This window comes from Miscanthus floridulus, chromosome 8 (genome assembly GCF_019320115.1).
Source record: "Miscanthus floridulus cultivar M001 chromosome 8, ASM1932011v1, whole genome shotgun sequence".
NCBI lineage: Eukaryota > Viridiplantae > Streptophyta > Magnoliopsida > Poales > Poaceae > Miscanthus > Miscanthus floridulus.
Window position 1 is genome coordinate 196110434 of NC_089587.1, and position 72089 is coordinate 196182522.

Sequence of the window (72089 nt, forward strand, 5' to 3'; positions counted from 1 at the left end):
TGGGTATATTCGTATGTGGGGTCCGTCCCACCCCATCCCACTTCGTACCTACAACCAAACACACGGTTGATGTACTCAGCCTGAAACATTTGGAAAGAGCGAAACCGGAGAACCTTCGAGGGGACATCGCGGACGTCGGCTCAAGTGTTGGGGCTGATCAAGGAAGAGCTACACCTCTTAAGTAGAGCACTGCAGTTACCGCCATGATTCCTTTCTTTTATGCTACCTGCCTCCCGAATAAAAAAAATTTAGTTCCGTACGATATCCGTAAAATATTATTGAGAGAGTGTGACCCCATAAAAATATTAACTTGACCTAAACTCCAAAATTGAAGTGACAGATTTGCCCTTTCCCTTCCCTTGTCCTCGTACAGGATGGGGACGCACGCATGGGAGGCTTGGATACGGACGCACGGGAGGAAGACAGGCCGCACCGCGCTTGGTTCCGATTCCGCCTGGGAGCGCCGCCCGTACAAGCCGCCTCCGCCGGGCTTTTCGCCGGGTCCGAGGGCCGCCTGCGCTGGCCGCCGCGGGTTGCTCCCCGCGCGCAGGCCACTCCCCTCTTGGAGGGCGCGCCGCCTGCGTCGTCCGCCGCAGGCCGCTCCTCGCCCGGAGGACGCGCCGCCTGCGCCGTTCGTGGCGGGCCGCTCCTCCCGTGGAGTCCGCGTCGCGTCACCTCGCCGGCCGCCTCTACGCGTGGAGTCCGCGCCGCCTCCTCCTCCTCCAGTGCGCACGCAGTGGAAGAAGAATGCATCAGACCCCCGATGGTATTTTGGTCTCGGTTTAAGGCTTGGCCGCTGAAACTATCGGAATGGTACTTTTAGTTTGGCGGTGGCCATAAGTGGTATTTTACGGACCGAAATGTTTAAGTTGTATTTTATGAATGTCGTAACCTTTTAATGCTATAGAACTAATTTTTTCAATAAAAAAATAGAAATCGAGGAAAACACAAGAGTGAAGACTAGAGTGTCATCTTTTTATCATTCTTGGTTCTTTTTCACTCAATGATTCATTCGAATTTTCCAACCAAAAATTCTATATGTTAACCTTTAAGTTGTAAACTGGATTCTTGCTCCTCTCTTATATGATATAGCAGTGCTCCTGCTGATTATTCCAAAAAAAAAAAAAATTGATCCGAAGTGGTGGATGGCAGATTGATAGCTTTTGACAAGGATAGGCTTTGTACTGTGCAAGAATAATTTCGGTGGTACCGTCTTCACACACTTTTTGGGTAAAGGAGGAAACACGTGCGAGTTCTAAGATTTTGGATTCAGAATGAGTGAGAGATGAATTGCAAGATTGTACAGGGGAGGACATTGAACAGAGGGCTTTTCTTAGGCATAGCTAATTATGTAACCCGGCTTAAGTCTAGTGTGTTTTCGATTGGATGCTTTGCAGTCTTGCATATCCCCCTTGTTTCTTAGGCACCGCTGTAACACAAACTTCTTTTCTACTTAACCGTAATTGAACGGCTGCTGCTCTTACGTAGTTACATTAAAAAAAAGATGGTACTGAACAAAACGATTGGTGCCATCCTGAAAGAATACATACATGCTATAGTATCCTATTTCGTCCACCTCGGATACGCTCGTGTACATGCTGCACGTTACCAACTGAAATCTGATTGAACACAGCATAAATATATCCATGGCTTTCTAGGCCTGCCTCCTCTGAAAAAACAAACACGAGCTCAGTTTCATGTGACAACAGAACGGAGGCACGCATGTGACAAGGCCATTCTTTCTACTCATCGCCTCTCCCAGTCCCATCGCACTAGCTTCCTGGCGAGAACTTCATGCAGATCGGAGGCTTCACCTTGGCAAGAGCGAGCAACGAGGACGGGAAGGTGTCCATATCCCGTCTCCGCAGATGAAACCGGACGCGACGGCGGGCACCAGCAGCTCCGCCTCCGCGCTGTCCATCTTGCGCCAGGCGAACACGACCAGGCTCCCCACGTACATGTCGACGGCAAAGTTGGCGCCCACGAGGAACGGCACGGCCATGGCGGTCGGGAGGGGCACGTACCTCCTGTACCTGCTGCGCGGCATCAAGAAGTCCCTCGCGACATTGGTGGCCACCGCGAACGCGAAGAAGCCGACCGACAGCTCCAGGCAGTGCGCCGGCAGCGCCGAGACGCCCTGCACGCCGAGGATGGCCATGTTCCTGAACATCAGCGCGTAGGGGGCCTTCCAGTACCCGTCCGGGTTCCCGATGTCGTCGAATGCTCTGAAGAAGAGCGTGAAGGTGAGCGGCGAGATGACGCAGCCCATGGCTGTGCCGATCACCTGCCCCACCAGCATGGATCTCGGCGACGTCAGCGTCAGATGAGCCGTCTTGAAGTCGTGCATCAGCTCGGCGGAGACTTGCACGAGCTGCTTCACTATTCCGCAGCCGACAAGGCCGGCGATGACGCCGTTGTCCTTCCCTCCCCAGGCTGCAAAGATGAAGAGAGCAATCTTGCCGTAGTTGTAGCTCATGTTGATGTCTGTGAGCCCGGTTCCGTAGGCATTGGAGAACCCTAGCACAGGAGCAAGTACGTATGCCACGACTACATAGTACCACTTCACCTGTCGGAACATTACTGGTATGACGATTATTACAATGATGCTTAATAAGGCATATCCGGTGTACGCCAGCCAATTTGGGATATAGTCTCTGTTGAAGACCTCATCCTCTTCGTCTCATCTGTTGCAGATGTATCCTCATCTTTCACTGCAATTCACTTAGTCAGCATCAAATGAGTTTTTGCAATAAAAGTTGGAGAGATCATGGAACGGTGTATTTCTCGGTGCACATTTACCTTTCTTAATATGTTTGTTCTTGGACCGTTCATGCAAACTATTCACAGTGATAACCATGACTTTGGTGAAGTGGTAGACACCATCCCCCATAATCAGAGCTATACACAGGAAGGACTGCACCAGGTACACAGTAAACATACTTCATAAAAGAGAAGACCATGGATGATCTGTACTCTGTATATTTTGAAAGGAGGCGGCAAATTATCAAGCAGACAGACCTTGTAACCAAACAGGCTTGTCATGCTGCTCTCTGGTACATTTGCTGGGTACCAATTTCCCTTTTGTTTGCTGATGAGCGGCCACAAAACCCCCTAAGAAAGTATAGCACCAAAGAGGCTCGAAAGGTTCACAAGGTGTGAACAGATCATCCCCGCACCAACATATGTGGGGCTGAAATCGAAGAAAAACCTGACAGCCAAAGAATTCAAGATTTTCACATGGATGATGAATTAGTATGAAGCACTACTACAAGCAATCAGTAACCCATTGGGTATACGTTTATTTCCAAGCCTTTAGACCGAAAGTAGGGAACTGAAGAAATCCACAACCCTCGCCACCTGTGTAAAACCATTGGAAGAAGCTTCATAGGAGGCTCATTAGTCATTGCAAAGCACCTCAGGAATCCACGGAGTTGCTTCCTGACATGCAAGGTAAAAGAAGAATACATGTGGTGAATTCGTCACTTTTTTTCCCTAATTGGCAAGATCTCTGCCTATTCATTTAAGCGGTGAATCAACCGGTAGTTAGCACAAAGTGAGTTAATTTCCATACTTTGCACTCTCTTCTCCTCTAGGTGTATGGAATCCATTTATAAGAACAGCAGTTGCAGCCCCACTTGGATAAGTCAGTTTGTAGTCTATGACCAGAACCTGAAATGTTACAAAGATCATTGAGCGCAACATACAACTGAAAGAAAAATAGAGGTTTTTGATTGGTTGGTGGGGTGGCTCTCCAGCCTACAACATGGGCTAGGTCATGCTAGTGAATGGGCCTTCACTGTTGGCCCCGGGATCTCCCGCACGGGTGAGCCGACCGCTCACCGGCGTTCTCTCACACACACTATGACTAGAGGTAGAAGAGGGAGGAAGAACAGAGCGCGCGCACACATAGCACATGCACCAGCGTTGGCCGGAGCTCTGCAGAGGAGATGGCAAAACTGAACTCTCTCTTTACTGAGTTGCAGTGGGAACCTATATATACAACTCTACACATCTAATCCTAGTACACAGACATGTCAAGCTGCCATGCTGCTACAGTGACTAGATGTAACAGCAGGGCTGACTTTGGTGCATGCCCCTACTGTGGCTACAGTGTGGCAGGGGGCCTTTCGGCGCTTGCCCCTGCCGCAGCTACAGTGCAGCAGCAGCAGGGGAGCCCTTTCGGTGCCTGCCCCTGCCGCGCGTACAAAGGGAGAGCATCAGATTACTTTACATTCACAGCTTTACGAAAAAGAATCCAAGTCGTTTGGAAACAAGAATTTGAGTGTTGTTGTTTTGGGGCGCTATTTTTCTTTAAAGTAGCACAAGGGAGCTGCTGAATATGCCGAAATTACAGATTGTGAATATGAAATGAGGCTAAAGAATGGAATAGGGCAGTGGTCCTTTTTTTTTTGCAGGGCACTATGTCTAGTCTATCCTTCCAAAAATGCCAGCTATGTTTATTCATGCCGTGGGATCCAACAAATTGGTCTGAAAAGGGGACCCTATCGACAAACTAAGTGAGTCTACAATTAGAAGCTGCAGATCTGGTAGGCACATGCTCTTTGCAAACTAGTATATGAACAATCTTTTTTGAGCAAATAATTAACTATGAACAATCTGTGACCAATTTATTTGGCAGCATAATTGGCGAGGTTCAAGCTGGGAAGAAAGCAGCAGCTGATCATCTCCTTCGGTTGGCAATCCTTCCTAGCACCAGCTACTTTGTTTTTCTTCCACTTTTATTTTAACTATATGTAATGTAAGCTGCCCTTAACGCTGGCTCCATAATGTGTTCTTTTTTTTTTATGGACAACTAGGCTCCTTGTTTGTTGTGTCTTAAACCGGGGCTTATTTTATCCTTTTGTTTTGCCAACTGCCCCTCCCTCCCTTCTTGTGTAACCTGTTTTTCCTCACATATATACTGAACTACCAGCTCTTCTGCAGTTCTGCTATCAGAAAGCTCAATAGCTAAAGCAGGATATAAAAAGTTGGCATTGTGCATCTACATGCATGGTGTCCTTTTGTTTTGCCAACGATCCAGTTAGTTTGAGGCAAAATTTCTGGGGAAGAGCAAAGGCGGCACCTTTCTAAGCGGGAGCAAGTTGAGGAGGCCCACGAAGCTTATCGCAAGAAGGAAGCCGGTCATCCACCCGATGCCGGGCTCCTAGTAGCTCCCCGGCGCGTTTCCTGGCGTGTTCACCCCGACCAGCTCGTATGTCTTCTCGTCCAGAGCCAGCAGCGACGATCCAAACCCACCTGCACAGCACCAACAAACCTCAATTTCTATATGTGCATCCACAAGCGACACGTGAATTTAGTACATTATCAATAAAAGACTCAGCTTGACTAACGAAAGAAGAGGAGATGGGAGATTGGGAGATAATGGGGATGGGAGCGCACCGCCGAAGCCCATGGTGTAGCAAGCGACGGCGTTATCCTGGCGGGTGAAAGGGAGTGGCGCGCCGCCGGCGCCGAGGCGGAGGCGGCCCAGCGCCCGCGTCCAGCCGCGGAGCGAGAGGAAGGCGAGTAGGGCGGCGGAGACGTTGAGCGTGGAGATGATGCCGGTGGTGAGCGCCAGCTTGAGTATGATCCCAATCAGCAGCGCCGCCACCAGGCCGCGCACCGTCACCTGCTCCCGCCACGGCGGCACGGACTCCTCCGCCCGCCGGTCCGCCGCCGCTACGGGCTCCGACTCGACGTCCTCGGCGTCGGCGATGCACTTCTCGATCTCGACCGCCGGCACCACGCCCGACGCGGGAGCTGCTTCCATGGCTGCCGGGGCGAAGCGAAACTAGCTAGCAGCAGTAGCCTGCAGTTTAGCCCCTTCTCTATAACGACGAAGGCTGTGCGCACCAACAACAAGGCACCAAGCCAGGGAGTCGGGGCAGTGAGAGGGATGATGCCGCCACACAATCCAAAGCAGCAAGGCGGTCAGGGACTCAGGGCCAGCGACGAGCAGCTACATGCCGTGCCGTGCCACCTCTAGTCTAGACTCTAGTGCGAAAAATGTCGGGACCATCAAATATCCGTATATCGGTTAAACAGTTGATATGAACATCCATATCCATATTCCATATATGGACGCTAGACTAGATGTATCTATCTAAATCAATTTTTATTTTTTATTATTTATCTGAATCTATATCGGTATTAAAAACATATATAGATGTGTCCAATATCATCTGTATTCTTAAGTAATTGGTCAAACTATCTAATATCTATATAGTATGTATCTATAACTAATGCTTAATGGTATTAATTTTAATATTACTAATGATGCACAGTTGAAAATGATTTAAAAGTTATTTCTAAAAGAAAAAAGTCAATGTAACAACTGAATTATTAATGTCGATCTCCGTCTGATATTTTAATATGTAAACTTTCTTTATTGAATAATTTAATAATAGTCCGCGCAAAAGAACTTATAGCTATATGTAACCATTTTAATCAAGTACGTGTGACTAGCACAACATGACGAAGAACAAGAACAATACGTTGTTTGGTTGCACCATTGGCGTAACACCTCACATACTGGGAAAAAAAATAGGATGCATGCACTATACACCAAGCTCTAGTGCATACACGCGGTGGATGGATTCCATGTGTCCCTATTTCATGATCGAATAGCATGCACCAGGCCTGCCTTGAGTGCATTTACATGGGCCCAATTATCTACAAATCAACCCATATAGACAGAGTAAAAGAATAGGCGTCTGATTATTTTGTTTGTACATGTGTCAACACATCAGGGATGGAATGCACTATAGGATGGTGCATAGTGTAGTATGGTGACAACACGGTCTTGTTCGCTTCGCTGAAAAAACAAGTCGAAACAATGTTTTGGCTGATTTGTTGTGAGAGAAAAATATGATTTCAGCTGAAAAAACAAGCTGAAACAGACAGATTATAAGAGAAAGGAACAGGACGGTGGCATGGTTCCACGTTCCCGCTGACCGGTGGGGTGCTTGTCTAAGCGTCGCGTGCACGGTCACCATGCTTGCTACGCTTCTCGCGTTGGCGGTGCGATTTCCATCGTAAACGTTAACATCTCCTCTTAATGAAAAACGCGTAACGGACATGTTCTCGTAAAAACAAAGGACAAAGAACCACTCGTTGATATGCTTTTCATGCATCTCAATCTGGATGCATATGAATGCAATAATACTGAGACCTTAATTAGCGTTAAACCAGACGAAATTTCCTTTTGTACTGCAGAAAAATCATGGCCTCATGGGCATACACCAAGCACCACGAACATTTTTGTCCCCTTTCAATTGAATATAAATAGTAGGCAGATGCGGATACATCCCAACTTAGGCACCGTTAGGTTGATAGGCACTACATGAAAAACGGTTTGTAGCAACGGAATAATTTTTTTTTTGTAGAGGCAGCGGGTGATGGAGCCGTTCCTACAGTGACGTGTTCGGGAGCCCAAAGACCAGCCGTCCCTATAAATGGAACAGCAGGGGCGGCTGGTGATACGAGCCGCCCCTACAAATAGGTCTGATTTGTAGAGGCGGCTCGCTCACCAGCCACCCCCGGCACTACCGGAAACAGTAGGTTTGCCGAGTGCCCATAGCACTCGGCAAAGCCTAAGCACACTCGGCAAAGGCTTTGCCGAGTGCCACACTCAGCAAAGAGCAGTCGGCAAAGAACCCATCGGCAAAGGTTTCTTTGCCGAGTGTCACATATCGGGCACTCGGTAAAGCCTTTGCCGAGTGTCACGTCAGCACTCGGCAAAAAAAAATCCAACATCAACTCTGATGGCCTCTTTGCCGAGTGCCACCTCAACGGTACTCGACAAAGAATTTTTTTTTTTGAAAATTTTTTGCCGAGTGCCATACTCTTGCACTTGGCAAAGATTTTTTTTTTAAAAAAAATCTTTGCCGAGTGCCATGGCTCTGGCACTCGACAAAGCTGAGAAATTGGGTCTCTGCTTCCCAGCTTTGCCGAGTGCCATGGTCATGGCACTCGGCAAAGCCCTCTTTGCCGAGTGTGGCACTCGACAAAGAGGAGAAAAATGCTATTTTTTTGGATTTTTGCTTTCCATCAGCACAAACAAAGAAATCACATATATATCAACACACAGCACATGATATATCACATACACATCCATATTTCATCACATACACATCCATAACCCATCACATACACATCCACCATCCATAATACATCACATACAAATTCATTGTCCATAATCCATCACATATATTCGCATCATCCATGACAATATCCATCACAATATATATATATATATATATATATATATATATATATATATATATATATATATATATATATATATATATATATATATATGTCTCTAGTAGTAGTCCAACATAAGGCTAAGTCTAATACAAGTCTATGCAACATGAAAAGAAACAAATAAATGGTACCTACTGCTAGCCTCCCCACCCAAAGTGTGAACTGCCACCTTGACGAGGGCCAGTTGTCCACCCGGCCTGTGGAGAAGGGCCACCTTGAGGAGTCGGGTTCAAACCCGCCGACTGTTGCTGCACAAAGAAGAAGCGAATTCATGAGTATCTATAGGAGGGCCGCACAAGCTAAAGGAATAAACAACCATATATACTCACCGGAGTCCCTACAGGAGGAGAGGGAGCCACAACTAGAGCGAGCAGCGACTGGGGCACGACCACACCTGGCAAGGCCTGAAGGCTCGCCATGAAGCTGAACATGTCCTGCAACCTCTGCGTCTCGGCCGCTCTCTGGATTTGTACAGCCTCCATCTCCAGCCAATGGGCCTCTGCCTGGGCCACCTGTTGGGCCTCCAACCTCCGCAAGTTGGCCTGCAACATTCCACCCGCAATGTTTAAACAATGCAAAGGCAAGGTAGATGTGTAAAAGCAATGAACGATGAATAAAACAGTACTAACCTGGAGTTCCGCCATCTGCTACTGTGAGCTCTGCTGCCGAGAGCGTATGGGGAGGGAGGAGCTCGTGCTCCTTGCTCGAATCTCGGCGAGCTTGGGAACAGAGGCGGAGTCAACTGTGCTGTCCGTCATCTAGTACCGACCGTGCTGCTTCCCTCCTTCCATCCTCATCAGGAGGTCTGTGTTCAGGGGCTAGGTGGCTAGATCGAAGTCCTCCCCATGGCGCTCGCGGGCCACCGAGGTGTACTCGGTAAGCTTGCTGTGGACGCTCGCGTTGGTGTACGCCTCGGGCCCGTCTGCCAGGTTGTAGGTGACTTCCGGGGCCATCGCCTTGCCCTTGTGTGCCTGGGCGTACGCCATGAACTCGTTGCATTCCTAGCCTTGGTGTGCCTGGGACTGCAAGGAAAACACAAAGATAATTACAAGTAATGAGAATTGAGCGTTAGAATAAATAAATAAAGATGAAAACACAAAAAAGATTACCCATGTCTGGGTGTACGCGCTGAGGCTCTGGTTGCCTTGGTGGTGTGGCGCCCCACCCATCTGCAGGCGGCAGTCTCGACGGATGTTGTGCTTCTCCACCCACTCCTTCGAGAGCCACCTGTCCATAATGACCTCCCAGCAGAGGCGGTGCCTGGCGCACCAATTAGGACACTGCTGCATGCCATCAAGTTATTGATATGTCAGAAGATGAAATGAAGCCTACCTATTCTTCATGGAAGGAGTTAGTATTAATGTTTCGTACTTACCGAGAGGTACTGCTCCTTGGTGAGCATCCTGGTCCTAGCATCGGCCTTCCTCACCACCTGACCAAGGACGTCGGCGCTGTAGTTGATGATGCACTAGAGCCATGTCTCATGGTATAGGTCCGAGAGTCAGGACCTACAGACCTTGTCCTACACTCGCACCGCCCAGTCCTCAAACCCTTCGTCGCACCTAAAGAAGTCCTGCATACAGACATCATGTATCATTTCATTATTTCAAGAACGACCAATGAATGCGTAGTATTGACCAATTTAGTGCGATGAAGACTCACCCAGAACTCGGCCTTGATCCGCGCCGCAACGGTGCCAAACTCGCTGTCCTCGACGGCGTAGAAGTGGTCCCACGTCTAGGGCGGCGAAGTCACCAAGGCATAGGTGACCATGCCAGGGTAGTGCTGCCGAATCAGAAGGCCCAGTGTGCCATTGATGTGCCGGCCCATTCCGGACACAACTTCCCAGTTGCTGCAAGAGTCATTAAGAAGAATTGTTAGTCTCCAGTTTGATTTTCAACATGTCATATGAAATAGTAGTGAAATAATACTTACTTATCGCCACTGGGTCGAATCACCGGGCGCTGGTGAAGTGGGATCGACCATGCCAGGAGCTGCGAGGGCCCGCACAAGTAGACTCCCGATGAGGTAGAGCCAGAGGTAGTGCAAGTGGAACCCCTGCTATCGCTATCGCCACCTCCCCGTGGTTCGACGAGTCAGAGGAAGTGCCACCCCCTCCTATGTGCAGGCCCACCGCCTGGTCGTCCTCGTCCACCGACGGGGTGGCAGCCGGCTGCACCCTCATCCTCAGACGGCCATGGTGGCGGCCACTCCTCATCCTCCTCATCGGCGGCTCTAGCAAGGGGTCCTCCTCAGCGTGGGGTGGTGAGCGCTCCCTCATGTAGAGGGAGTTGACCCCCCCCCCTCGACGGGCCTGCCTTCCGCCCAGCATTTTGTCGAGTGCCTACAATTTCAAAGAGTAAACCAATTAGCACAGTTAAATTACAAGTACTTATAAAAAGATGCAAAATGAACAAAACATAATTGCAATAATAACAACAACAACAACAACAACAACAACAACAACAACAACAACAATAATAATAATAATAATAATAATAATAATAATATAGTATTACATGAATTAGAAATATTCTTCACTATCGGCAGCGGCTGGATCATAGGTGTCGTCATCACTATCAATATTGTCGAGTAAATTGGGCTCATCTCCATCGTTGTCATCATTATCATCGCCTAACTGTAATCGCTCAAGCATTTGTAAGTCCTTAGCATTTTGCACCTCATCTCCATCGTCCTCATCTCCATCGTCCTGATCAATGTCATTGTCTACTTCCATGCCCATCAGTGAAAACATGTCTATGTCAAACCTCCCTTCTAGCCCCTCTGGTTGATAGAACTCCCATGTGTTTGGGTCAAAGTTGTAATCCTCATCGTTTGGGACATGCAGTTTACCGTGCGGCAATACCAACTGCACAAGGTACCAACTGATAAGATTGGGGTCTTTTTGGTACGCCCATGGGAGATAATAAACTTGCATGGTCTGTTGAGCCACAATATAGACATCCTCTCCTTGATAGATAGAATCCTATCGAATTTCGACTTGTCCAATCTCAGGGGCTATTCTCGTGACATTAGGATCGAACCAATGGCATTTGAATACGACTTGATTAGGAGCTTTGCGACACTCAAAATTGAGCTCGTATATTTCTTCTACTATGATGTAGTAGTCATGCTCATCGGTGCTGGGTGTACGAACTCTGGTATTTGTGGTTTTCCGATTGGGCCGACTTCGCTCGTAGTTTCTTGTGTGAAAGCGATAGCCATTCACATCATAAACGGTGAATGACTTGACCTTGTAGGCAAAGCCTTTGGCGAGCCCTTTCAACTTAGCATCCATTTCCGCATCCTTGCGGCCCTACAAGGTGAGGCCGGATAGATCGTTACATTACTTGCTCGTAGGAGCAAAGTGGGATGTCAAAGATTGAACGAGGTAAATTGGATGGTACCTTCATATCGAACCAAGATATGAAATCAGGCACACCATCTTTGAAAAGACTATCTTCTTCTTGAGGGGAAGGAGCCCTATTCCCTCTCCAGTATTTATTCAGAAATTCCCTAAAAACAAGAGATAAGGAGGTTCGATAGATGGAGGATAGTGACAAGGGTGTATGTAACAAGCTCATTGAGAACTTACTGCACATAAGGCTTCACTTTGTCAAGGTTCAACGACACATACAACATGATAGTGCGCCACTCATCATGCCGCAAGGTCTTGGTGCCCGATGCGCTTGCCTTTCCAAGTTGCCCTTTGAAAAGGCTGAGGTTCGATGAACTCTCATCTGTGTTGTAACAAGGGGGAAGATTGTGCACGCTGGGAAGGCCATCCTTATAGTATGCCACTGTGAAGTTTGACACCTCCTCCAGAATGAATGCCTTTGCCACAGAAGCCTCAATTTTGGCTTTATTTCTACACTTTTTCCGAAGAATCTTTAGACATCTCTTAATTGTATAGCACCAACGGGCCTGCACGGGCCCCCCATTCGTGCCTCGTACGGTAGGTGCAAAATTAGATGCTGCATCACCAGGAAGAAGCCGAGTGGAAAGATCTTCTCCAACTTGCAGAGCAACACAGGTGCCACTTTCTCCAAGTCATCAATCACATCCTGAGATAACTCCTTAGCACAAAGCTGGCGGAAGAAATAGCTCAACTCTGCCAGCATGCGCCACACATGCTCAGGGACGTATCCCTGGGTCATCGCAGGAAAGAGCTGCTCAATCCATATGTGGTAGTCATGACTCTTCATCCTAAGACTCGCATAGTGGACAAGTTCACTCCCCTACTCAAATTCGCCATATGCCCATCAGGGAACATTAATGTCTAGATCCACTGCAGTACTTCCTTCCTTTGGTCCTTTTTCAAGATGAAATCGACCGGAGTCCTTCTCCATTTCTTACCGGGTGCGGGAGGCTTCATCACTTGCTTTGGCCTATCGCACATCATTGATATGTCTAGTCTAGCCTTAACGTTGTCCTTTGACTTATCAGGAATGTCCATGAGTGTTGCAAAAAGCGCCTTGGTGATATTCTTTTCTGTGTGCATTACATCAATGTTGTGTGGAAGAAGAAGGTCATTGAAATAGGGGAGCCTAGTCAAGCCTGATTTATGAGTCCACTGGTGTTCCTCACCTTATCCAATAAAACCATCTTTCTCTTTATCATCTTTGAGAGCCTCTATCTCAGCACGGACCTCGACACCAGTCATCATCTGAGGTGCAGGGTCGGTGACTTGAACCCCTTTCCTGAAGTTCTTGACATCTCGTCTGAATGGATGGTCAAGAGGGAGGAATTGACGATGTTGGTCAAACAAAGAAAACTTGCCACCCCTCTTTAGCCAAGTGAACCTCACAATAGTCTTGCATATTGGGCATGGGAACTTCGCGTGAACACACCACATGTAGAATATGCCATACGCCAAGAAGTCATGTAGAGAGTAGTGGTACCACACATGTATTGTGAAGTTCTTCTTTGTAGCTCGGTCGTATGTCAGTACCCCCTTTTCCCAAGCAAGGATCAATTCATCAATGAGAGGCTCCATGAACAAACCCATCTTGTTCACTAGGTGTCCAGAAATTATCAGTGACAAGAATACATTCTTGGGTTGAAACATGACGCCGGGGGGGGGGAGATTGAGGGGGATCATAAACACGGGCCAACAAGTGTACGGGGCCGCCAGCAATCCATAGGGGTTAAACCCATCTGTTGTCAGCGCTACATGTACATTCCGAGCCTCCTCAGCTTTACCATGATGTATGCCATCGAAATGGGTCCATGCATCACCATACGATGGGTGTACCATCTTGTCAGCATTGTATCTTTTGCCATGTTTATGCCATGTCATCTGTTTCACGGACTCCTCTATCATGTACAACCGTTGGATCCTCGGTATGATAGGAAGGTACCGTAGGACCTTCGCGGGGATACCAAGCTATTCTTCTTGCCATCACTAGTGTCGACCTCTAGATACCTAGAGGATTTGCACTTTGGACAATGCGTTGCTTTCTCATGATCTTTCCTAAATAGGACGCAACCATTCGGACAAGTATGGATGCGCTCATATGGCATCTTAAGGGCACGAAGAAGTTTCTGTGACTCGTACAAGTTCTTCGGCAGAATGTGGCCCTCTGGAAGCAGGGATCCAACAACTACAAACATACCATCGAAGTTGTCTTGACTCATGCTACACTGTGACTTGAACGCCATTAGGCGTCCAATGGCATCCAGTTGCGAAACCATTGTCTTTTCGTGAAGGGGCTTCTGTGTCAAAGACAACATATCATAGTACGCCTTTGCGGATTCCTCTGGCTCATCCTCTAATCCTTCACCGAACCATGCCTCCTGAAAGTCATCCATCTAGTATGCTACCCCGGTATCTCTATCAAAAGCCTCGAGGCGTGGTCTCACCACCTCCTCTCTAATACGATCGGCTTCACCATGGTGGATCCAGCAGGTATAGTTTGGCGTGAATCCATACTTGCAAAGATCTTTCCCCACGTTCTTCATATTCTTTCTTACACGGTTGTCACATTTGCTGCAGGGACACGACATCCGACTCGACCCTCTAGCAGCCTTGCCAAATGAATGCTCCAAGAAAGCATTAGTCTTAGTCATCCATTCTGGAGTCATACTTGCGTGGCCCGTGTACATCCAATCATGGTTCTCCATCCTCTGGCATATACATATGTAAGCGAGTAATATAACCAGCAATTGCATCTGCACGGCGTTCCTACCATCTAATAGGTGAGGATAGGTCCTAATCCCACCCGTGGATGCATATATGAGGTCAGTTTCAATGCTCCGCTCCTATCCGAGACAAAATTTCGGTAGCACCTCCCCGCTGTTCTCCCGATACACGTCTTGTAAGGGAGAGTGTGTATTCAGAGAACAACAGGGAGGTGATGCCAAAAGTCTGTCTCAGACTAGAGCGAACCATGGAAATTAACCTCATCTACGCATCCGCAGGCTGTCCAAAATACATGGACAATCCAAAAGAGATATGGTCGTAGATATGTAAAGATCTGCATACCTCCAACCGTATCTCTTTCAAACGGGAGACACCTAACTGAGCTACGTGACCATATAAAACATGCATGCAAAGGAGGAGGGGTTATACCTAGGGTGGCGGTGGAGTCAGGCTAGCGGGGCAGTGGCGTGTCGGTGCAGGCAGACCAGCAGCGCCGACGAAGACGATCGGGGTCACCGAGTCCCTCCCATGGGTCCTTCTCCTACATAAAAAGGCAATAGGTTAGAATCCATTGAAAATTTTGGCAGCACCTCCCCTGCATGGGGAGGTTTCCAAAACCTGCAAGAAACGTAGGCGCGATGGCCAACAACCACATATATACCAAACATAGGCACGAAGGCCAACAAACATATATATACCAAGACGAGCCATATACTTTAGTTCTCTTTTCATGTAGATGAAAGTATCGAAGTAGTACAACAAGTACTACTACCACTACAACAACTACTAACGCTAACACTACTACTACTAACACTACTACTATCACTACTTACTACTAACAATACTACTAACACTACTAACTACTAACTACTACTACTTACTAACTACTACTAACACTACTAAGTACTACTACTAACTACTACAGGTGCAGGGCATACCTTCGCGACAAGAATGGCAACAACGAGGGTCGGCGACGACGGCGGGGACGACCGCAGCGGCGTGAGGGTTGATTGGCCTAGGCTGGCACCTTCCTTCTCCTCTCCTTCTCCTCCTCTCTTCTCCCCTCCTCCTCTCTTCTCCCCTACCTCCTCCTCCTCTCTTCTGTAGTGGCCGCCGACGGGGGAGGTGGCCACCGAGGGGGGCGCGCTGGCGGGGGAGGTGGCCGCCAAGGGGGCCAGCGCGGGCGGCGGAGGCCAGGCGGGGGCGGGGGCCGCGGCGCGCCTCCTCCTCATCTCTTCTGTAGTGGCCGCCAGCGGGGGCGGTGGCCGCCGAGGGGGGCGCGCAGGTGGGGGAGGTGGCCGCCGAGGGGCCCGGCGTAGGCGGTGGAGGCCGGGCAGGGGCGGTGGCCACCGGTAGGGCGCGCCGCGGCGGCGCTGGGGCCCGCGCGGGGAGGTGGCCTGAGGGCGCCGGCCGGCGAGGGGCCGCCGCACGGGGAGGCGCGGTGGCCGGCGATGTGTGGAGGCGCGGGCCGGGGCGAAGGCGTGGGCCGGCGATGTGCGGCGACGGCGGCTGAGGGAGAGAGAGGTGAGATGTCCTGGTTTATGAGCATAGTATGTGACAACGTGGTCGAAACTTTTTCAATTTTTTTTCACGCCATACGCATACGATACGGCGACAACTCGACAAGTTTCATGATTTTCGGAATTCGTTCGCATTTTTTACAATTAAAAAACCACTCCCACGCAAGTTGGCGGCGTTGCCCTGTGAGCACGTTGATCGAAATTTCAAGACAGTTTTTGGATTTAGCCTAAATTTACACTAAGAAATAAGGATAACATTTTTTGAACGAATGTAATCCATTATTCGATGCACCTGCAGTTTAAACTTATATTTTCTAGAAAAATTCAACAAAATAAAATAAACTATAGAAATATGCCAAAAGGCAATGAAAATGTCCCAAATTTAAACATGTTGTTTGTGGTAGTGTACTAAAGCTTCAAAAAAATTGATGGCAAAAAACCAATTTTTTTTTGCCGAGTGCCAAGTTTTGGCACTCGGCAAAATAAATTCTTTGCCGAATGCCAAATGGGGGGCACTCGGCAAAGAGGATGCCGCTGGATGCCGTTAGGCCCCTACCAATCTTTGTCGAGTGTTTGCCTTTATCGAGTGCCAGACACTCGGCAAAGACAGCCTTTGCCGAGTGCCAAGCACTCGGCAAATGCCTCTTTGCTGAGTGACATATTTTGCCGAGTGCGGCGCTCGGCAAAGCAGGTCTTTGTCGAGTGCTAGAAATTTGGCACTCGGTAAAGATTTTTACACTTGACAAATCACGTGTTTCTATAGTGCGGTGTTGGTATTTATAGGAGCAGTTGAATCACCAGCCGCCCATACAAATTCCTACGATATATATAGCAGCCACCTCCAACCCGAGAAAAAATCCAACCCAATCCAACCCTAACTCCCTCTCGCGCATCCACATCCTCTCTTAGCGGTAGCTCCCTCTCTCTTGTCTCCGCTCTCCTCATTAAGGATGGCAACGGGGACCCGATACCCGATGGGTATTTGATCCATTAGGGGACGGGGATGGGATCATATTTTTACCCGCGGGTATTTAAATGGGCAAGAATCCATACCCGACGGGTATAGCGGGTACGGGAACGTTCCCTGTTTACCCGTCCCCGTTACCCGTTGGGGAACCCGACTATTTGAGCTGTCATGCGAGTATTAGGCCCAAAGAAGCTTAACATAGATATTTTGGTCCAAATCTGAACAGTTATATATATAATTTGTGTGTTCTAGGAACCCTCGTTCAATTTTTCCTCACCATCTCCGCCAGCAGCACAAGCACGCCTGTCTCACGAGCGCTCGTGCCCCTCGCTTCCTCAGTTCGGTCTCTCTGCCACCTTTGCTCGTCCTCCTCGCAACCTCGTTCCTTCTCCTCGGCATCTCCGAGACTCCGACACTTATACCCGGGTGAAGAAGAAACGTCTCCGATTGCAAAGCTGTGACCCCAAGTGTCCTTGTTTATCGGGTATGCAGTACTCGTCGGGTATCTGCTACCCGACCGATACCCGACGGGTATGGGGATGGGCAAGAATCTATACCCAAAACAGTTAATGGGGATGGGGACATGATGAATTCTCCGTAGCGAGAAAGAGAACGTTCCGACGATACCGACGAGTATATAACCGTTGCCATCCTTACTCCTCACTCCCTCGAAAAAATCCAACCCAATCCAACCCTAACTCCCTCTCGCGCATCCACATCCTCTCTCAGCGGTGGCTCCCTCTCTCTTGTCTCCGCTCTCCTCACTCCCTCTTCTTCGGCTCCGTTGTCCTCCCGTCGTCCCTCCCCTCCGCTGATGCGATGCCCACCTCGGCCCGCGCTGGTTTCCGTTCGCGTAGTGACTGACCACACGGCCGTGCGGGCGCAAGACGAGACGAGACCACCACGCGCTCGCAGCTCCCGGCTCCGCTCCCAGATCCGCTCCGCTCCCAGATACGCTCCCAGATCCGCTCCGCACGGGTGAGTCCAGGCAGTCTCTTCTCTTCCCCTCCCTCTCTCCCCATCTCCCCCGACGCGGGCAGGGCGGCGGCGCGGGTAGACCTCCGCGGTGGCCATCTTGGCGTAGCCAGGGTTGATCCATTAGATCCGCGGTGGATCCGGCTTGCGGGGGATGGTGAGCTCCTCATCCCTTCTCTCCTTCCTCTCTTCTATGTTCGCCCTCGTTCACTCATTCTCCTAGGTTTGGGACACTAGCGGAGGCGACGGATCTCCTACGGGCTTGAGGCGCGGGTCTCCGAGGACCGCTGCTCGGCGTCCCTATCCGACAGGTGTCCTCGCAATCTGGTCTGGACGATGACGGTCCCATCTGCCAGGTATTCCACTCCTCCATTCCCCTTCCCCTTCCCCTTCTGTTCCTGATATATGGTCATCGGTGTTGGCACGCTAATGTCTCCGTCGATTTGTTTGTTTTTACATGTAGCAGTAGAGGGAGGAGAGTGTATATCGTGTACTCTGATGACGTATCTAGCCCTGATTGCTGGCCGCAGGTTGTGCGTGTACACATGCCCAGCAAAATGGTAGTGAGTATTGTTTCAATCTATCAGATTAATTTCCGATGAATTTACTTGTCTTTTTATGTTTGATTCTGTTCAGACATTCTGACGTTGGGGTAAGAACAAAGCTTCAGGCTCAAATGTACTCGGTATAAAATACTCTTTCCTCATTTCATTGTGTATGCTCTGAATGGTGGCTCTTTATTTCTCGTATCTGCTAGTCTAGATCTCTGATCTCTGGATGTCAATCAGCAATGAAAATATTCTGATTGGGTTGCAGTCTATTAATCTGAGATACAAAGTATTTTTCCTTTAGAAAAAGGTAATGAAACTGTCTGTTTATGCTTACGAGTTACAAACTTTTATTGTATTCATCCACACATTCATGTTTCTCCCTACTTAAACCATTTATGAGATATGTTTTGTTGTTTAGTACTGCCACACATTGTATCTGTATATATCTGAATACCTTAAAGATCTTGTGCACATGTCCACTTACTCTATCACTTACATTTCCTGTCCTAGCTAATTAGAAGATGCTAAATATGGTTTTCTAAAATGGTGGAATAGTTAATGTCTCTTCTCTTGGAATAGTTAATGTCTCTTCTCTTCCCCTCCCTCTCCCCATCTACAGCGTTAGCTGATGATGGGAAATTTCTACTTGCTGCACGCAGAAGTCATAGGCTCGCAGGCACTGAATACCTCATCTCGCTTGATGCAAAGAATACATTGGCAAGCTAAGGTGAGCATTCAAGAAACAGTGTCTGAAATGGTGATGGCTATGGCTCAACACTTACTCGCAGCTGCTGACAGGTATGTCTATTTTTGCTGAACGAATTAATCCAAATTTCATTATTATGGATGCAACTAATTAGTATTTTCGCAGGTACGGGCTTGATAGGCTTAAGCTGACAACGTTGGCTCTAGCTGAGCAGCACAAGTGCTCGCTGCTTAAGGCCAAGTGTGTTGATTTCATTGCCAGGTCGCTTGAAACTCTTGATGCGGTCCTGGCGACCGAGGGCTACAATCATCTGGTGGCGAGCTGCCCCTTGGTATTGACTGAACTTCTGAGGCCTGCGCATGGAAGGAGGAACTGAGGAGGATCGACGATTCTAGCTTTGGCATATGCAGTCCTATCTTTATCTTAGTAGTGTTCAAAGTTCAGCTAGGCGCTAGGCGACTTCTAGGCGATGACCCATAGCCTAGAGCCTAGGCGAGCTTAAGCGAGCCTAGGCGTTTTAAGGCGTTTTTCTAGGCGTTTTGTATATATACTAATATACATATATTATCTTCTAAAAGAAAAAATAAACAGCTGAAATAGTGGGTTTAGATAGATTGAAAGGCTGGCTTAGAGAGATAGAAAGGCCCAAATGGCAACAGTCCAGCCCATCTCCCACTCCAGGTCTCCAACCTTATCCTTCTGTTCGGTCTCCCGCATCCTCTGCTCGACGCCGCTTCCTCTGTTCGGTAGCCCGCATCAGCCGCCGCCTCCGATTCCTCTCCCTCTCCGGCATCTCTCTCTCCTCTAGTGCGTGCCCGCCCCCACCCGCGCACGCGCCCGCCCCCGCCCCGCAGCTCCTCCTCTACCGGCGACCTCCGCCAGAAGCTCCTCCTCCCCCACCGGCGTCGCCGACGAGCTGGCGCCGCCTAAGGGTCCGCCTACCCCCTAGGCCAGGTAGGACCCCCCTGCCTGCTGCCGCCTGCACACGCACGCGCCCGCGCCCGCCGCCGCTCTCAGCTCCTCCTCCCCCACCGGCGACCTCCCGCTGCGACCTCCCCCACCGGCGACCTACCTCCTTGCGCCTGGATGTCCGCCTACCCCCATAGGCCAGGCGGGAACCCATCGACTAGCGACTAGGCGCGCCTAAGGCGTCGCCTTTTTGAACACTGGTAGTGTTAATTTGGCATGCAGTCCTAGCTAGCGTCCTATCTCTATCATAGTGTTAATTTGGCATGCACTCCCAGCGTCTACTAATTGGAGATTAGTAATTGGCTGCCAATTCTATGATTTCCTGCCGTTGTCCTGATATATCAGCATGTCTACTAATTGGAGATTTGAGATGGATTGTATATTCTTGTGAATTGGACTTGTAATGGTGGTTTATATAATGCTCTTGTGCTTGTGGTCAGATTTGAATTATATATATATATGTTCTGGTCAGATTTGAATTATATATGCATATATATATATATATATGCATGTTCTAGTTAAATTTGAATTTTTTTACGGAAAAATGTACTGTAGGGGCTTGTACTGTAGTTGCCTCTACGAATCAATTTGTAGGGGCTGCTACAGTATCATCTGCCCCTACAAATCGATTTGTAGGGGCGGCTGGTAATATCAACCGCCTCTACGAATCGATTTGTAAGAACGGTCTGAGAACCGCTCCTATAAATACATGATTTGTAGAGATGGTATGGTAGGGGCGGCTGGTTGAGTCGCCTCTACAAATGATCTTCAGCTGCCCCTACAAATGCTTTTTGTAGTAGTTAGGTAATGATGTCCTGGAATGATTTCTACTAGAAATGATAGACTAATTTATATAAACTTTGATGAGGTGGAACAAATCCTGGGCAGGAGTCTTGCCGAACGAGCCCTTAATCATTTCCTCAGAGTTCAGACTGCGTCAGGTCAGTATCCGAAGATTGAAACATGACACAATGGATCCATTTATCTACTAGCTTCCAGGTGTGAATTTCAGGCACATGGGCGGCTTGATCTTGGCCAGAGAAAGCAACGACGACGGGAAAGTCCACATGCCATCACCGCAGATGAGGCCTGACGCCACCGCCGGCACCAGCAACGTGGTCTCGTTGCCGTCAATCCGTTGCCAGGCAAAGATCACCAAGGTCCCCACAACCATGTCGGTGGCGAAGCTGACGCCGACGAGGAACGGCACTGCCATCGCCGTCGGCAAGGGCACGTACCTCGCGTACCGCGGCGGCAGGACATCCTTGATGACGTTGGCGAGCACACGGCGAACACGAAGAACCCCGCGGACAGCGGCAGGCAGTTCGTGGGCAGCGCCGAGAAGCCCTGCGCTCCCAGGAGTGCCATGTTGCGGTAGATGAGCGCGAACGGCGCCTTCCAGTACCCGTTAGGGTTGCCGACGTCGAACGCCCTGTAGAAGAGGAGGAACGTGAGCGGCGTGACGACACAGCCGATGACGGCACCGAAGGCCTGCGCGGCGAGCATGGACCGTGGCGACGTGAGGGTCAGGTGCGCCGTCTTGAAGTCGTGCATGAGGTCGGCGGAGATGAGCACCAGCTGCTTGACCAGCCCGCAGCCGACGAGGCCGGCCACGACGCCGTCGTCGCGCCCAGCCCACGCCGCGAGGACGAAGAGCGCGAGCTGGCCGTAGCTGTAGCCCATGTTGATGTCCATGAGCCTAGCGCCGTAGGAGTTGGAGAAGCCTAGCACGGGAGCCAGCGCGTACGCGGCCACCACATAGTACCACCGCACCTGCCGGAACATCATTGGGATGGCGACCACCGCGACGGTGCTAATGACGGCGTACCCGGCGTACGCGAGCCACGCCGGGAATGAGTCTCGGTTGAAGACCTCGTCGCGCCGCAGGTCGTCGATCGCTGCCGTGTTGCCCTCGTCGGCCACTGCATGATCAGATACAAGTAAAAACGAGGGTTATTTAACTTTTTACTATTATTACTGGTGACGATTTCTGAGATAGCATCTTTAGATTTAACGCTACGTTTTTAGCATCGGAGAGAGAAAAACAATACACATTTGTCACTTTTGCTCGTGTGGCACGTCAGGTCCACTGTCCAGCTTGCATCCGAGTCAGCAGACCGATGTAAAATGACCGCCCTGCCCCTAGCGTCTGTATTACCTCGTGGCCCACTCCACTCTCTCCCATCCACTCCGCTTTCTCCTTTCTCTGGTCTACGTGCGACGCCCGCCAGCCGCCGCCCTCCACCGCGAGACATGTCCCTATCCCATTACGCCGAGTCATCTGCAAGGGTGAGGAGTCGGGTCCAAAGTGCCCGGAGCTCCCTCATCGCCTCCGTCTGTGTGGATCCAGTAGATGAGTTGAGCGGCTTCCCGTTGATCCCTTGCCCGGACTACAGGCTTGCTCGGGTGGTGGAGGGGCGAACCAAGAAGGATGGTGATAACCACGGGCATCTGTACTTTAAGTGTGCGAGGAACGGGGTGAGCTCTGTGTACTGCCCATCCCCCATTGTCACAGTTAGGGTTCTAACTTTGTTTTTTTAAGTTTCCCAAACTGTGTGGGTACTATAGATTTGAGAAGCAGTACTTCGAGCACCAGGTTCGCCCCTCCAACTGGGCAGAGTTGGTGGATTATGAAGATGTTTCAGTTGACAATCCAAATGGTCCTGACAACAATAGGAAAGACCTGTAGCATAAGATGGAGACATTGATTTGGAAGATGAACATGTTCATTGTGTGTGTTATATATGTTGTTTTTGGATCTGTTGTGATGTATGTTGCAATGAAGTGACAATGTATGGAAAATGAAAGTTGTGTTTCAATGTGACAATGTATGGAAACAAAAATTGTGTTTCAATGTGACAATGTGTAAATTGTGTTTCAATGTGTCTTTTGGTAGTGCCTAACTCGGTAACAAACACAAGACAGATCAACTAAAACAGTTGTACATGTTAACAACAAATACAAGACAGATCACGCACATGTTAACCATGACAGATTCAATATAACAGATCACACATAACAGATGGAACAGATTAATCATAAACCAACCAATAGTGCTACATTTAGGCCACATCAAACAGAGTTGTTGTTTAGAGGAGTTGCCACACGTTTTGGCCACATACAATAGTTCATGCCACTTACATAGTTCTAGCCACTTACATAAGCATGTCTGGCCAAGGCAAGGCCTCAATTACACAAAAGAAGTCATTTTGAGGGCCTTTTACAACCAAAATGAATGTCCTCCCTGCTATTTTTTCCACTCCATTCACCCACTTCTTCCCCTTCTTGGTCTTGGTTGCTAGCTGCTTCTTCCTTGGAGTGAACTTCTTAGGAGGTGGGTCAACAGTTACTGCTGCAGTTTCATGTAGCTCAATTACAACTTGGAGTTCATGGCATATGTTTCTATTTGTGAAGAAATTATATCAGAATGGCCTCAATTACACAAGTTGTAATGTTTTTTAAGTATGGCATTGTAGGGTTATGAGGATGCTACGCTAGCCGAAAAACAAAAATTCGACCTCATAAAAGTTATAGATCACAGGATTACCACTAGACGCGCAGGTGCAGCGGAAGCGGCTCGATGTAGTCGAACACGTCGTAGCAGTGTCGTGTAGTTGCAAGGTCGTCCGTACGTCCGTCCCCTTCGTGCGGTTTGTCCTTGTGCTCCAGATGTAGCACCTCCGAGGTATCCACACATACAGGGAGGAAGCATCATGCCTCCGGACTGCTAGGTCCGCGAGGAGCAGCATGCGCGGGCGTAGGATGGGCAGCGGCGGCTGCCAAAAAGGCATGGATCCTAGCCCCGTTGCCCACCCCACTTATTTATAGGCGTCCCTAATGAGCTCCCGAGTTGGAGGCCCATTAGTAACCCTAAGCCTTGTCTAACTCGGATCCAATCCGAATTAGGCTTCCAGCCCCTTAAGCGTGCAACCCTATGGGTTCACGCACACATAGACATGGCCTGAGTACTCCTACTCGGCCATTAGTTGATAGCAACCTCTAGCAAGGCATGTCAACTCCTATGCGTACGCAAAGATCATATCAGACGAACCACCACAAAACCACATACTTGTTATTCCCTTGCCTCATGATATTTGGTCCAACTCATAGGTTAACACTTAACCCAAGCATGGCCATGCATTTCTTGATCTAATCATTAGAGTGATCCAGTGATATCTCTCTCACATAGAGAGGGGCAAATTCCTTCTTGATTGTCTATGTCTCATAGCATGTTTCCCGACAAACCCAAAAAACCACCTTTATAACTACCCTATTACGGAGTAGCGTTTGATAGTCCCTGAGTAGGTCATTTCATATCTTGAATACATACAACAATCTTAGGTCTAAGGACATAACGTACATGATATGAATAGAGATAATAACAACATCTCACGTTGGGTCAGTCTAGCCCCATGTCATACATGTGCCCACATTATTAGTTTGACATCTCCATGTCTATGACTTGTGAGACATAGTCATCAACTAATAATGTGCTGATCCATTATTCATGTGTGTCCTCACATGAACTCTAACCAGGGACAACATTAGAATAACCATACAAGTAAAAGAGTTTCACAAAAAATTCACATAATTGTTAATCGATATAGGTTGTCTTTAATGGAAATTCAATGAACTCATAATATATCATGGATACAAGGCAATATAATCATCTCTATGATTATCTCTAGAGCATACTCCTAACAATCTCCCACTTGCACTAGAGTTAATCTCGAAGATATCTAATACCCATAGCTCTCATGTGTGCCTCATGCTTAGGCTATGGAAGAGCCTTTGTCAAAGGATCTGCAACATTCAAATCCGTGTGTATCTTGCACATCTTGATCTCATCTCATCTAACAAACTCTCGAATGAGGTGAAATTTCCGCAGTACATGTTTGTTCTTTTGGTGACTCCTTGGCTCCTTAGCCTGCGCAATTGCCCTATTGTTGTCACAATGTAGATTCAATGGGCTAGACGCATTCAGAAACACACCAAGTTCAATGAGGAACCTCCTCATCCAAACACCTTCCTTCATAGCTCCAGAAGCTACAATGTACTCGGCCTCTGCTGTAGAATCGATCACCATCTCCTACTTGGAACTTTTCCAACTTACAGCACCACCATTTATTGTGAACACAAAACCTGATTGAGAATGTGAATCATCCGTGTTAGTTTGGAAGCTAGCATCGGTGTAACCATTTACAACGAGCTCCTCCTCACCTCCATAGATTAGGAACACATCTTTAGTCCTTCTCAAGTACTTAAGAATGTTTTTAACAAGTGTCTAGTGACTCTCTCCTAGATCAGCTTGGTACCTGCTCACAACACTTAGAGCATATGAGACATCTGGGCGAGTACATATCATGGCGTACATGATGGAACCAACTGCCGAGGCATATGGAACCTTACTTGTGTGCTTCTGCTCATCAGCTATCGAAGGACACTGTTTATCGCTAAAGCGCATACCACGTGACATAGGCAAGAACCCTTTCTTGGACTGTTCCATGTTGAATCATTTCAACACCTTGTCAATGTATGTATTTTGGCTTAATCCTATAAGCCTCTTCGATCTATCTCTATAGATCCTGATACCCAAAATGTATGCTGCTTCTCCTAAATCTTTCATAGAAAAATTATTATTTAGTGAAGTCTTTATGGATTGCAACATAGGAATGTCATTCCCAATCAATAATATGTCATCCACATACAAGATCAGAAATACAACAGTGCTCCCACTTTCCTTCTTGTAAAGACAAGGTTCTTCTTCATTCTGACGGAAGCCAAACCCTTTGACCACTTCATCAAAATGAATGTTCCAACTCCGAGATGCTTGCTTTAACCCATAAATGGATTTCTGAAGCTTGCAAATTTTCCTAGCATTGTTTGGATCAACAAAACCTTCGGGCTATATCATATACACGTCCTCATCCAAATTTCCATTTAGAAAGGCTGTTTAACATCCATCTGCCATATCTCATAATCGAAATAAGCAGCTATTGCTAGAATGATCCAGATAGATTTAAGCATCGCTACCGGCAATAAAGTATCGTCGTAGTCAATTCCTTGAACTTACCGAAAACCCTTTGCAACAAGTCAAGCTTTATAGATGTGAACGTTTTCATGCATATCCTTTTTCTTTTTATAGATCCATTTGCACTCTATGGGTCTAACCCCATCAGGCGGGTCAACCAAGTTCTAAACTTGATTGTTTCCCATGGAATCTATCTCGGATCTCATGGCACTTTGCCATTTCTTAGAATCTGGGTCCATCATTGCTTTCGCATAAGTCACAGGTTCATCATCATCTAACAATACCAAATCCCCACACAACTCATGGATTCTTGCTGACCTTCGTGGTTGTGGCAGTGTTTCTATTGCCATAGGTATCTCAACTTGTTCTGCTACATTAGCATCACTCGTAGAGTCCTTCCCAACTGGCTCATCTTGAACTTCTTTAAGATACACCTTTTGTCCACTTTTCTCTCTTTTGAGAAACTCTTTCTCTAAGAAAACACCATTCTGAGCAACAAACACTTTGCCCTCTGATCGGTTGTAGAAGTAATACCCTAAAGTTTCCTTTAGATATCCCACAAAAAAGCATTTGTCTGATTTGGGTGTTAGTTTATCTGTCATAAGTCGTTTGACATAAACTTCACAACCCCAAATTTTTAGAAAAGACAAACTGGGACTCTTACCAGTCCACATCTCGTGTGGTGTCTTAACTACGGACTTAGACGGTACCCTATTCAATGTGAAAGCGGCTGTTTCTAGAGCGTATCCCCAAAATGATAATGGTAGGTCTGACTAACTCATCATAGACCGAACCATGTCCAACAAAGTCCAATTACGTTGCTCAGACACGCCATTTCTCTGAGGCGTTCCAGGTGGTGTAAACTGTGGAACAATTCTGCAACTCTTTAGATGATTGCTAAACTCGTGGCTCAAATATTCGCCTCCACGATCAGATCACAAAGCCTTAATTTTCTTGCCATGTTGACTCTCTACTTCACTCTGAAACTCCTTGAACTTTTCAAATGTCTCAGACTTATGTCTCATTAAGTAGACATAGCCATATCTACTAAAGTCATCAGTGAAGGTTATGAAGTATTGGAATCTACCTCTTGCGGTCGTACTCATTGGTCCGCACACATCAGTATGTATGAGTTCCAGCAAGTCTGCCGCCCTCTCAGGAAAACCTATGAAGGGCGTCTTGGTCATCTTTCCCAGCAGGCAAGCCTCACATGTCTCGTATGATTCAAAATCAAATGAAGTTAAAAGCCCATCAGAATGGAGCCTCTTCATGCGATTCTCACTTATATGACCTAAACGACAATGCCACATATAGGTAGGACTTAACTCATTAAGCCAAGGCTTTTAGCACTTATATTATAGATAGGAGCATCTTCAAGATTTAAAATAAATAACCCATTCACAATGGATGCAGAAGCCACAAACATGCTATTTTTAGACATGACACAACCATTGTCTTTACTCATAAATGAATAACCATCCTTCATCAAACATGAAGGTGACACAATGTTTTGACTTAAACTAGGAACAAAATAACAATTATTCAACTCCATAATAAATCCTAACAGGAGGTGGAGTTGCATTGTCCCGACATTCAATGCAGCAACTCTTGCATTATTGCCCACGTGGAAATCAACTTCTCCCTTTTCCATGCTTCTACTTCTTATCATTCCCTGCATCATATTGCAAATATGAGCAACCGATCTGGTATCAAATACCCAAGAATTAATATAATAATTAGCAAGGAAAATGTCTGTAACATAAACAACAAGTGTACAAGCTGTGGGAGTACCTTTACTGCTGTGATCCTTTATGGATTCTAGGTACAGCTTGCAGTTCCTCTTCCAGTGACCTTTCCCATGACAATGAAAGTACTCAGCATCAGTAGTTGGTCCCGCCTTGGGCGCAGGTGGGTTTGGCTTAGAGATCTCATCTTTAGCCTTGCCCTTTTTCTTCTTCCAAGAATTGCCCTTCTTCTTAAACTTAGGCTTGTTTTGGACCGCCATCACATGGCTACTGCCAGCACCTTTCTTGATATCAGCCTCTGCTATTTTAAGCATGCCACATAATTCATTCAAGCCCTTCTCCGCCCCATGCATATGGTAGTTTGCGACAAAATTTCCATAGCTGGGCGGAAGAGACACGAGAATAAAATCAGTAGCTAATTCAGGGCCAATTGGGAAGCCTAGCTTCTCCAACCTCTGAGTGTAACCAACCATTTTGATCACATGTGGCCCAACTGTTGCGCCCTCTACTAGCTTGGTTTCAGCAAAAGCCTTTGAGACATTGAATCTTTCAGTCCTGGCTTGAGTCTAGAACATATCATTGAGCGCCACGATCATATCATGCACTGCATGGTTATTGTCAAACTGCAACTGCAGATCTGGTTCCATACAAGCAAGCATAAGGCAACTCACTTCAAGATCAGCATCACATGCTCTCTTGTAAGCATTTTTCTCTACAGTAGGTGCATTATCAGCAGGCTCTTCTGGTAATAGGGTGTCTAGAATTTCTTCCTTTTTCTCAGCCCTGAGAACAATTCTCAGGTTGCGGATCCAATCCGCATAGTTTGTTCCATTCAACTTATCTTTCTCAAGAATTGAACGCAAAGTAAATGGTTGATTGCTAGACGCCATTTATCTACAACAAAAGTAATGCAAAATACTAAGACAATGTATCCAAGATAGAGTAAACAATATTAAACCTTTAATAGAATCTACTCCCAGTAAGATCAATATCCCTCTCTTGAAACTTAGTGATTCAAGACCCACAACTAACAAGTCTACTAGTGAGCTTTAGCATCACCACTAGAAGACATGGTAGATTGGTAAGCAACTCTTTGCTAATCATATCACATATGACTCTTGTTGTTGGGTAGCATCTCTATGCTTTGGTGCCCAACTACTCATGCTCCAAGGTCCCTAACCGTTAGGATGACCTTGTCCAAGTAACCAACCCTTTTGCTGTAAGTATCCGATACGAACCTGTCTAGTCAAGGAAAACCAGTGGCACCCTAATTTCATAGACCCACCACCGATTGTACAAGACACATGACAGTGCAAGGTTTGAGGAAGCATTTTAACTTAAACATTACCGAGGGATCGTTCTACTTCACCATCACATGTCGCACATGAAAGTAGAACATAGTAAGAACGACATTAACACAGATATGACATGGTATAGCCCATTGTTCCTTTGGGGATCTCCATCTCCATCAAACTGCTCCTCTTAATGATCTCCATCTCCATGATCCATGTATGCCATCCTTCAGTGATGAGTCCACCAAGACTAGTTATCACTAATGCAAGGCAGTGAAGAAAATTACATAGTCGCGGATAGGATCATCACAGTTTGGCACGTGGGCCATTACATCAAATTGACAATATCTTTGTGGCTCCAGCCATATTGTCATACTCATGACATGCCAGCCATGAATTAATTACATGCATGCATCACATACACATAAGGGCTATACCAGTCATAAATTCCTGCAAAATAGAGTTAACCGATTTCGACGTCTAATCTTAAAACGCCGAAAACACCATCTTCCCGGCCGTTTTTTGCAAATCTAATTTCAGCAAAACCACCAAAGGGGGTGAGAATTGGATGTAAATTTTTTTCTCTACAATTTTTGTTTAGAGTTCGTCTCAATCCGAGGTCGTATGCAAAAGTTATGGCTATTTTACCGAACATCACTTTTTCTTGCACCCCGACGCCCGGTAGTAGATCCAATCTATCACCGCTACGCATCACATGCGCTCGACACTTGACCTAGGTTTGATTCGATCAATCTGATTGATCTCTATCTTGCCATGACTGGATTTACATGTACCACTTAACTCGGATGGCGGAATTCCGACCGATATGAGTAGATCGTTACAAGACCAACATGGTAAAATCACGAACCATGATCAGAGACTCATCTACAACCACGTATATATCCATACGCACTCATCTGAACCTATAACAACGCAGTAATTGCTCTAATACCACTATAGGGTTATGAGGATGCTACGCTAGCCAAAAAACAAAAATTCAACCTTATAAACTAGGATCTACTTGCTAGTTATAGATCACGGGATTACCACTAGACGCGCAGGTGTAGCGGAAGCGACTCGATGTAGTCGAACGCGTCGTAGTAGTGCCGTGCAGTTGCAAGGTCTTCCGTACATCCATCCCCTTCATGCAGTTCATCCTTGTGCTCTAGATGCAGCACCTCCGAGGTATCCACACGTATAGGGAGGAAGCGTCACGCCTCCGGACTGCTAGGTCCACAAGGAGCAGCAGGCGCGGGCATAGGATGGGCGGTGGTGGCTACCAAAAAGGCATGGATCCTAGCCCCATTGCCCACCCCACTTATTTATAGGCGTCCCTAATGAGCTCCCGAGTTGGAGGCCCATTAGTAACCCTAAGCCTTGTCTAACTCGGATCCAATCCGAATTATGCTTCCAGCCCCTTAAGCATGCGACCCTATGGGTTCACGCACACATAGACATGACCCGAGTACTCCTACTCGGCCATTAGTTGATTGCGGCCTCTAGCAAGGCATGTCAACTCCTATGCGTATGCAAAGATCATATCAGATGAACCACCACAAAATCATATACTTGTTATTCCCTTGCCTCACGATATTTGATTCAACTCATAGGTTAACACTTAACCCAAGCACGGCCATGCATTTCTTGATCTAATCATTAGAGTGATCTAGTGATATCTCTCTCACATAGAGAGGGGCAAATTCCTTCTTGATTGTCTATGTCTCATAGCATGTTTCCCGATAAACCCAAAAAACCACCTTTATAACTATCCTGTTATGGAGTAGCGTTTGTAGTCCCTGAGTAGGTCGTTTCACATCTTAAATACATACAACAATCTTAGGTCTAAGGACATAACGTACATGATGTGAATAGAGATAATAACAACATCTCATGTTGGGCCAGTCTAGCCCCATGTCATACATGTGCCCACATTATTAGTTTGACATCTCCATGTCTATGACTTATGAAACATAGTCATCAACTAATAATGTGCTGATCCATTATTCATGTGTGTCCTCACACGAACTCTAACCAGGGACAATATTAGAATAACGATACAAGTAAAAGAGTTTCACAAACAATTCACATAATTGTTAATCAATACAGGTTGTCTTTAATGGAAATTTAATGAACTCATAATATATCATGGATACAAGGTAATATAATCATCTCTATGATTATCTCTAGGGCATACTCCTAACAGTCATACCTCTTATTGCTTGTAGAGGGTGGTGATGGTGGTGGAGGCTCAACCTCAAGTGGTGGCACATCTAGGACATCCCTCTCAGCAGTAGTTGTAGCTTCTGCTGCTGAAGATGCCTTGGCTGCATCTTCTTGGGCCTTCTTTGCTGCCCTAGCTGCTGCTTCTCTAGCCACTACTACCCTTGTCCTAGGTGTGTTTGCTCTACTTGGTGTATGGTCTATCTTGTTCTTCTTCCTCCTAGGTCTAGGTGCTGACTTCTTGGTTCTTTTTCTATAATGCTAGTGTTAGGTATCATGGTTTGAAGGCAACAATAATAGAATCAGTTAGTATGCAAATTACCTTTTCTTTGTGCCAGACAGATGACACCTCCAGCTTCCACTCATGTGGCCATACTCACCACAGTTAGGGTATTTCACTTGTCTTATTGCTTTGCCACTTCTCTCACCTAGAGCAAGATGTCTTTTCTTCTTTTGCTTTCCTGGTGGTCTAGTCTTCTTCGTAACTGGTGGGAACAACTTGAAGCCCTTGTCCACCTTTGGTCATTGTCCTCTATCTGTTATGCTAGGAATGATCCCATGGTATGTAGCCTAGAACTTCTCAACTGAGTAGTACTTGTCCACATACTGATCCATATTAGGTTGCTTCATGGCTGTGATGACAGCCAATGCATGTGTGCAAGGCTTTCCAGTCACCTGCCACTCTCTACATGTGTAGACATGTTGTGGCAGGTAGACAACATGCCTTCTAACCTCTTCATCCTTGTAAATCTCAATCACTTCTGCTTCCTCTGGGTGCCCTTTAGTCACCTTGAGATGGCCTAAACCCCTAGAGCCTGCATTGAGCTGATGTATAACTGCAGGCAGTATCCCAGGAGACAGTGCATTTGCTATCTTCCTCCTCTTAGCAAAAAGAGTGAGGGTCTTCTCTCTAATAGCATCAACCAAGCAGTGAATAGGCAGGTCCTTGTGCTCCTTGATCTATGCATTCCAACTCTCAGCCAGATTATTATTGATGCAGTCACACTTAATCTCTATGGTAAACTTGCTCCTTGCCCACAATAGGTTGTGATGTTCTTTGAGCCAATTAAGCACATCTGGACTAGCATCTACTACCTTGTCAAAGAAGTACAAAAATTTGTGGGGTGTATATGCCCTTGCTACAGGCCACATGTTCATGGCATAAACATCTCTTGAGTAGTACCTCTTCATGTTGTCCATCAAATGCTTGAAGCACTCCCTCTGTTCACTGTTAGGAAAAACCTTGGCCACTATAGCTTTAAGGCCCTTGCAAGCATCAGTGCACATAGCTAGGTTCTCTATAGGGCCTATGGACTTGCTAAGTTGCTCCATGAACTAGGTCCAGTTCTCCTTGGTCTTAGAGTCAAAAAAACCAAATGCCAAGGGGTACATCTAGTTATGGCCATCCAAAGTTTGAGCTGCAGGCAGGTGGCCATTCCAAAGCCCATTTAGGGCTATGGAGTCTATACTGATGTATGGCCTATAGCCATTCCTGAAACCATCAATAGCAACTTTGAAACAACAAAAAAATCTTTTGAAGTGAACCTTATCATCCACAGTCTCGATGTCTATCTTCAATATACTACCTGGTGATCTCATCTCTACCTCTGCCTTGAATATGTACAACCAATCAAATGAATCATCCCATTTTTCAAACAACTTGTTGGCTGCCATTTGTCTGCCATAGACAACAGTCTGATATGGGATCTCTATTTTGTACTTGTCTTGAAGCTCTTCCTGCACTGCCTTTGAACCCATACTTGGCTTCTTCTTCAGTGAGGGTATGGCTATCTCTGCCACCCAAGCCTATGATGCCATTTCCCAAGAACTCTAGCTCTAGAAGCACAATTGTGTATTCCTTCATTTATTTGAATGTGCAAATTCACACCACACAACATCATAAGTAATCAATTGATAAAACAGTGAACAATTAAAGAATCAAACAGTGAATAACATAGCCAAAAAATGTACCCTGACACTTCCATCATGTTGTGTCCTAGCTCTAATAATCCAGGGGCAGCCAAGAGACCCACAGTGACCCCTAAACCTCTAAGTGTCTGAATGAGCAGTAGCAAGTTCAAACTCCTTTACTATGGCATGCTGCCTCATTGCTAGCCTGAAATCATCCATACTAGGGTAACAAACACCAACATACATGTCAGGATTGTCCCTGTCCCACTAAAACATTGGCGCTTAGGCACATTGTCATCAACTGGAACAATAGATTCACCCATATCCTTTTGTATCTCAGCTGTCATGGTAGGGATAGGCACTGCTTCCCTAACTGCTTCCTTTGCCCTCTCATCTGCAGCCTTAAATCCCATTGCTTCATACACTTTGTCCTCATCAGCAGTTGCATTGGCACAACCATCACCATTGTCATCTAGTAGTATGGTCAGACTGGCCCAATCAACTGGCTTAGCTACATCAGTAGCCACAGAGGGAGGAGGAGGAGTACTGCAGGCATCACCAGTGCCCTCTACATTCTTAGGGGTAGCATTAGGAGCTCTGCCACCTCCATTACCATGAATTCCACTGCCTTCACTAGTTGTCACACCAGAAACACACCTTCTACCAGAACTAGCATTAATAGACTCTCCATGTTTGCTGACCACATCAACTACAAGAAAAGCAACCCTATTAGCCCATCTGTCCTTTATTAGCTGCTAAAAATGCTCATCCCTTCTAACTTTCCATTCAGAACCACTATTAGTGTCAAGAACCCAGACTGCTAGAGTTTGTGATGGACCCCAAATGATCTTTGTGGCCATCTCCTCATGAAATTTCTCTAGACTATACTGCAAGTTTCTATCCAGCCATAGTTCATGCTCTTGATCAGCCATTTCTACTAGCCCATACTTCCCATCGGCGACAAACTTAGGAACCTTAATAACTAATCTAAACACATTGACAGGATCAATCCTAACAGAATACAGCCACAAAAAATAAATCAATGAGTTAGCAACATCCTACACGCCACGGTTCATACACAACATCTACCATTTCGAATGCAATGAGATGGAATGATTGATCTTACCAAACGAAACAGCCAGTCCTATCCATTGTTTGAGGAACTAGGGAATAGATCACCGGCCTAGGTAGAGATGGACAAAAATCGAATCAAATCGATGAACTCTAACCCTAATCCCCAAATCAAGGCAACAATGTAGACCACGGATAGGGTTCCAAGCAGGCACATACCTTTACACCATCGTTAAAGTGCTTGGGGAGGACATGTCTCGTGGTGGAGGCGGCGTTGTGTGTGGCAGCGGCGGCGGCTAGCGGGCATCATGCGTGGACCAGAGAAAGGAGAAAGGGGAGCAGATGGGAGAGAGTGGAGTGGGCTGTAGGGTAATACAGACGCCAAGGGTAGTGCGGTCATTTTACATCGGCTTGCTAACTCGGATCCAAGCTAGACAGCGGACCTGGCATGCCACGCGAGCAAAAGTGGCAAATGTATATCGTTTTTCTCTCTCCGATGCTAAAAACGTAGCGTCAAACCTAAAGATGCTATCTCCCATTGGTAATAATGGTAAAAAGTTAAATATCTCTAAATATGAAAGGTAGAGTAGGATTGCACACTCTTCACCTCTGCTAGTGCTATACTATTACCTCGTTTGTTGCCACGTCTGAGTTTTGATCGCTCATGCAAGCTCTTGGCGGTGACGCCGAGGACCTTGACGAAGTGGTAGATGCCATCACCCATGATCAGAGCTATGCACACGAAGGACTGCACGGTAGAGCAACCAAAACACTATATATCAACACTACATATTCTCTACTCTACTCACTAGTTTGAAGAATTCATTCATTCAGGTGAGGAAGTGAGTCATCAGACCTTGTAACCATAGATTTTTTTAATTTTAACCCTTTTTTGAATATAATTTTAAATCTAACACTGTCGGTTTTTTTAAAACTAACATTTTGGCCGCGCCTATTGCCCTGGCGTGGCCAAATGCCTGTGCCGCGCCATGCATGGTGGCACGGCGCAGGGCTGACATGGCATGGGCCGGCCGGGGGGGGGGGGGTGCTGATGTGGCGGGTCTTGCTGCGCCCTATTGCGTGGCATGGCTAGACCAAACATACCGCACAAGCAGCCACACCACCTAGCCACTGCGCCTACTGCCGGCCTGAGCTACCTAGATGGTAGAATCGAAACGCGTCACGCCCGTATTTTGTTAAGTTTTTTTCACGGCCGAATAGAGAATTTGATAAGCCAATGATTAGTTTTTCGTCTTTCATAATACCGTTATGCACCATTTTAACTAATCAATTATGAAAAATTGCCACCGGTGTCCAGATACACCGAGACTGCTGGTTCCCGAACGCAAGGTACTTAATCTCGTCGGCAGTGCTGCCGCGACTCAAAGAAATGAATAAGAAGCAAGTTGACAAGCTGCCACATAACATATTCATTGTTTTGACATAAGTTTGACATAACATAACCAAATAACCCCGCAAGTTTCAGATGCCAATATTCATTTGACCTAAACAAACTAAGACCCATGAGTGTAAGGATCCCTCGGACGCTTCTGTCTCTTTGGATTTGTTGGCAACACATTGGGAGTGTAGACAACATCGGTATGGTCGCGTCGACGGTGCGTACAGCTCATACCCTGTAGGTATATGATATGCATGATTACTTATAATTCTTTATGATCATTAGTTCATGGAGCCTACGTATTGAAACAAACTATCTTTGTTAGTACCTATGAGGCTCCTTGGGTGCCAAACAGGGCACCACCTAGCTGAGACATGCCGATCTCATCCTACGGCCATTCATCCCACTAGTCGTGCTGTCCGTGGAAGCCTGGGGGTTCATCATCGTCGTCATCGTCATCCTCGGTTGTAGGGTCCTTCCTAGCGCTATGATGTGGTGGTGTATGCACCACGGAAGTGGTACCCTGCATCATCGGCTGAGAAGAGCCGACTGGTGTCCTCAAAGAGGCTAAAGATGTGCCATTCGACCGCATGGGGAGTGGCAGTTCCTCATAAGGAGTGTCCACGTAGCTCAACTTCTGAGCTAGCTTCCTGCAGCTCTTCTTCACCTTCTGCATAAATAGACGTTAAAGTTAGTTCATTACCCAAATGCATATACAATAAAGAAATATTTTTGAAACGGACAAGTTTATGTTTACCTCCACAAAAGCCATGAGAACGCCTGGCCCCTGCCCTCTAGACTCATGAAGCCGAAATGCTGCTTTGTTGGATAGCCTTGACAATTGTGTCGCCTAGGTACAGAAACACGGTTGGATAGTTTTAGTACACATACTTAATACCAAAAGGATAACAAATTGTACCATTCAAGTATTGAAAGTGCATCTAGCCCTTTAGTGGGTTTTGGATGATTGAATGACAATGTGATTAAAGGACTAACCTGTTTGCTAAGTGTGGATAGGTAATAGGTTATCTCATAGATACTCAATGAAAGCCAAAATGATGTGTTGTATAAGCAATCTAGTTCAAGCACAAGACAACAATATAAATGGAATTCATGCTAAGGCTTAATTATTGTGGGATTTCCATGTACTATGTGAAAGCAAGCTTGTAAGAATTAATTAATGAGATATAAGGGATTGCATATGGATTGGTCTCATATTTGAAGCTTACTAAATTGAAATGAAAAAGATAACAATACATGAATGGATGATTCAACACAAGATGTGACTTGATGGCTTGAGATGGTGAAGATAGCAAGGAAAGGCTTCAAGGTACTAAGCAAGGGTGAAGGGCAAGCGACATCTTGGTGGTCGAAGAACCTAGCTAGGGTGAAGAAGGAAGTACTTACATTTAGTTGAGGTACTAATCAAGCTATGATGGCCACGTTTTGTGGAGGATCAAATCACTATTGGAGTGTTTGATGGAAGTGACTTGATACATTTGGGATTATTCAAATTTGATGAATGGAATCAAGTCACATGCTCAAGATGGCTATGCTCAAGTGAAAAGATCAACATCAACATGTTAGCACCCTTACTTGATGAAGATTGGAAGGGATGGCATCAATTCAAAAGAGATCAACTCAAGTGGTATACATTCATTTTTCCTTTGATCTTGAGTTTAATAGGTATGTCGTACTATTAAGTGGGATGCATCATGTTGATAGATAATGTTTCATAAGTGCTCAAGCCAACCCATGTGAGTATTGAGTATTTGAGCGACAAAAGAGCTAACTTTATTTTTGTTGGTCTAGCAATACCGGACGTGTTCGGTATTGATACTGGACGTGTCCGATATTTACCTAGTAGTGCTAAAACTGTTGTTCTCGGGTTGGTTCATCGGGAGTTCCAATGTAAGTCGGGAGTTTCAACGGTCGGGAGTTCCAACGGTCGGGAGTCCTAGCAATGGTCGGGAGTTCCGACGTCTCGCACTTTTACTGTCTTGGAGGGTTCACTGTCTTGGCCATACCGGACGTGTCCGGTATGCATGACCAGAGGCCAATGGCTAGTTTTCAAAAGCCTTGAGGGTCGGGAGTTCCAACAGTCAGAAGTTCTGGCATGAGTCAGGAGTCCCGACACCTCACATACTTTAACTGAGTTACATGTTTTTCAAATTTGCTGAGGGTTGGGAGTTCCGACATGAGTCAGGAGTTCCGACAGTCGAGAGTTCTGGCATTCATCGGGAGTTTCGACGCCTCACAACTTCACTGTAACTTAGTTACCGTTGGAGTAGTGTGAGTCATACCGGACGTGTCCGGTATTGCAACGGCTATAAAACGGCTAGTTTTTCTAAGGGGGCTATAAATACCCCCAAGCCTCCACCTTTAGAGGCTACTAATTCTTTTGATACACAGACATGTTTTTGAGCCTTGCCAACTCTCTCAACCCTCTCTTAGTGAGTGATTGATCAAATTTGCCAAATCAAATTGTGGGTTGAGTGAAATTCAAAAAGAGAGCAATCCAACCACTTGAGCACTTGTGCATATTGTCAATCTCGTGATTTGTATTTGTTACTCTTGGACTCTTTGGTCCCAGATGGTTAGACATCGCCGGAGAGCACCCGAGAGATTGTGGTGTGCCTCAGAAAGTTTATAACGGTCGATTTCGCTGCCTCGGAATCATCTAGTGGAAGGAGGAAAAGGAGTTGGAAAAGACTTCGGCTAGAGTGACCTTCATGGTACCCTCTAGGGCCGACCTTCGCTGGGTCGCCCGTAGCCCCCTCAACGGAGAGTAGGACTCGAACGAGTTCGAACTTCATTAAAACAAATATCGTGTCTCAATTTGCTTTTGATTTGATATTTGTGTTGCTCTAGCTCTTGTGTAGGTTCTCTGTGTTTACTGTCATCTCCAGTAGATACCTGTAGTTTGGTTTGAAGATCAAAATCGAAGGGAGCAAGTTTGGGGCTGTTCTGCTGAAATCGTGTATACCGAACACGTCCGGTATTGATCACTGTGCCCGGCTTTTCTGCAGAACACGTGCATACCAGACACGTTCGGTATACCTACCGGACACATCCGGTATTTCCTATCTGCGCTGAATATATTCATTCTCTGTTCTAACTTTGTGTTGTAGGGTTGTAGCTTCTAGATATATTCTTTATACCTTGTATACTCTGTGGCTAACTTATGAGGGGTGGTACTACTCTTTATTTGGAGTTTCCATTTTGGAAACTCCCTTTACTAATTATTTTCGCATTTAAAGGTGTTAATTTTTAGAAACACCTATTCACCCCCCTCTAGGTGGCATCCTAGGTCCTTTCAATTGGTATCAGAGCGAGGTTCTCATCTAAAGCTTCACCGCCGTGAGAAAAGGATGTCGACGCCTATCGAGTTGAAGCCGGTGCTTCTCCAAAATGATGGTTCAAACTTTCTACCTTGGTCAATTCATGTACTCAATGCTTTTAGAGATATTAGTCCTCTTGTTGAGCATATTGTGGATGTAAGCATACCTCTTTCTATAGTTAATTGGAGCAACTACAAAAATTTATCAAAAGAGGAAGAGATATGCGTGCAACTCAATGCTCAAGCTATTAATATTATTTTGAGTACATTGAGTGTAGAAGTTCAAGATGAGGCAATCTTCAATGGACAACCACCTTCGAAGAGTGCTCATCTCATTTGGACTAGACTTTTTGATTTATATGGAAAATCCAAATGTGATGATGCACTTGAGATCGAGTCAATGGAAAGTATGTCCATTGTGTCATCATACAGCGAAGAAGCCTCACAAGACCTTAAGAGCGCCGAGCCAGAGCAAGAAGTGCAAGCAGCGCTTGACCTGCTATCTACTTGCATGTACCAGATGTGTCCGGTATGCCTACTGAACGTGTCTGGTATGGCCGAGGCAGCAGACCAGCAAGCATCTGTTTGCAACGATGCTCAAGCCCGGTGGTGACCAAGTGATGAGTCAACCTGATGTGACCATGATAGCGTCGAGGACCTCGATGAGCTCTCCGACCACCTCGGTGACCTCTCCGACCACCTCGGCGAGCTCTCAGACCACCTCGGCGACCTCTCAGACCACCTCGGTGAGCTCTCAGACCACCTTGGCGACCTCTCCGACCACTTCACCGACCTCAGTGACCTCTCTGACCACCTCACCAGCTGATACACCACTCCAAGTCCCTACTGGACCAATCACCTGTAGCCACGCCCGAAAGATACAGCAAGAGGTGCACACACTACTTTGTGAATTTCAATTAAACATTGATGGTAATTTTGAGCTACCTAAGTCATGCATGTTGTTACTACTCAGGTTCTCCGAGAAGGAAGACAAGGATACATCAAGGATGGATCAGAGAGAAGAGCTATGGATCAGAGAGAAGAGCTACGTTCGAGTCAACCCAGCATGACAGAACCATCTAGAAGAAACAGTCATATATTTTGTCTCCCAAAGGCTATGAAGGAAGGAGTTATGACCAAAACATTAAAGACTGCAAGTTATCTTAATCGTGACCTACTATCGTGAAGATCGGGCCAACCCCCGTACTAAAATAGTTCAGTACCTATCATCTGGTATCAGAGAAGATGCAGAGTCAAAAATGGCAAGATTTTTAGGAGGACTCAATGAAGAAATTTCTGGTTTTGTTGAGATGTTTCCCTACCGTACCTTGCAAGATCTAGTTGATCAAGCTATGCGTACGGAAAGAAAAATTCAGCAAGAGTCCCGTGGAAAATCATATGGCAGTCATTCCATTGCTGCCCCTTGGCGCAAACAGCATTCCAGTATGTCTTTGGGTGGAGGACGATCTCAAGGAGCTGCAGCTAGACCTTCGCCATCAATTGCTAAGTCAAAGATGGCGGCTTCCATAGCGTCATCGCCTGCAAATCAACAGCGGTTTGCTGCAAATTCAGCAGCCCCAACCGTTGCCTCAGGTGCCGCTTCTTCTACTCGAAGCCAAGAAATTGTATGCCATAAGTGTCATGGCTGTGGGCACATTGTTGCCCAATGTCCAAGCCGTAGGACCATGTTGCTAAATGAGAAAGGCAAATGGGAATCAGAAAGTGATCCAGAAGATGATGGACCAATATTTGATGAAGAAATTGAAGAGGAAGCGAGTGATGAAAAGGTGATTTGTGCCTTCGAGCTATCAGCGTGATCTTAAGAAGAAACAGCGAGAGAGCGAGAACCACTTATGAGTGACACACAAACATAGTGAAGGAGTGTTTCCAAAGCTAAATAAAACTCCACAGCTGCAAAGAACTGAGCCAAAGGAAAAAGAGGGTTTAGTGATGATGGCTAGGAAGGGGGATTTAAAAGAATTGAGTGAACCCAATGCTGTGTTCTATGTACTCGTGTACAAGGACAATTTTCTTGTCACTAATGACTTACCCTCTACTTTGCCTAGTGTTGTTTTTGATGTGTTATAGGAATTTAAAGATGTGTTTCTGGATGAAGTGCCACCAGGACTACCACCTAAGAGAGGAATCGAACATCAAATTGATCTTGTGACCAGAGCTTCACTTCCAAATCGTGCTGCCTACCGCACCAACCCAGAAGAAATCAAGGAGATTCAGCAACAAGTGGAAGAATTGATGAGAAAAGGGTACGTACAAGAAAGTCTATCACCTTGTGTTGTTCCTGTCCTTTTAGTGCCTAAGAAAGATGGGTCTTGGCGGATGTGTGTGGATTGCCAAGCAATAAATAACATTACCATAAGGTATAGATACCCCCATCCCTCGGCTAGATGATATGCTTGATGAACTTAGTGGTGCTATCATATTCACTAAAATTGATTTAAGAAGTGGATACCACCAGATTCGCATGAGAGAAGGAGATGAATGGAAAACAGCCTTTAAAACAAAATTTGGGTTGTATGAATGGCTGGTAATGCCTTTCGGGTTAATCAATGCACCAAGTACATTTATGAGATTGATGAATCATGTACTTAGAGCTTTCATTGGCAAGTTTGTTGTCATTTACTTTGATGACATCTTAATTTACAGCAAGTCTCTTGATGAACATGTTGAACATATCCAATGTGTGCTTGCTGTCCTATGTGAACAGAAATTGTATGCTAACCTTGCGAAGTGCACCTTTTGCACCGACAAGGTAGTCTTTCTTGGATTTGATGTTATAGGACAAGGAGTGGAGGTAGATGAAGAAAAGATCAAGGCTGTATGGGACTGGGTGCCTCCACAGAACGTGAACCAAGTAAGAAGCTTCCTTGGACTTGCTGGTTTCTTTTGGTGGTTCGTGAAGGATTTCAGCACTATTGCTACACCAATCAATGAACTGACAAAGAAAGAAGTGCTCTTCAAGTGGGGAGAAGCACAATAGAAGGCATTTGAAGAATTGAAGATGAAGTTAACAACAACCCTAGTCCTTGCACTCCTAGATTTTGGTAAGTCATTTGAAATAGAATGTGATGCATGTGGAGTTGGGATTGGAGGTGTGCTCATGCAAGGATGAAGGCCAATTGCATACTTCAGTGAAAAGCTAAGTGGTCCAACTCTAAATTATTTAGTTTATGATAAAGAATTACATGCTCTTGTTTGGAGTTTGGAAACTTGGCAACATTATCTTTTTCCTAAAGAATTTGTGATACATTCAGATCATGAATCATTGAAACACCTTAAAGGACAACTAAAACTGAATAGAAGGCATGCAAAATGGTGTGAATTCATTGAATCATTTCCCTATATTGTCAAGTATAAGAAAGGAAAAGAGAATGTTGTAGCAGATGCGTTTTCTTGATGTCACACTTTGCTAACCCAACTTGACACTAAGATTCTTGGATTAGAAAGCATAAAAGGTTTATATACAACTGATTTATATTTTGCTGAACCATATTCCAAGTGTCGAGATGGCAAAGGATGGAAAAACTTTCTTGTGCATAATGGGTTTCTGTTTCGAGCTAACAAACTATGTATTCCAGATTGCTTTGTTCAAATTTTACTTGTGCAGGAAGCCCACGTAGGAGGACTCATGGGCCATTTTGGTGCTAAGAAGACAGAACAAGTCCTTACCGACCACTTCTTTTAGCCAAAGATGAGAAGCGATGTGGAGAGACATGTTCTTCACTACGAATCATGCCACAAAGCTAAGTCTCGTGTGAATCCTCATGGATTATACACTCCTCTGCCTATCCCTAGTGTGCCTTGGAAATATATCTCCATGGATTTTGTTCTTGGTTTACCTTGAACCAAGCGGGGAAGGGATTCCATCTTTATTGTGGTTGATCATTTTAGCAAAATGGCACATTTTATCCCATGCCACAAGAGCGATGATGCTTCACATATCGCTAAATTGTTTTTCAAAGAAATTGTACGACTACATGGAGTGCCACGAACCATTGTTTCTGATCGTGACACCAAATTTTTGAGTTACTTTTGGAAAACTTTGTGGGGAAAACTTGGAACACGGTTGCTGTTCTCTACGACGTGTCATCCACAAACGGATGGACAAACTGAAGTTGTGAACCATACTCTATCAATGCTACTATGAGCTATCCTCAAGAAGAACTTGAAATTTTGGGAAGAAAGTTTGCCACATGTCGAGTTTGCATACAACAGGGCAGTACACTCAACCACTAAATTTTGTCTATTTGAAATTGTATACGGGTTTAAACCCACTGCTCCCATAGATCTTTTGCCTTTACCTATGCAGGAACATGTAAACTTCGATGCAAGCAAGCGAACCGATTTTGTCAAGAACCTTCATGATAGAGCTCAGACAAACATTGAAAAGATGACAAGCATGTATGAGAAGCACGCCAATAAAGGTCGAAGGAAGGTGTTATTTGAACCAGGAGACTTGGTTTGGGTACATCTATGCAAGGACAGATTTCCTGAACAACACAAAAGCAAGTTGCAAGCCCGAGCTGATGGTCCATTCAAAGTGCTACGCAAGATCAACGACAATGCTTATGAAATTGATCTGCCCAGTACTTATGGTGTGAGTACTAGTTTTAATGTGGCCGACCTATCTCCATTCTTTGGATTGGAAGAGTCGAGGATGACTCTTTTTCAAGGGGGAGGATGATGTGACCACGCCAGCGTCGGGGACCTCGGCGAGCTCTCCGAACAAAATGACGACCTCTCCGACCACCTCGGCGAGCTCTCAGACCACCTCGGTGACCTCTCAGACCACCTCGGTGACCTCTCCAACCACTTCACCGACCTCGGTGACCTCTCCGACCACCTCACCAGCTGATACACCACTCCAAGTCCCTACTGGACCAATCACCCGTAGCCGCGCCCGAAAGATACAACAAGAGGTGCACGCGCTACTTTATGAATTTCAATTAAACATTGATGGTAATTTCGAGCTACCTAAGTTGTGCATGTTGTTACTACTCAGGTTCTCCGAGAAGGAAGACAAGGGTACATCAAGGATGGATCAGAGAGAAGAGCTATGGATCAGAGAGAAGAGCTACATTCGAGTCAACCCAGCATGACAGAACCATTCAGAAGAAACAGTCATATCTTTTGTCTCCCAAAGGCTATGAAGGAAGGAGTTATGACCAAAACATTAAAGACTGCACCGAAGCCTAGAAGACGCATGGAAACTGAAGACCACCTTGTGAATGCTCTAGGCCATTGACCTTCCACCTTTCAACCTAGCTTCTTTAGTTCACATCTATCTTAGAGACTTCTCATAGTATAAATATTACCTCTAGGCTACTAGAAAAGGACTTTTGGATGAATTTATAATTCCAGTGATATTGCAGTCGAGCTGCCAAGTGTTTACTCAAACCCTTGTTCTTCCTAGACTTGTGAAGAGATTCCTCTGGAATCCACTAGTTCATGCTCTGCAGGTTCCAGTACGGCTGCCCCGCCTTGTGTGGATTAGCTCTGGTTGTGGTTCTATGGTCGTTCAGAGATCGAGTCAAAGTCTTCGTGGTCTTGGTGTCTCTCTCCCCGTCGCTTGGTCGCATCCAACCTTGGTCAGGTATAAAGCTAGTTACTCCGCTATTCTTTAGCAAGTTACCCTTTTATCCCCGCTGCCTTGTTGCAAGTTATCTTGATCGTGACCTACTATCATGAAGATCGGGTCAACCCCCGTACTGAAATAGTTCAGTACCTATCACAACCTTAGTATGTCATGATACTCATCACTTATGTCTCATGGCCAAGAAAAGCAAGAAAAAAGTAACAAGAAAGATCAAGAAAAGGAGAAAGCACAAGTAGATGATCAAGATGAGAGTGATGTTGAAGTCGAAGACAACTACAACCTTGATCATCTCAACCGCAAAGACAAGTTCATCATCATGAAGATAGTTGAAAAGAATGATGTGCTTAAAGAAGAGATTGAGAAGCAAGAGCAATCACTTCAAAAGCAAGAATTGTTTCTCATCTCCAAGATGGAAGAACTAAAGGCTCTAAGTGAAAGGTATGAAAAATTGTCAATTGAGCATGCTTTAGTTACTAACTCCTCTTCTAGTGTTTCACAACTAGAGAAGAAAAACTTTGAGCTCAAGGCAAGGTTTGATGAACTATCAAGCAAATATAATGTGCTACAAGCAAATTATGTTCATCTAAAGTGCTCTCATGAGGAAGTAATAGAATCAAGCATCATGCTTGAGGTGGCTCATGAGGTTGTGATCACCTCGGTAAAATTTTCTCAACCTCTTACACATTCACTCACTAGTACACCATTTCAATTAAATATTTCTTGTACTAATGAGTGTGCTCCTCAAGCAAGCCAATCTTCGATTGAGCTAAATCTTATAGAAAACATAGAGCTCAAAGAAGAAGTGCAAAGATTAAAGAAAGATGTGATTCAGTTGAAGGGTAAGGAGAAAGCACAACCTTCTCAAGATAATCATGATAACATGGTGAAGAAGCTTGAGAAGGGTTCAAACCTTGCTTCCTCCAAAGTGCAACAAAAGAATCACATCTCAAGCAAGGCCAACACAACCAAGAGCAAGAAACATGGAAAAAGGATGTGCTATGGTTGTGGATTGTATGAACATGAGTGAGCTATGTGTCCACACAAGAGTTGGGCCGACAAGGTTGAAGCCACCAATCAAAAGGCTTCTACCTAGGAGGCCAAGCAAATGAAGAGTGATGAACAAAGTGCTTATCTCATGAGCAAGAAATTGGGGCATCCTACCAAAAAATGCCCAATGTACAAAGAGGCAAGAAAGGAAGCCCAAGTTGCAACAAGAAGATGCTATGGATGCAATGAGATGGGCCATAAGGTTGATAGATGTCCATACAAGCAAAGCAAGCATAGAGCAAACAAAGGCCGCATATGCTATGCTTGTAGAAGAAAGGGGCATCTAAGCTATGAATGCCCAAATGGTAACGCTCCTAAGCCAAACACATTTGTTTATAATGATAAGCTTAGGAAGACCACAAATGGAGTTGGCACTAGCAAGGTGATGTGTTCACCACAAACTAGTGCTAAAGCCATTTGGGTGCCTAAGCACTTGTTGACTAACTCAAAAGGACCCAACAAGAGTTGGGTACCAAAGTGTGCTTAGGTTAGTGATGTAGGTACTTGGTGATGAGATGAAGCCTTCAGGGTGGTTGAGCAAGCAATTTGACAATATTCACTCAATCTATCAACCAATTCTTATCATAATCCCTTATATGGTTGACCCGAAGATAATTCAATGAACACATCATATATTTCATCCTCACCATTGGTAACAAGTACCTAAACTTTTTAGGATAGCCACTTTGTTCGTTTCGTGTTCTATAGTTCACAAATAGGTACATTTGTGAAATAATGAAAGTGGCTAATTAGATTCAATTAAAAAGAATTCTACTTTGCCATATGATGCTTTTAACGGCTCTCTAGTAAACCAATTCATGTGTTGAGGTGCAAGTTTACAATAAATACTAGAGCTAAGCAAAGAATTACAAGCAGCGAATTAATTGGTTCTGTCCTGAACCTATCGGACGTGTCCGGTATTAATATCAGACGTGTCCGGTATGTCTAGGGACAGAAAGTCAGTGCTTGTGTCCTGAGTATTCCGGACGTGTCCGGTATGCCTACCGGACATGTCTGGTATTGCAGGAACCAGAACACCAATAGGATTACAACTGAGTCTTTGATCCATATATTTTCATATATCCTCAATTTACTCAGAAGCTTGTGGTTTACCAAATCTAAGTGGATTGTGAGCATCTCTTATACTCAAATTTATATATGGCAAATTTATTTGGTTGTGGTTCAAAATAGAAAATTGACTCCCAAATTCTTAATAGAATAAAGTGCTTGTTGAAAGCCATTCAAATTACATGAGGCACTTATTTAGGGGGAGCTAAGTTTCTATTTTTCACCATTGTGGACTAATAAATTTATCTAGCATTCTTTGTAGTTCTTTGGATGAAAATGTATCTAGCATGATTATTTGGCAATTGAGGTCAACATAAAGATCATCATGCTGTTTATCTTCTTAGTGGTATTCTTGTGGGCTCAAGGCAAAGGTATGTGTTTACATACATACATTGTAAGTGCATCTAAGGCCCTTTATATGATAGAATGTGCATTTGTGTGACATAGGAGAGACACTTTTCAAAACCCATAACTAGCATGTGTAGGTGGTGTGAATTTGAAAAACTATTTGAATCTTGGTCTTTGTGACCTAGCCTTGTCATGTGATGATTATAGCTCTCCTTGATTGTTTGATTGGCTAATCACACATGACATGGCTTTCTTAAGTCCACAATCTACTATGTCTCACTCTATCTCTCTCAAGTAAGCAAAATCTTGTTTATACCAAATATTTGGACAAGAGAAAATTATTTTATGGCATTGGATAAGAAAAGTGATCATACTCAGTTTGGATTAAGATTATATACCTTTTTGGACTAAGAAATAATAGAAAAGAGGATTGGAAGTGAGAAAACACATTTTGGAATAACTTGGGCCAGCCCGCATATACCGGACGTGTCCGGTATGCTACCGGACGTGTCCGGTATGAGCGGGACTATAAAACCAGACATACCCCTTTGGCCTAGACTTATCTGTCTCCTTCCAACCAACCCTGTCGACACTCTTCTCCTCACCTAGGGCGACCGAGACTTTCACCAACAAAAGAGAGAGAGAGAAGGAGATCGCATTAGAGAAGGCTTGCATCAAGATTGAAGGCCCGAGGATTTGGATTTCACATCGCCTTATCATCTCTCCTCTCAAGGACAATAGCCATGAGTGGACGACAGGAGCCGAGGTCCAAGCACAGGCATGATCCATCACTTGAAAAGTACAAGAAGGCGAGACAGGAAATGTATCCTGGATTCAAGCCGACCAGTAGGAGGTCTACTAGGGCTGCCTCTAGTGCAGTAGCTCAGTATGCAGAGGGGTCAGGGAGCTCTTCTTCTAACACTGATACTAATGAGTTCAGAGTGGAGTCTAGAGAAGAAAGAAAGAGGAAGAGCACTAACAGAGGATCAGATGGTGATAGCTCAGATGAGGAGTAGGAGAATGAGGAGGAGGAGCTAGTTCCTCCTGTTTAGCACCAGCCTGGTCAGGGTATGCATTATGGTCTCCTTGAGACATGTTTGCCCAATGTGCTTTCTTATGTTCCTAGAGTTGACTACAGGGGAAAGGGTATGACCAGGAGAGCTAGAGATGTGCGAAGGGTTGATCCAAGAGGCTTACCTAAGGTTCAATATGATCACCGCTTCCAGACAGCTTTTCACCTTGACTTCTACTCTAGTGTGATTCTCACCAGGAACTCAGTTATTGCTAGGTCTTAGTGGATTGACTGGTAGTACGTTAGAGAGTTGAAGAAGGCCTCAGTTATCATGCCATTGCTATTTGCCAGCGCACTAGGGTTTATGAGATCATGGAGTTCTGGCATGACTGGAACACAGAGGTAGTAGCTCAGTTCTATGCTACTCTGTTCGTTGAGGAGGATGAGAGGTGGATGCACTGGATGCTTGAGGGCCAGTGGTACAATGTTGATTATGATGTTTTCGCCGCTCACCTTGGCTTTTCAGAGGATGACCTCTAGAGAGACTAGATCCACATTGAGCAGGTTTTACCCCCTGAGCAGCTCGCCTATATGTATCCATCAAGAGGTGAGAGAGGAGTAGTGGGGAAGGTTCTAGGTCTTCACCCTACCTATAGATACCTAGACAGGATGTTTAGGAAGACTATTGACTGCAAGGGTGGAGACAAGGGCAACATTGCTGATTATTCTAGGAACCTACTCCACAGGATGGCACCTGATGCTCGGCCCTTCAGCGTGTTTGACTTTATTTGGTCCAAGATCAGGAGTGTGGGAGAGAGGCCACTTAAGGGATGTGGATTTGCTCCCTATATCATGTATATGATTGAGCAGGTGACAGGGCACACATTCAAGTATGACAAGATTCATAAGGCCCTGAAGATTGTTGTAGATCTACCTAAGACAGGGTTACCTCCAGCAGGACCAGGAGCAGCAGCAGCACCACCAGAGACAGATGCACCTGGGAGTGGTGCACCAGTAGGAGCTTCACCTCCACCATGTGCTCCTTCACATTCTTCTTCATGCCATGGCAGTCCTCCCTTGCCTATCCGTAGGCTTTTCAGCTCCATATTTGGGATGTGTCGGGACATCCAGACCAGGCAGTAGAAGGAGAGGGAGGCTAGGAGGAAGGATACTCGAACCTTGAAGCAAATTACTTCTAGGCTTGAGCTTGATCCTCCTAGGTCTCCACTATCAGATGAGGCAGCTAGTGAGCCTAAGACTGACAAGCAGTAGCAGGCTAGATATGATAGAGAGTATGTTGAGTTCATTTAGAGACAGCAGCATCAGGCACCTAAGCACCCTGACACTCTACCACTTTAGGCTCGTATGCCTACTCACTCTTAGCCACGTCCCAGCACTATAGATGACTATGCTTTAGACTGGTGGAGTGACCTCACAGGTGGTGGTGGCTACTATGGGTCTGGTGGCTATGACCCATCTAGTGCAGGTGGTTCTCGTCCAGCTGGTGTTACACGCTCAGATGACGAGGAGGCTGGTAGAGATGATGATGATGATGAGTGATCTCAGCTTTCAGTGACAGCTTGTAGCCCCTTTGTCCTTAGTATGTCATTGTTGGACCTTTGTGGTGATAGATGATAAAGGGGGAGAGAGACTGATTAAAGCTTCAGAATAGTTTCATTTGCTTATCTTTGTACCTGAAGATATGTACTGCAGGTTGTAGTGGTTTTCATTTTTGAGCTTCATTGATGTATCTTGAGTTTGAGACAGTTTGTATCATGTGAGAGATGAGACTCACTTATGCTTTATCAATGTATCTCTTGAGACATGATCTTTATTTATATTAGTGGCTTGTGGACTTGAGAAAATTTGTAATGAGTGCTATGTGTGAATTACATGTGTTATATTTATTCTCATAAGGACTATGCATGCTAGAATGAAAATATTTGATGTGATGCCTTTCTATTTACTCTTGTGTGATATATCTTGTCATATGCATCACGGTTTCACTTTGTCACACACACATGCACCCCACAGATGCAATGATTTAGGGGGAGTCTCCTATATGTTTTAGTATGTGCAATTGACATTTGAGGTCATTTTTGTGAATTCTAATCATAAGCACATATTAAGGGGGAACCTCTCATAAATCATTGAACCCAAAAGTTTAAATGTTTATATCCTTGTGTAAGCTTTAACCAAGTTGTCATCAATCACCAAAAAGGGGGAGAATGAAAGTGCATCTAGCCCTTTAGTGGGTTTTGGATGATTGAATGACAATGTGATTAAAGGACTAACCCGTTTGTTAAGTGTGGACAGGTAATAGGTTATCTCACAGGTACTCAATGAAAGCCAAAATGATGTGTTGTTGTGTAAGCAATCTAGTTCAAGCACAAGACAACAATGCAAATAGAATTCATGCTAAGGCTTAATTATTGTGGGATTTCCATATACTATATGAAAGCAAGCTTGTAAGAATTAATTAATGAGACATAAGGGATTGCATATGGATTGGTCTCATATTTGAAGCTTGCTAAATTGAAATGAAAAAGATAACAATACATGAATGGATGATTCAACACAAGATGTGACTTGATGGCTTGAGATGGTGAAGATAGCAAGGAAAGGCTTCGAGGTACTAAGCAAGGGTGAAGGGCAAGCGACGGCTTGGCGGCCAAAGAACCTAGCTAGGGTGAAGAAGGAAGTACTTGCATTTAGTTGAGGTACTAATCAAGCTATGATGGCCACGTTTTATGGAGGATCAAATCACTATTGGAGTGTTTGATGGAAGTGACTTGATACATTTGGGATTATTCAAATTTGATGAATGGAATCAAGTCACATGCTCAAGATGGCTATGCTCAAGTGAAAAGATCAACATCAACATGTTAGCACCCTTACTTGATGAAGATTGGAAGGGATGGCATCAATTCAAAAGAGATCAACTCAAGTGGTATACATTCATTTTTCCTTTGATCTTGAGTTTAATAGGTATGCCGTACTATTAAGAGGGATGCATCATGTTGATAGATAATGTTTCATAAGTAATCAAGCCAACCCATGTGAGTTAGTATTTGAGCGACAAAAGAGCTAACTTTATTTTTGCTGGTCTGGCAATACCGGATGTGTCCGGTATTGATACCCGATGTGTCTGGTATTTACCCAGCAGTGCTAAAACTGTTGTTCTCGGGTTGGTTCATCGAGAGTTCCGACGGTCGGGAGTCCCGGCAATGGTCGGGAGTTCCGACGTCTTGCACTTTAACTGTCTTGGAGGGTTCACTGTCCTGGCCATACCGGACGTGTCTACGGACGTGTCTGATATGCATGACCAGAGGCCAATGGCTAGTTTTCAAAAGCCTTGAGGGTCGGGAGTTCCGACGGTCGGAAGTTCCGGCATGAGTCGGGAGTCCCGACACCTCACATACTTTAACTGAGTTACATGTTTTTCAAATTTGCTAAGGGTCGGGAGTTCCGACAGTCAGGAGTTCTGGCATTCATCGGGAGTTCCGACGCCTCACAACTTCACTGTAACTTAGTTACCGTTGGCGCAGTGTAAGTCATGCCGAACGTGTCCGGTATGCATACCGGTCGTGTCCGGTATTGCAACAGCTATAAAACGGCTAGTTTTTCCAAGGGGGCTATAAATACCCCCAAGCCTCCACCTTTAGAGGCTGCTGATTCTTCTGATACACACACATGTTTTTGAGCCTTGCTAACTCTCCCAACCCTCTCTTAGTGAGTGATTGATCAAATTTGCCAAATCAAATTGTGGGTTGAGTGAAATTCAAAAAGAGAGCAATCCAACCACTTGAGCACTTGTGCATATTGTCAATCTTGTGATTTGCATTTGTTACTTTTGGACTCTTTGGTCCTAGACTGTTAGGCATCGCCGGAGAGCACCCGAGAGATTATGGTGTGCCTCGAAAAGTTTGTAACGGTCGATTCCGCCGCCTCGAAATCATCTAGTGGAAGGAGGAAAAGGAGTTGGAAAAGACTTCGTCTAGAGTGACCTTCGTGGTACCCTCTAGGGCTGATCTTCGCTGGGTCACCCGCAGCCCCCTCAATGGAGAGTAGGACTCGAACGAGTTTGAACTTCGGTAAAAAAATATCGTGTCTCAATTTGCTTTTCATTCGATATTTGTGTTGCTCTAGCTCTTGTGCAGGTTTTCTGTGTTTACTGTCATCTCTAGTAGATACCTGTAGTTTGGTTTGAAGATAGAAATCGAAGGGAGCAAGTTTGGGGCTGTTCTACTGAAATCGTGTATACTGGACACGTCTGGTATTCATACCGGACACGTCTGGTATTGATCACTGTGCTCGGCTTTTCTGCAGAACACGTGCATACCGGACACGTCCGGTATACCTACCAAACACATCCGGTATTTCCTGACTACGCTGAATATATTCATTCTCTGTTCTAACTTTGTGTTGTAGGGTTGTAGCTTCTAGATATATTCTTTATACCTTGTATACTCTGTGGCTAACTTGTGAGGGGTGGTACTACTCTTTATTTGGAGTTTCCATTTTGGAAACTCCCTTTACTAATCATTTCCGCATTTAAAGGTGTTAATTTTTAGAAACGCCTATTCACCCCCCTGTAGGCGGCATCCTAGGTCCTTTCAAGTATCTTACCACGTATCTTTAAAGCAGGGCTCTCTATAGCTGTGTGTCCTCCCTAGTGGTAACGTTGTACACATCTTCGATGACATCTTCCCCCGAGTCCTCGTCAATCGCCATGTTAGTGTACGGGGGCTTGATATGTGTCCTCTTAGACCTATGAAGCTACCATAGGTACTCCATAGGTACTCGTCGAAGGTGTGCTAGTTGTGTTGAGGACCTGCAAGGATCACATGTGGTACCCTGGTCTGCCATAAATGGATGCACGAGCTATGTGTCACGCGCTAATCCTTGGTCTTGTACCTTTTCCTGTGGTCAAACCTGCAATAAAACGATATTAGTTGTACCAAACACACCTCTAAATTATAGCATTGTTATTAATCGATAACGCACCCTGCAATACTTGATTGGTGGAGTAAAGCGGTGGTGGGCAGCCTATCATTCTTCTAAACTGTCTGTAGACCCAGATGGGCAAGTGAATCTTGACCACATGGAAGAAAATAAGAGGGACGTCACAGCGATACTCGTGTGACTCGTCCCTAGTGATAGGACTTAGATAGTCCTGGAGCTCCGAAGAATCCCAAGGACACCGAAACACCTAAAATTTTGTAATTATGTTAGGTTGTGATATAGTGTACATTGAAGAAGACACTGCTACGATAGTATAGAGAGCGTAACCTGGTGCTGTGTCAGGACGTCGAGACCGTTCGTATACTCCCTGTACTTGCGCCACACATTCCCTCTAACTAACTATGCTTCCGTCCAGATATACAGAGCTGTAGGGAGTGTATCATGCCCGTTCCATTGCTTCATTGAACACGATAATGAATTAGCAACAAATAATCTCATAATATCTAACTGCCTGGAAGAATATAATGAACCGAAGTACTTATCGGTAAACCATTATTAAGGGGCCTCGCAACGGGCAATCGTTCCCAACATCAAACCTGGAGTAGGTAGGAGCAACCCCCAAGGTTTGCATGTCCTGAGGTGCGACGGCAGGCAATGCAGAGTTGTCGATACGTCCATGCCAGGACTGTGTTGCCCCAGCTGTACCCCACTATGTTCTCCCACGACTGGAGAAGTATGTCAAGGAAGATCTAGCTGATGGTGTTGCCTGAGGCGTTTGGGAAGAGGAAAGCACCAAGAAAGTGCCAGAGCCACACTCGAGCGAACCTGTCGATCTGTGCCTCCTTAGCTTGTGGGTCCAAGTACTCAAAGCGCTCCGTGCTCTAGGACGATGAAACACCAGAACTTTTCCTGTAATTGATCAAAGAAAACGAGACCCGATGCCAGCTGTAAAGCAATGCAAGTATTAAATAGGCTTGAATTACTCACTTATTTTTCTTGGAAGCATCATCGTCCGGTGGAAGAAAACCAGTAAACTGAGCCACCAGCTCCCTCTAGTGATCGTTGTCAACTATGCCTATCACTGGAAGTCCCCCAACCGAAGGCCTAAAATAGCCTTCACGTCCTACAACGTCAAGGTTATCTCGCCACAAGGTAGGTGGAACGTGTGGGTCTTAGGCCTCCACATGTTATAAGAATAGAACGACTGTTAGTTGCCTTTAATTTGTTACAAGAAAGTTTACGTATAAAGAATGCACTCGCATCTGTCTACAGCTACAGTAAGTAGTGCTGGGTCAAGGGGCGGAAGACCGTGGTTGACAACACGGACAAGCTTGAGGAAGCCGACACGCCGTATGTACGGCGTATAATGCTCTTCCCACTAATGCGCCCTGGTGTGAGTGCGGGGCCTCAAAGGAGGCAAGGACACCTCTGCGTCGTTGTCACTCAAGATGTGTGCTCGGTGCTGGTTGTCGTACTCCACCTCTAAAATAGGGTACAACGGGTGCTGCGTGGGAAGAACCATCCTGTTATAAATTGATAAACAAAGCGTTAGAGTATTCAAATTAACAAAATTCAAGTTAACATTAGTAAGTTCACAAACAAATCACAAACAAATTCATTTACCTAACTAGCCTAAATCTCTAAACCCAAAATCCTAACTATACTAGATAATAAATACATAATCAATCCATATAAAACGTTGGTTCTAAAATTACAAGTAATCTCTCCGTCTCAAAATAAATACACATCTTGTTTCTCGAGTAGTCAAATATGTTTAAGTTTGATCAAAACTAAAAAAAACGGTATCAATATTTCTACCTCCTAATAAGTTTATTACGAAAGTATACTCCATGCTTAATGTGATAGTACCTATTATGTATCATAAATATTAGTACGCTATTATATAAATTTGATCAAAGACACTAATAGTCAATGAAAATAGCCTCGATGTCCCTACATGCTCCTAAAAATGCTAGCACTAGCAGACCATCATCAACTTTTTTACTTCTGCGACGGTCGCTCGAGTATTGCGAGGGCACGTGGGGTACCGTAGGGATACAAAAAATATTTACTATACTAGATAATAATAAAAAAATATGAAATTGAGAGGGAGGTATCTTAGGAGCGGGCGGCCTTGACGCGCCGGCGTTCGTGGCGCTGCGCGGCGGGAGTGGCAGGGCGCTGGCGGCGGCGGTGGCAGCGTTCGGGCGGGCGAGCAGGGCAGGGGTGCGTGCGTGCGGGCGGGCTCGCACGCGGTATATATCTGGTACTGCCGCGCCACAGATAAGGGCGCGGCACTGCCGCGCCAGGGTCGGTGGCGCGGCAAGACCCGCCACGTCAGCGCCCCCCAAGGCCGGCCCACGCCACGTCAGTCCTGTGCCGCGCCACCATGCATGGCGCGGCACAGGCATTTGGCCGCGTCAAGTGTTAGTTTAAAAAAACCGACAGTGTTAGATTTGAAATTATATTAAAAAAGGGTTAAAATTAAAAAAAAAACTAACCATACAAGCTGGTCATGCTGCTCTCCGGTACGTCTGCAGAGTAACAATCGCCCTTGCGTTTGCTGATGAGTGGCCACAGAATTCCCCAGGAGAGGACCGCGCCGAGGAGGGTGGAGAGGTTGACATGGTGCGGGCAGATCATCCCGGCGCCGACGTACGTCATGCTGAAATCGAAGAGGAACCTGATTGCAAGCGTAGGCGACAAACAACAGGGTTCAGACTTCAGAGAGGTGGCCGCCATTTATGTATGTATGAAATAGTACGATGTGTAGCACAATGAAGGATTCATGAAGACAGTATATATATTACGTTTGTTTCCAGGCCTTGAGGCCAAACGTAGGGAACTGAGCGAATCCGCAGGCGTTGCCACTGGTGTAGAACCACTGGAAGAAGCTCCAGAAGAAGCTGATCCCGAAGTATTTCAGAAATGCACGTACTTGCTTCCTGCAGTTGAGTATGAGCAAAATCATTCAGAATCTCGGATCAGTTGTGCTACAGATGCATACTAAGTACTAACTAATGGGCTTCATTTAGCTGTTGTACAAGCATTAACAAGAGAGACAATCTCCATACGCACTCTGCATTCTTGTCTCCCGCTTGGGTATGTCAGCTTGTAGTCTATGACCAAAGCCTGAATAAATAAATTGCAGCGCATTTTTTGAAGTAGATTTTCGCAAAAGAAGATGATTTCTGCATGTGAAATGAAATGAAATGAAGCACCTTTCTGAGGGGAATCAAGGTGAGGAGGCCGCCAAAGCTACTGGCGACGAGGAAGCCGGTTATCCACCCGAATCCTGGCTCCTTGACGCTCCCCGGCACATTTCCCGGCGTGTCCACCCCGGCCGCTTCGTACGTCCTCTTGTTCAGGCCCAGCATGAACGACCCCAACCCTGCACAGGCGCCCATACAGACACGTGACCAAGTGCGATGACGCGCGCGCGCGCGCCACGGACAAGCGAGCGCGACGACGCGACGCGCATCCAAGCGCGTGCCAGCCGACCACGCGACACAAGCGAGCGAGCTGAGCTGACAGGTGTCTGGCACGTACCGCAGAGCGCCAGCGAGTAGCACGCGACGGCGCAGGTCTGGACGACGGTGTTCTCCTGGCGCGTGAAGGGCCTGGCGCCGGCGACGCCGAGGCGGGCCAGCGCGCCCGTCCAGCCGCGGAGCGCCAGGAACGCGAGCAGCGCGGCGGACACGTTCATCGTGGGCACGAACCCCGTCGTGAGGTTCAGCTTCATCACGACGACGGTGTACATGGACCCGATGAGCGCCGCGGCCACCAAGCCCCGCGCCGTCAGCTGCTCGCGCCACGGCGGCTGCTTCTGCTGCTCCAGCGCCGCGGCGGCGGACGACGCGGCCTCGGGCTCCGGATCTGCAGGCTGCGGGGCCTCGCACTTGTCGATCTCGTCCGCGGGGTTGATCTCCATGGCAGAGCGGCTAGAGCAAGAACTACTGCGAAGTGATTAGCGGCTCAGTGCCCCGGACTCTGCCGGGCCGGGCCATTAAATGGGCAAGCCTTCTGGTCCTCGGCATCTGCAACCTCGCTCTGTGTTCAGCATGTCGACATGGCGTAGAAGCAAAAGTCACCCAAAAATGTGGAAAATCCAAAATCCTATCGACACGGCGTCTGCTGTGCTTTCAGGTTTGTGGCTTCCTGTCGAGGCGTCGAGCGGTTCTTCCAACATTTGCGCAGGATGCATCAGTTATTCAGCTGTGACTTGTGGGAATAAAAAACATGAACATTTATGATATTGAATAAATATAATTATAATAATCATGCAATATATTTTTCATATATAGTACAGCTATTTGAAGACAACAATGTTAATATTTATTTTTTATAAGCTTAGTTAAATATGAAATTGATTGGTTTCTTGAAAAGTGAGATGTATAGTTTTTTAACAAAAGAAGTCCCTCTATTTATTACGTGTCACATTAGTTTTTGTGCTAAGTCAAACACAAATATCTGTGACCATCTATTTAAAAAATCCTTATACTTTCCTAACATATAAATTATATAGTATAAAAATATTTCTCATAGTGAACCTAAAAACATAAATCTTATGTCATAGAACTATATTTTTTTTTGAAATTGATGATCAAATATATAAATGTTTGACTTATGACAAAGCTAATATGACATGTAAAAAGCAGAGGGGTGCTTGTCGGAAATCTGAGCAAAGAAGTTTCCATTTTGGAATTGATAGGTAGAGAATTTTTTTTTGAAAGCTATAGGTAGAGATATTTTGACTTTATGAGCTCATAGGTGAGTACTAATATAATTCAACAACCACGTGAGATAAAAAAACAGAGGTTTGCTTGCTACTCCCTCTGTCCTATAATATAGTGCATTCTACGAATTTTAAGATAAATTACAAAAGACGCATGTACACTTATTTTATTTCCTAATCAGACGTTATCATCAACGTGATTAATGGTGATTGATTGGTAAATAGAAAGTATATAATGCAAAAATTGGTTTTTGTCCTCTAGAATGCCTTATATTTAAAGTCAAATTTTGAATACTAGAATGCACTATATTATAGGATGGAGAGAGTACATCTTACGGTACATGGTATGCGTGAAGTCACTTTTTAACAAGATCTACTAACATTTTAGTACATCTTCCTAGGACATATTTGGACGAGAGAATTAGCATTGTAATTGGAAATGTTTCTATTAGAACCAGATAACAAGGGAAGAGATAACAAGATTTTAGATATCTTTCCTAATTCTACTTCTTTTAATCTGAATTCAGGTAGCTAGCTAAACTTCCTTAAAATGATTCCAGTTCACCAGGGAACTTTTCCAGATATAACATAGATTTGAAACATTTTTTAGAGAATTTAGAGCCCTACCAAATGGACATTTATTTTGGTACTTGTCACAGTTCTGAGGATAATTCTAGAAAACCTATCCAAAATACTCTAAAGACAATCTGATTTTGTCGATACCAAAATGAGATTGTTCATGAAATCGGCATTAGTCATTTCCTCGATCTATATAACATGCTCTTTAGAGTAATATATACCATTTTGTTGTTGAATTTGTTTTCTCCTTTAGAAATAATAAATACTATCTGATCTTAGATATCTATAGTGAAATGTAACCAATTTTGCTTTTGTTAAGCTCCAATATATTAAGAGTTAGCATATCTGGATGAGCCCACACAGTGGCGGACCCAGGGAGCAGGGCTGCGTGTGCTGCAACCCTGGTCCTTGGCTAGAAAATTCCATATACACTTGCTCCATCAATTATAAAATTAAAGAAAAAAGATGATCTAGCCCTTTATTATATGGTTCTGCCTGGGGCTTAGCAGATTTCTGGGTCCACCCCTAAGCCCATAGTGTTGTGTGGAGCTATGGCCGGTGCATTAGCAACTGCAGCCATGTATGGGGGTATTACAAAGATGGCCTCATCATCTCTTTGTGAGCGGATGTTATTTTTCTTTCAAAATTATAACAATCAGGAGACCTCAACATATCTTTAGTGACCTATTTACACTAATAAGAGGGAGATGATTTCATCCTATCCATATAAGCTATTGATGACTTTTTCCTCTTTAGAAATAAGGATTATTAGAGCAACTTCAAAAGTCTCTTTATATCATTTCTTATTGATAGGAATAAAGACTTTGATGAAAAATACCATCCAACAATCTTTTTTAATTGGGTCTCTAATATTGTTGTTCTCTATTTTGGATTTCTCTCTAGTCAAAGATGAAGAGTACGGTTGGTTCTTTATAGTACGCACAAGATATAAAGAAGTTATTAGAGAGTGAAAAGATATAGAGAACGATTTTTATTCAAATGACTCTCAAAATAATGACTTAGTGTCGGGTATCGATATTAGGGATACCTGTCGGGGACCAATACTAGGGTACCTGAAGAGGAGCTAATAACCATCAACATTGATTCGTCCGAGCAGTCAAGAGTGCGACTACAGCTCCAACCGACCCTCAGGTGCGCACACTCCGCCTCGCCCGACCCTTGAGGGTTGGCTCCGCCTCGCCCAACACTGAGGCCATGGGCTCCGCCTCGCCCGACCCCTGAGGATTGGCTTCGCCTTGTCCGACACCGAGGCCACGGGGTCCACCTCGCCTGATCCCTGAGGGTGGCTCCACCTCGCCCGACACCGAGGCCACAGGCTCCGCCTTGCCCGACACCGAGGCTGCGGGCTCTGCCTCACTCGACCCCTGAGGGTTGGCTCCGCCTCGTCCGACACCGAGGCCGCGGGCTCTGCCTCGTCCGACACTTGAGGGTTGGCTCCACCTCGCCCGACACCGAGGCCACGGGCTCAACCTCGCCCGACACCGAGGCCGTAGGCTCTGCCTCGTCTGGCCCCTGAGGGTGGCTCCACCTCGCCTAACACAGAGGCTGTGGGCTCTGCCTCGTCCGACCCCTAAGGGTGGCTCCGCCTCGCCTGACCCCTGAAGGTTGGCCCTACCTTGCTCGACACTGAGGCCACAGGGTCCGCCTCACCTGACCCTTGAGGGCGGACTCTGCCTCGCTCGACCTCTAGGGCGGGCTCCATCTCGCCCGACACCAAGGCCGTGGCCTTCGCCTCACCTGACCTCTAAGGGCTGGCTCTGCCTCACCCGACCCTTGGGTTTGGGCTTCGCCTCGCTCGAGCCTTGGGTTTGCGCTCCACCTCGCCCGACCCCAAGGCCGGGGGCTCCGTCTCACCCGATGAAGACCCATACCATCGCTAACCACTCTAGGTCCAAGCGTATGGGCATGTGTCAAAGCTCTGATGCTAGGGAAGAGACTGGCATGCCTTGATGTAGCCCATGACCCACGACGGGCCATACCTAGGGGTTCACATTAGGAACAGCGTCGGGCGTACCAGTGCTGTTCTGCCTAACCCCCGTACGAACACTGACGGGCGCGTCAGTTCACCACGACATCCGCTAGGACGAAGTGGAGCGCCATGACCGGCAGACGATGCCTGCACATGGTGCTAGTGATAGACAGGGCCACGATGAGAACCTTTCCCTATTGACATCTATAGGGTCAGTGGGACCCACATAGAGGAGAAGGATCTGGCAATCCTAAAGGACTTCTTCCTCTCGTTCTCTTCTCTTCCTCCACTATAACCTATGCTTTTTCTTGGCCTATAAAAAGAAAAGCAGGGCATCCCACAAGAGACATCAGACTCGAATCGATCGCATCAAAACACATCACACCGATTCAGACTCAAACCCCAAGCCGATTAGAACACACAAGCACACTGCAGAGAAGCGACCGAGCCCTCGGTGCCCGTTCACTCCTTTCACCAGAGACTTGGGACCTTTCCCTCTCTCAACCATTTGTAACCCCTACTACGAACTTTCAGTGCTAGTAACACGAGTAACAACAATGAACTGGACGTAGGGACATTTCGCTTGAGCCAGTATAAACCTTGTGTCCTCTTAGCACACCATCCGGACCATACACGTAATATTAGAAATTTACCAGCTGGTGGCAACTCAAAACACCGATAGTTGGTGTGCCAGGTAGGGGCCTTTTGCACGTCTCGACGTCCACACCAGGCCTCGGATGGCTAGTCATAACCTCAGCTGGGTCCCGAGCGCGCACGTGCATTTCGGGAACCTGGACTTCATCGTCATGATAGAGGGAGGGTTGGTGATGGCTCATGCCACCGCCCGACCTCTCCACTCCACCGGCCTCGACACAATCATCAAGGCGCTTGAGGAGCTGCAGCTGCATGCACCGGAGGCCCACACCCTTGGAAGCATCTAGGTCCTTGACTTTGACTATAGGAGGTTAGAGCACCAGCTCGATGCCTTCCTAGGACCCTGGCCATCCTGAGAGGACCTACACCACCTCACCTTCTCATTCACCAATGTCATGGCACAGCTTGCTAGAGGGGAGTCGCTCTCTCTAGAATACCTCAACCAGAGCGCCCCAATAGCACTCTAGTTCGGTCTCCACAACGCCGCAGAGACCGATGGCCACCCTGTGGCGCAATGCATGCCTCCATCCCCCATGAAGGATGAGTTCATAGGGATGACTGAGTATGTCATGGAGTCTTTCCACGACCTCCTCACTGAAGAGTCGAAGTCCCCCTCTGGCTCTGACTCCAGCAGGGGGAGTCATCACCCCTCTCATGAGTGTTTCATGGCAGGTACCCCTAAGGGACATGTCAAAAGCATCCACGAAGAGAAGGCTACCCTGTTGAACGACCTCGACAATGAGGTCGAGGGGGGAGATGGGGGCCCTACCTAGCCTGTGGGTGGAGCAGCTGAAGGCCCGACACCTAGAGCTCGAGGAAGCATGACTCTAGCTTGAGAAGGAATATGCAGAGCTCGATCGGGAGATCAAGCGCCATGGATACGATAGGCGCGCACGAGCCATGGCCCGTGACGTGAATCGAAGGATCATCGTGGATGATGAAGCCCTCCCACACTTCACTCGGGCAAGCCCGAACATCGCTGCTATGACGGCCTTGCTCCATGGACTTCTGGGGCCCATGACGCCTGAGGATCATTGGGCCCACCACAAGATTCGCATGTTGCTCGAGCGTGCGGTGGCGTAGCAGGCTGAGAGCTCACTGTCTCGGTGACTCGAGCTCGACGCCAGCCAGTGCATGCCCTTAGAGTGACCCAACAAGGACATGTCAGTCTACTAGGCACAACAAGGCAGCAGGCAGCTATCACAGAACCGACCAATTTATAAGAGCATAAGTACAAAAACAATCGCCGAAACGATCAAATTCTCGTACTTGAGCCCATATAAACCCGGTAGTCAACTGAAACCTTGAAGGATTTCAAACCAACTTGCATACAACCAAGATCACAGTAATTCAACATAACATATCGTACGTTACAACATTTCGCAGACGGTTGCAGATAGGTTAGAACACCTCAGAGTCATCGTTATTACAAAACAAGTCTTGTAAAGTACGCGGAAGCAAATAGTTTAACTTACACACCCGAGTTCAAATACAAATACTGGTTTGCTGATCACAACCCGCAAAAGCATTTAGATAAGAGAAACAGAGATCATGCCCATGATTTAATCTTCATCACCCGCTGGGTGGAGACAATACTTACATAATCCCTGATATAGAAGGTCATCTGCAACAAGAGGGAATAAACCCTAAGTACAAGAATGTACTCAGCTAGACTTACCCGTCGAAAACCAAAACAAATGACACCAAGGATTATGCATAGCTTAATTTAGTGGATCTGGCTGATACTTTCTTTTTGCGGAAAAGCATAAGTAATAATGATCAACTCTTAACCTGAACTAGCAGTGACTTTTAGCCATTAACCTATCATCTATATTAGCACCTGTACTAAGCAGTCATTTGATTAAGATGCAAACATTAATAACCATATCAAGTATAAATCATGGCAACATTATCATCATCATCCATTTAACCATATCGTTAAATTAATTGAATCTATGTTGCCGCTACTCAGTCAAGTTCTCACTATACGGGAGAGACGACGATTTGAATCGATTCCTATCCAGCTGGAGGGGTATTCCTAATCACAAACCCTGCTTCCCCCGTCAGGGTTGCAAACGAGTCACCTTTGGTACAACTCAGGAGAAAAATAAAAGAAAAGACGCGGGTCTAGGCCGCCCTGCATTCTTAGAGAACCACTCTACCAGGAAGTGCAGGATTTTAAGCACCTGACTCCCCTTAGACTTATGCCAATGGCTCTCTGCACATCCTTACTACCTCCAAAATGCATCCAACCCCCACGGATCCTGGCCTGAGTTGAGCTACTTGGCTTCACGGTCAAAACGACTTATCCGGCCAGCTAAGTGTTAGGCTATGTTCAACATGACATGAGGATGTACAACGTATCGGTCCTTAAACGACACAGACAGAGTCACTATGTTCAAACCTACACAAGACTCCGCCCGGTCTTAATTCATTATTAACATGGTTCTTTTCCACGATAGCAATTATAGCCTACTGTGATCCACCTCATCCTAAAGCTCGCAGGTGATAGGAAATCACCTGACTTCTATGGCACTAAGCAGGGCTAAGCATTTAACACGTTCCTGAACTTAAATAGGATTCCAGTACGATATCTAGACAAGGAGGAATATATAATGCAACAATTGGTTCCAACCAATTCCTATACTTAATGCATCATCAATGAATAAAAGATACTCAAGGTATTTGTAAAAACATGGGAGGCTTAATATGCTCCGGGGCTTGTCTTTCAGGAAAGAGGAAGGACGGTGGTCAGGGCACTCGGGCAACTCCTCCTCGGTGGCTGCTTTGTTGGCTTCCTGCACCTCGAGCTCCTCCTCCTGGTTGGCTCCCTCAAACTCTAGCAGCATCACTCCCTCTGGCACACCTATTCCATGTATGCGCATGATAAATATCATGGATGCACATGAACGAAGTGAGGGATGCTCGGGAAATGCACATGCTTGCTGCAGTCCGTATATTCCAACTTAAGCTCTATTCAAATCACTTTTCACTTACCAAGTTTATACAACCTAATGTATAAATGCTCATCTTCAGTTAATGACCTAGCACCTGCACCTAAGCATGTTCTCAAGTTAGGCTAGCCCTTAAACAATCAACAAGGACATTGCAACGAAGCATACACCCAAGCATCTGTATTTCAGAAAAATAGAGACTATATAGCGGTACGGTAAATTGACCATAATTGAAGATCTACAACTCCAAATGACATTCAACAAGACAATTTGGAAAGCTTATGAAATTGTCTACAATTCATTTTCAGACCTCAAAGCATGATTCCAACCTTTACCAGGTCAAATTATTTAATCAACAGAAATCTGTCTTCACAAGACAGAGAGTAGGCAAAACTGGAACCAAACTTTGAACAGCTGTAGTTCCTAAACTACAGGGCCAAATGCCATCAAATTTTGACAGGAGCTAGATACATAAATTATCTACAACTTTTGTATTCACCACATTGACAGAAAACCAAATTATCACGGGGAACTTTATAAAGTCCCCAAAACTGTCCAGAAGGACATAAGGCAAACACAATAATTATTAACTTATGATGTAAACACGTAATTGGACAAAACTAACTTTACTCACTCATTACACATATCACAAGAACACTAGAAAGTAAGGTGTTCATCACCAAATCATTTCTTTTAATACCTTTCTTAATTTATCTAATTAAATAGGGGAAATGGTAAACATATATGAAAATGACACCATTAAATCTACAAAAATTTCAGTGGGTCCTACATGCTCTAAGTAGACCACTATAAAAATTTCACACCATTTGAGCAAGTATAACAGCCTACACAAAAATGATAAGACATAATGGCTTAAAATGACATAATTAGGAAATCTTAGTGAAAAGTGTCAAGCAACAGATTTCATATTTTTCCTAGCATCCGTAAGGTACTAGGATACTCCCCACAAAATTTCATGGTCATAGGAATCCTAGATAATTTATAAAAATTCATACAAGTATCAATCAATGATAAAATAAAAATCTATAACTCAAAAACCATGCTTGCAATGACTCTCAATTTTTTAGCAAAGCTTCTACTAAGCAAGAATAGCTTACCCACAAAATTTCATAATGTTTGGAGCACAGAAACTCAAGATATAATTTAAACAAGTTTGCATGCATTTAAAAACATATTTCAAATTCCTATTTTATTCATCCAAAATTTCCACTTCAAGTGCTCATGTCATATTTTTCTTAAATACTAGACTTCACTGTGATTCTACCAAAATTTGAATCACACCATTTGGATTTACCAACTTGGAGATACAAAATGCACAAAACAGCATTCAAATCTGCAAATTTGAACTATCCTATAGCTAAACTGTCACTGACGCGTGGGACCCGCGTGTCAGCCGACCCCACTTGTCATCGACACCAGAACAGGGGAGGCGGCTTGCGACGGCACGGCAATGGCCTAGCTCATCGACGGCGAGGATTCCAGCAACACCGAGGGCACCTACATGATCTACGTGACGAGACGCGTTGGATGATGCTACCGGCAAGGCCTAAAGCTAACCGCAGGTAGCTCGTCGCCGATGAAGGCGGCACGACGGAGCTCTGGTGCGAGGTACAGACGATGGTGAGCCCCCAATGCCCCTTTCGAGCTCGGTATGAGCTTCACGGGGTCACCACGGAGCTAACCAAGCAGAGAAAGGAGGACGAGAGGGTCCCGGTGGTGGTTGGCCATGGTAAGCTCCGCTCTAGTGAGGTGCGGCCATGGAGACGACGTCGGAAAAATGGCCAATGGCCCTCACCTATGGCTCGGATGGCTCCGCTAGAAGGTCGACGAGGTAGAGGAGGACACGGTGGAGCTATGGGCTAGCTGGAGGTCATGTTTTTGCAGCGGCGAGTGAGCTAGGCGACGGCGGAGCTCGCTCGGCAATGGCGGAGCGGTGGTGCGCTCCTGCGGTGAGCGGGGAAGGCGATTGAAAACAAGAAAGGGAATGGCGAGCAGGTCGGGCAGATGAGCGTGGGCTCAAGCAGTGGCCAGCGACGGCCTGTGCAGTTAGGTGGCCGGCGACGGGTGTCATCCACGCGGCCGTCGAGTTGTGAACCCTGTCGACATTGTAGCAGCGTTTCAGTGAACTCGATCGAGCCTGACAGCAAAGATTTACAGCGTTTGATCTCCTAAACCAGGAAGAATCAGTGCAAACAATATGCATGAAAGTTGTAGAGCTATGATAGGGCTACAACAATGCTTTAGAAATCATTAGCTAATTCTCAAAGGATCACGAGTTATATCAATCCAAAGTTAGCTCAATCAACTGGAATTGCAATTCAGACTTAGAAAATTTTCTAAGTGTTGAATCAGCCCTCAACACTGACTTGTGGGCCCTTTTTGAGCATGTTGTGCACATTTTCATGACTTGGCTTCTAAACAAAGTTTGTTCCTTATAAAATTTTCTACAACTTTGCTTTAGGTTGCTTAGACATGCAAACACTCTAAGCTACACTTTTTAAACAGTCAAACAAAAGAGTTCAGGGGTCAAAACAAGTCAAACCACTATTTGAAATCATAATTAGGCAACATGATCAACATGAACAATGTTCCAAATGACATTCTAAGTGTAACTAAGTTACTTAAGAGAATTATTAGCCACACCACACATTGGTCACACAAGAATCAAGTATTGTATGTACTAAAACAAGGAAAAACCAATGAAATGTCACATTTGTTTCATAGTCATGTTTCACATGTTTCATGATCTTGTTGCATAGTACTAACTAGCTATGTTTCACTAAAGTGAGTTGCACATGTTGCACCTGAGTGTTGCACACTATTCATCTCATAAAATCAACACACATGAAATATAACAATATGTTGCAATGTTTCGAAAACATGTTTCATGCAATATAAGCTCACGAATGGATGCATGATGCTCATGTTCATGAAATGCAAATGCAAATGTGGAAGCCAAACACCTAGGGTGTTATAGCAGCGCACCACGGTCTCGGTGTATGAGCGTCTTAGCCACAACCATGACGCATGCGACACCCTAAATGCCCGTAGATGTACCCACGATGATCTGAGATAGGGAGCTAGCCATGGCTATCACCCTCATCGTGGCAGATGCTACGGCAGCGGTGAGGACTAAAGCCCAAGCCCTAGCCTACCGGGGCCTCAGTCCTTCGGCCGACACATCCTCAACGCCGCCTTCCCACCAAAGTATCGACCACCAACCAACATTCCAAAATACTCTGGGGAAATGAACCCTAGACTATGGCTTGAGGATTATTGGCTTGCCTGGCAAGCCGGTGGAGCGGATAATGATGATTTCATTATCCGCAACCTTCCATTATTCCTGGCCGATTCGGGGCAAATGTGGTTGTAACACCTTCCACCCAACAGAATCCAAAGTTGGGTGGACCTGAAAGAGATCTTCATGGAGAACTTCCAGGGCACGTACAAGCACCCTAGGAACCCATGGGATCTTAAGAACTACCGATAGAAGGCTGAAGAAACCCTTCGTGGGTACATCCAGTGCTTCTACCAGTAGTGCAATGAGCTACCTAATGTCGCTAACGCTGATGTTATAGGAGCTTTCCTGTCTAATACCACCTACGAGTCCTTGGTTCACAAGCTAGGACATAAGGGCCCGTGAACCACAAAGGAGCTCCTCGACATTACCACCAGCCATGCCTTGGGTGAGGAGGTGGTCAGAGCGATCTTTGACCTCCTAAAAGGCAAGGCAAAGCGGGACAAGGACGTGGACAAAGGCGCCTCTAATTGTCCCGTTAAGAAGAAGAACGAGCAGTAGTACGAGGGCTCACTCATGGCCACCACCGACCGCAAGGGGGGCCAGAAGCCGATGGAGGTACTCTAGACCACTTCAAGAAGCTGCTTGAAGGGCATGCCCAAACCATTCCTTCCCCATCAAGCATCTATACAAGGACTGTGGCCTCATGAAGCGGTTCTTGTCTGGAGGCTTCAATAGGGGAGCATGGGAAGGACCCCAAGCTAATCACGGATGATGATGAGGGGACGGATGATAGCTTTCTGATGTTGGATGGCTGCCTCATGATCTTCGGAGGGTCGGTGGCCAATGACTCCAAGCATCACTAGAAGCTTGCGTGCTTTGAGGTCTATATGGTAAGGCCAGCTGCGCCTACCTTCCTCTAGTGATCAGAGACTACCATAACCTTTGATCCAACGGACCACCTAGAGAGCATCCCATAACCAGGAAGGTATTCGCTCATGGTTGACATGATCATTAGCATGAAGTGACTCTCCAAGGTACTGATGGATGGAGGCAGCGACCTCAACATCATGTACGCCAAGACACTCAATGTAATGGGCATCGACCAATCCCGCATCCGACCGACCATAGCACTTTTCCACGTCATCATGCCTAGAAAGTGTGCCATGCCACTTGGGTAGATCGATCTGCCCGTCACCTTTGGGGATTCATCCAATTATAGGATGGAGACCCTCACCTTCGAGGTGGTTGGGTTCCATGGAACCTACCATGCCATCCTAGGATGTCCATGCTATGCAAAGTTCATGGCCGTCCCCAACTACACCTATCTAAAGCTGAAGATGCTAGGCCCAGGCGACGTCATCACTGTCGGCACCTCATTTCAGTGCGCCTACGAGTGCGAGGTCGAATGCTACGATCACGCTATAGCAATCATCACCTCCAAGGAGCTCATGGCCATCAGGAAGGAGGACGCCAAAGAAACACCCAACCACTAGCGGTCGACTGGGTCTTTTGAGTTGATGGAGGGCACTAAGGAGGTCCTCATAGACCCCAGCGGCTCCAAAAGCAAAGTGGTGTGCATTGGCACCGCGCTTTCCTCCGAATAGGAAAGCACGCTCGTCGACTTTCTCCATGCCAACAAAGACATCTTTGCGTGGAAACCCTTAGACATACCAGGCATTTTGAGAGAAGTTTGTTGAGCATACCTTGAATATCAAGCCAAGCTCCAAGCCGGTGAAGTAGCGCCTGCGTCGCTTCGACGAAGGGAAACACAGAGCCATCGGCGAGGAGATCGTGAAACTTTTGGCGGCTGGGTTCATCAAGGAAGTGTACCACCCTGAGTGGTTAGCCAATCCCATTCTTGTACGAAAGAAGAGTGGCAAATAGAGAATGTGTGTTGATTACACGGGTCTCAACAAAGCATGTCCAAAGGATCCATTTCCTTTGCCACGCATAGACCAAGTAGTCGACTCTATCTCAGGGTGTGAAACCTTTTGCTTCCTTGATGCGTACTCCGAGTACCATGAAATCATGATGAAAGAGTTTGACCAGCTCGTGACATCTTTCATCATCCCCTTCAAATCATTTTGTGATGTGACAATGTTGTTTGGTCTGAAGAATGCTGGGGCTATGTACCAGCATTGTATACTCAAGTGTTTCAGAGACCTCATAGGGTGAACCATTGAGGCCAACATGGATGACATCATGATCAAGTCCAAATAGACTAACCAGGTCATAGTCAACCTTGAACAGACCTTTACAAAACTCTAAGCAAATGGCATTAAGCTCAACCCTGAGAAGTGTGTTTTTGGGGTCCTGAGGGGTGTGTTGCTGGGTTTTATCGTCTTCGAGCATGGCATCGAAGCCAACCCAGAGAAGATCTTGGCCATCACAAGGATGAGCCTGATTTAGAACATAAAGGGGGTACAATGAGTTATGGGTGCCTCACCACGCTCAGCTATTTCATCTCGTGCCTTGGCAAATGAGGCCTCCCCGTCTATTGGCTTCTGAAGAACGCCGACCATTTCAAATGGACGCCCGAGGCCCAAGAGGCGCGTAACACGATCAAGCAGCTTCTGACGAATGCCCTAATCCTGGTTCTGCTGACCGATGGAGAACTGCTTCTGTTGTACATTGTTGCCACCATGCAGGTGGTCAGCGCTGCTTTGGTGGTGGAGCGAGAAGAAGAGGGGCACACCCTCAAAGTACAGTGCCCAGTGTACTTCATTAGAAAGGTCCTATCCGAATCCAAGACCCGCTCTTGTACACCATCCTCATCGCCAAGAGGAAGCTGCGCCACTACTTCAAGTCACATCCGATGATGGTCATGATGTCCTTCACCCTCGGTGAGGTCATCCAAAACCAGGATGCCATAGGAAGGATCACAAAGTGGGCACTCGAGCTGATGGGTCAAGGCATTGCATATGCCTCCCAGATGGCCATCAAGTCCCAAGTCCTAGCTGATTTCATTGCAGAGTGGACCGAGGTCCAAATGTCACCAGTGGTCATCGACCAAGAGTACTAGATGATGTACTTTGATGGATCACTGATGAAGAAAGGCACCAGCGCAGGGCTAGTCTTTGTTTCACCCCTTGGGGTATGCATGAGGTACATGGTTTGCATTCATTTCCCCTCCTCCAATAATATGGCCGAATATGAGGCGCTCATCAATGGCTTGCGCATCACCATTAAACTCGGTACTTGATGCCTCGATGTTCGGGGTGACTCCTAGCTGGTCATCGACCAAGTCATGAAGGAGTCAAGCTACCACAACACCAAGGTAGCTGCATACTATCGAGAAGTCCACCAGCTGGAGGACAAGTTCAACGACCTTGAGCTCAATCACATCCCAAGGCATCTCAATGAAGCGACTGATGCACTGGCAAAGGCAGCATCCGGCCGAGAGCCAGTGTGATAGGTGTCTTCGCCAGCAATCAACACAAACCCTCAGTCTGCTACGAGGAGCCAGAACAAGCCAGTGATGGGCCACCTACCCTGGGTTTAGGGGCTAACAAGCCATCGGCTCCATCCAATCTCAAGGTCATGGAGCTTGATGAGGATTCAACGACGGAGCCTGACCCCTTGGCTGACTAGAGGATGCCTTACCTCGACTACCTTTTTCGCGAGGCGCTACCAACAAACAAGACAGAGGTGCGGCGGCTCGCTTGATGTGCCAAGTCTTTTGTCTTTGTTGAGGGTGAACTCTACAAGCAAAGCCACACCAGGATCCTACAGTGCTACATCCCCATCAACTAGGGGAAGCGGTTGCTGAGCGATATCTATGGTGGGATCTATGGTCACCATGCCACACCTAGAACCCTAGTCAAATATGCATTTTGTCAAGGCTTCTACTGGCCGACCGCAGTAGCCAACGCTGAATAGATTGTGGCACCTATGAAGGGTGTCAGTACTATGCTCGACAGACCCACCTACCGGCCCACGTATGCCAAACGATCCCCATCACATGGTCGTTCATGGTCTGGGGGCTCAATTTGGTTGGACCTCTCAAAAGAGCGCCCAGGGGCTATACCCACTTGCTTGTCACCATAGACAAGTTTACAAAGTGTAAAGAGGCCCGACCGATCTCCACGATCAAGTCTGAGCAAGCCGTGATGTTCTTCCTTTATATCACCCATCACTTTGGAGTATCAAACTCCATTATCATGGACAACAGCATGTAGTTCATCGAAAGAAGTTCCTCTAATTCTACGATGAATATCACATCTGCATCGATTAGGCCACTGTAGCGCACCCCTACACAAACAAGTAGGTCGAGCGCGCAAACGACATGGTCCTATAGGGCCTCAAGCCTAGGATCTTCAACCGGTTGAATAAGTTTGGCAGACGATGGGTCACTGAGGTTCCCGTGTTGCTCTGGAGCCTGAGGACGACCCCTAGCCAGGCCACCGGCTATATGCCATTTTCATGGTCTACAGTTTCGAGGCTGTCCTCCCGACCGACCTCTATTATGGAGTGCCAAGGGTCAGGGCGTATAACAAACAGTGTGGGGCTCTGGCCCTTGATATCCATAAGACAAGACATGGGTCGTACTATCAGAGGTGGCTCAGCCCACAAGATCAAGGAGTGCACGGCGCTACTCGATGTGCACCGCAAACTATTATATAGTACCAAATAGGATACTTACCTTGTAACCCTACCCCTCTAGAGTATATAAGGAGAGGTAGGGGTCCCCTAGCGAACAAGCTACTATATCTTAATGCAATACATCAGAAGACAGGATGTAGGTATTACGTCATACT

The 72089-nt window shown here is 46.1% G+C and overlaps 1 long non-coding RNA gene and 3 pseudogenes across 8 annotated transcripts; 1 reads left to right on the top strand and 3 right to left on the bottom strand.

Moving 5' to 3' along the window:
- Window positions 1-1772: 1772 nt before the first annotated feature.
- LOC136477847 (metal-nicotianamine transporter YSL2-like) lies at window positions 1773-5772 on the bottom strand (annotated as a pseudogene).
- Window positions 5773-17577: 11805 nt separating this feature from the next.
- LOC136477849 (uncharacterized) lies at window positions 17578-19723 on the top strand. Of its 8 annotated transcripts, XR_010764127.1 has the most exons (6): window positions 17578-18026; window positions 18093-18225; window positions 18336-18547; window positions 18632-18727; window positions 19040-19218; window positions 19292-19723. It is a non-coding gene; the product is annotated as an uncharacterized lncRNA (long non-coding RNA). The 8 variants fall into 8 exon arrangements; XR_010764122.1 differs by having other exon boundaries at window positions 18336-18727; XR_010764124.1 differs by lacking the exon at window positions 18632-18727 and having other exon boundaries at window positions 18336-18554.
- Window positions 19724-21075: 1352 nt separating this feature from the next.
- On the bottom strand, window positions 21076-56929 carry LOC136474470 (probable metal-nicotianamine transporter YSL16; annotated as a pseudogene).
- LOC136475448 (uncharacterized) lies at window positions 27782-28728 on the bottom strand (annotated as a pseudogene).
- Window positions 56930-72089: the final 15160 nt, after the last annotated feature.